This window comes from Cupressus sempervirens, chromosome 7 (genome assembly GCF_028749045.1).
Source record: "Cupressus sempervirens isolate cs-2001-9-10 chromosome 7, ASM2874904v1, whole genome shotgun sequence".
NCBI lineage: Eukaryota > Viridiplantae > Streptophyta > Pinopsida > Cupressales > Cupressaceae > Cupressus > Cupressus sempervirens.
Window position 1 is genome coordinate 100,708,439 of NC_143124.1, and position 72,089 is coordinate 100,780,527.

Below are 72,089 nucleotides of genomic sequence, written 5' to 3' on the forward strand. Positions count from 1 at the left end.
TGTGGAGAAGGTACTAGAGAATATTTTCTCTTTGTACACCAAACAGTACAATCCTGCACTCTTTAGATCCACCAAATAGTGCAATCCTACACTCTTCACACAAGAATTAAGGAATCACATCCTTAGTTTGGATACCCATATGGAGACATCTAGTGCTACTTTTCCCAGGTCTCCATCTCAAAGTGAGAAACATTTCATAGACTTGTTATAATCCTAGAGTCAATTAGCATCATTACAAGAAGATAAATCCAATATAAGGGCTAAACTGATGAGCATCTAGTTGGCATTGACTCATCACATGGATATTTTATAGAAGGAACTAGGCTATGTAGAAACACTTATGAAGAAAGATCACAATCTTTCTACATTGGATAGCTTAGTCCACTTTTTTGTTGAGTTGGCCATCCAAATCAAGTCTTTGGAGGTATCTTGTGGTAATTGGGATGTTGCTCTTAAAATTATACTTGAGGTCCATAAATCATTCTTGTACAAATACAATATTAGTGTATAAACCCATTGACATTAGTGTCAAAAGGGGGGAGTAAGAGTAATGGGGGAGCGAGCAAAGTAGATATCTATTCTGAAGGGGGAGTAAGAACAAAGATGGAGTAAGAGAACAAAAAAATGAAAACATTACTTTAGATAGGGATAGAGAAACAATATTAGTTGATATGTCATACAAAACAAGACTAAACATTCAACTCAGAGGGAGTTAAGAAATTTTGAGGTATAAGTCATGTATTGCAAACTTTTGGAATTTTGTATAGAAGCTAAATAAATATCTATGTTATGCTCATAAGTATAAGATAATTAATGCATGACCAAGTGTTTTTGACACTCATTTCAAAGGGGGAGATTTTTAATCTCAGATTTCTTCTGACAAGTGAGTGTCTATACACTTAAGTTATTTACTTACTTCATGCTAGACAAGTAATGTACGTAAAGCACAAAATGCAAGTTAGAGCATGTTGAGAAGATAGTATGTAACGAGTCATTTAGTTGCTGAGCAAGAAACACATGTCGAGTCATTGAATTACCAAGTGACAACATTGAAGTCATAGTTAGTGTTGAGCACTAGGGACTTCAAATGCTGAATAACACATTTTTGACACAGTTATTTTTATTGGTACAAACTACTATGTATACCATTTTTGAGACAACTTAAGGATTGATTTATGATATTTTGTTGATAAGGATGAATCTTAAGTGGGAATCCCCTATGTATTACATGAATCCAATCAGATAAAGGGAAGGTTTAAGTGGAAATATGGGCGAATCACAACTATTGATTCATAAGTAACTCTAAGTCACCTAAGTCTTCTTAAGGAGGACAAACCCTAAACTTTTTATGAATGATAAAAGAGAGAGAAGGAGAGTTTGTATGAAAAATAGGACATTCATAGTGACCAAGGTATTATGATTTGAAGTTACATTATACAATTAGTTAAAAGGAGAACAAAGGAAGAAAACAATGGAGAGCAAAGAGACATCTGATTAGAAAGAATTAAGTACACTTCAATATATAGGTGATATAACATAAAGCAACAAAGTGCTAATTTCTAGATCATTGCTGAGAAATTCTAATAGGTGAATTAGTTTAATCTCTTAACAGAGTAGTCCTAATAAGCTATATTGAAATCCTCTAACAAGGTGCTTACTTAATTGTGAGTTGAAGTCCTCTAATCAAGCATAGTTCTAACAAGGTGTTGAAATCCTTTAACAAGGTAAGACTTAATATTCTTTATAAGATTTTAATAGGTTAGACCATTTACAAGATAGATCATATTTCATGATCAAACATTGTAACCTTCATTGCATACACTTTATTACTATAATAGTGAAGATTTATGGGTGTCATTCCCACCCCAATTTTACCTTCTTAATGAGGGTTTCTGAGTAATCATAATTTGTGTCATACATGTGTGAATGGTTACTTGTTTACATACTTTAGATGTATATGCTTTATATGGTATTTGAGTTTACAAGTTAAATGATGAGATGGATGTATGGTGAATGTTTTTATGATAAAACTTTTAAGCATTGATTCACCCCCCTCTAATAGTTTATCTTTCCTATTGTAATTCAACTTCATGACATAAAAATGTTGCTCCGCATGAGAAGGTTTCATGTGATAGTTTGCTTGACACATAGTGGATGTTGAGCGATAGGTAGATGGTGCCTAATTACTGTTGTCACTTAGGTTTACACCCTTGTCCAGAGCCTATGCGTGAGGACAACCTAGTGAAACATGGAAACAACCTCCAAGCTGTGGGATTTGAACTATGAGGTTGAGTCTCCAGAGAAGGCCGACTTCCTCTTACTATTTGGATGCACCTAACTACTGTTGGAGAGAAAAAGGGAGAAAGAAAGCATGAAATAAAATCTACCTAATCTAGTCTAAAGAGGTGATGCACCAAAATAGAGTGTTCAGACCAATCTCTACCCATATATGCACTATTGAACCAGAATGAAACTAAGGATATTACACATTCATACTTATTTCAATCAAATAACCACATGCAGATAAGAAAAGCTAAATGAATGACACAAGGAAGAAGGATTCACTTATATATCATTCAAAGGCTGGAGAAGATACATTCATGCAAATTATAGATTTCCATAAAACATCAATGAGAGGCAAAAGTTCTGCACTTTCATATCAATGGATGAAGGAGAATACAACAGAATGTCATACAATTCAGAGGCAAGGGAGTTTTACACTAGAGTTGCAAAGCAATAGTAGAGAAAAATTAGGGAATGATCGACCTTTTCAAAATGTACAAAAATTGCCTTTATAGTGCAGGCATAACTGAGATATTTTCAACTGGAGTTACCCTTCAACCACTGCATTGAAGTCCTATAATTACGAAAACAATCTGATCACAGATATGGATCCAGGGCAATGATATCTAATATTAACAAAAATTGGGCCTTGAGAAGATAGAAACGGCACCATAACTGCACTCTAATCGAGTAGATGGATTAGTGGAGGCGGTAGACTGTTCCTTCTTACTCAACATTCATTTTTGGTGGTTAGAATCGATCATGTAGATCAGATTCACGCAGAAAAACCTAATCTTCATCACTTCTGGGGCATGAAATAGAAAAATTAGCAAGTTGAACAAATTTTGCATTTGAAATAGGCCACGTGGACCAATGAGCTCCTTTTATTTGGACACCTTGCAGAAGTCTCCCTGAGTTGACCATCTTTGTTCTTCTCCGCCCCTATGCCAAGGAAAACTTGTATGATCGAGCCTTCTCATTTTGGAGCCTCTGACCACATGGCTTAACTATTCCTTTATGCCCTTACAGCTTCCTTCACCTCGTAGGCTTGGAGAGCCTTCACATTTGTCATCCCACCCTTACGTCTTCTATGTATCCGTGAAAGCATAAAGCCTTCCTCCACCCTTCAGACCAAGCCTTTATGCCGCGATGGGTATTATGCCCCTATGGGCTCCTTTTATTTCATAAGCTTGGAGAGACCTCTTCATTGTCATCCCACTCTTACATTTGGCCTTTATCCATAAGAGCATAAGGCCCTTTAAGTACTCTTTAGGTTAGGCCTTTATGCCATGACAGGCATTACACCCTTATGACTCCTCTTTGCCTCGTATGCTCGGAGAGCCTTCACAACTGACCTCCCACTCTCTCGTTTTCCCTACCTCGTAAAGGCATAAAGCCCTACTTCTCCTCAGTCACTCCTCAGTCACCTTTTACATTCTTATGTTGAGGCTGATCCCGTAACCATAGAGAGAAAATAACATAACCTCTCACCCATATGCTTACAGTGCAAACATAAGACCATAAAACATGCCACACAGGTTGAGTCCGCCTATCCTGGGTGACGTGTCTTCATTTGATTCATTGTAACTGGGCCCATCTAACACCTTTTCTACTTTATCGAAGCTTTTACGGTTGTCCACGAACCTGAGAACGTATGCCTGTGATCATAGCTAGGCCCTACCTTCGCTCTTCCACAGACCCCTTATCCGTAAAGCTGTAAAACCCCTTAAGCACCCTTTATACTGACCTTTATGATATCATGGGAATTATGCCTCTACGGGATTTCGCTCTTACAGGTTCCTTTGAAGTGCATTGACGTAGACCACCAAGCAACACCTCTTCGCCCCTTTGCTTACAATGCAAACCGTAGCCCTGGGAAGCCTCTAAACACACCTTTCGCCATTACGACAATAAAGCGTATCCCCAGGAAACATTTGGCCAAGCCAACATATGGCTATGATCATAGTTAAACCTTCTTTTGCTCTTTCGTTGAACTTCACCATGCGACCAATAGAATAGAACCCACATTAAAATAATGTTATCTCTAAAAACTAGCCGTTAGTGGTAAGATATTTAAAATTTGAATCTTTGGCGGGGGGGGCATAAATGGATAACATTTCTGGCAACTCACAGGGGATGCAAGCCAGCTATGCATCAGACCAGTAGCCTGAAGCATCCATTGGGTTATAGAGTCAAAAAGACGGATAGATTCTGAGCCCTGTAAAAAAACCCTGACCCTCTTCTGAGAGAAAACCCTGAAACCCTGTCTTCGCAACTGGAACCAGAGACCGAAACCATCATCTACAAATTTCAAAATTTCAAAACTTGCTATCTAACAGAGAGACAACTGTGCTCATGCATTTCTTTGAAAAAAATAAATAGGAAACCAACAGGGAAACAAAACAAAACTAACTATGTACATGGACCCTCAAACCCTATCAAAAACATGGTTTGAGATAAATCCCATTGACTAGGATCGGCATAATTTCACCATAAGGCCTATTTAACTAGAAAGCATTGGTCTATTCACAACTTTCAATTAGGTAGGGGCCACTCCACAGTGTGTCAAATTTTGAGTGTCTTCCTGATTTTGCCCTATTTGCATCCCATTTTAGGACCAAATCTCCCTCCCTGAGGATTTTGACCCTAGCCTTTTTGTCAAAGCTCTTTTTCATCTGCTACTAATGTGTCTCTAAGATCTACATGGCCTAATTTCTTTTTTCTTCTAGCACCATCAGTTATGCCATTCTCATTGTCATGACATCATCTTCAATCAATTCCAACTGATGAGCTAACTCCAAGGCTGGGAACTCTAATGAAATTGGAAGCCTTGCCTCTACCATAAACCAGCACAAATGGAGAGTTCCCTACTAATCTTTCAAGTGTTATCCTGTCAGCCCATAGAGCTGTCGCTAATTTTTTGTGCCAATACCTCTGATTATCTTCTATTGTCATTTGCATGATTCTGATCAGGTTCTTGTTAGATGATTTGGCCAGGCCGTTACCTTGAGGGTAATAATTTGAGGAAGTGCTCAAATAGATATTATGATCCACTGCCCATGCACAAATATGAGCTCCAACAAAATATTTTGCATTATCTGAAATGATGGTTGAAGGGGCACCAAACCTGGTCACAATTCCATCAAGGAACTCAACAACTGAGGATTTAGTGGCATCCTTCAATGCAACTGCCTCTGTCCATATGGTGAAGTAATCTGTGGTAGTTAAAAACCATTTGTGGCTAGAACTAGAAGAGGGGTTGATAGGACCTATGAAATCCAATCCCCATTGAGAAAAAGGTTGATCCACTTGAATAGGATGAAGAGGAAGAGCTACAAGTCTTTGTTTTCTAGAGAAGAATGCACATTTTTCACACTTCCTTACATGCCTATGACAATCATGGAACAAGGATGGCTAGAAGTAACTAGCCCTCATGATTTTCAATGCAGTTTTCCTTGCTGAGAAATGACCGCCATCAGGACCATCATGAAGTTCTTTGATCATTCTTTCATCCTGGTCTTTATCAAGGCATCTTAATAGGGCTCCATTAAAATCTCTTCTGAATAGGATACCATCAACTATGACATAAGGAATTGACTGTAATCTATACTGTCTCCTTTTAGTTCTATCTAATCCCTGAGGGTATCCATTCTCCAATAAGAAACTCTTCATGTCATCCATCCAACTCCTTGGTCACTATTTCTCACTTGTTGTTGTTTTGTTAATACCATGGCAACCTCCTCATCAGGTTCTTGAGATGATAGCATCTATTTACACAACCCCCTCCCTCTTACTAGCTTGGTAATCTGAATATCAACATCATATTCCATCACCTTAGTAATCCAGCCAGCTCTTTTCTCACTAATATCTTTATTCAAAAGAAAATCCTTCACATTGGCATGAGGTACTAGCAAATGAATCTTTTTATGGGATAGGAGGTGTCTTAATTTCTTCAAAGCTTTGATGACTGCAAGGGCTTGCTTCTCAACATAATTTTACTTGTCTTCATATTCCTTAAGCCCTTCACTAAAGAAAGCTATGGGCTGCTCTACATCTTTATCATTCCTTTGAGTCAAAATAGTAGAGATACTTGACTCACCACCTAGAGTATAAAGAAAGAAATCTTTCTCAAAATTTGGATTCATGAAAGTAGGGGCTGAGGCTATGGCTGCCTTGATCTCTTCAAAGCTCTCCTTTCCTTCCTTGGTCCATGTAAAAACCATACCTTTCTTAAGCATAGTTGTAAGAGGTTTCACCATGGTAGCGAGATTAGGGATAAATCTTCTCACAAAATTTATTCTACCCAAGAAACTTTGCAGCCCTTTCTCGTGTTTAGGAAGAGGGAGGGAAAGTATTGCTTTTGTTCTTTCTAGATCAATGGTTAAGCCATCCTTAGATACAATGTGCCCTAATAATTTTCCTTGATTAGTAGCAAAGACATACTTGCTTGGGTTAAGGGAAACCCCAAACTCTCTACATCTTAATAATACCTGTCTTAGATGACCAAAATGATCTTCTACATTCTTTGAGTATACAGTGATATCATCAATGTAAACTAAGACAAACTTGTCAATCAGCCTTTTGAAAGCCATCTCCATTGCTTTCTAAAATGTACCACTTGCATTGGTTAGCCCAAATGGCATCTTACAATAAGCATAGGTACCCCATTTAGTGGTAAATGTAGTCTTGTATCTATCAAACTCTTTAACCAGCACTTGATTGTAACTAGAGAATCCATCAAGAAAGGAAAACCTCTTTGAACCACTAACCTTGGACAAAATCTACTCCATAGAAGGGCAAGGATGGTGATCTTTGAGGGAAGCTTGGTTAAGGTCCCTAAAGTCCACACACAATCTAATTTCTCTGTTCTTCTTCCTAACAGGGATAAGGTTTTCTACCCATGATGAGTGCTTAATAGGGAAAATTATATTGGCCTCAATCAATTTGGATAGCTCCTTTCTCATTAAGGGTTCAATTTTTGGATTCACTGGCCTTTGCTTTTGTCTTACTGGTTTTACATTATCAACTAGATCTATAGTATGCTGAAATAACCTTGGGTTAAAGCCCTTTAAATCATTGTATGTCCAAGCAAATACATCATTGAATTCTTGACATAGATGAACAAAATTTTCTTGTTCAATTTTAGAGCATACCTTTCCCATGTTCAAGGACTTTCCATCAACAACCATGACTGGAATATGATCATCTCCATCAGTAGCTAGGTTCATACCTCTATTTTTTGCTTGATCATCAGGATTGAAAGCACTTTCTAAGGTAATGAGACCCTTAGGAAACTTGTTAGAGTCGAGATGAATAATCTGATCACCATACTGATCCTACAACCTTGACTGATTTCTGCCTAAAAATTTTGCCTCGTTTTGCAAGAAGCTCACAATTTGCTCATCAGACTCAAACACTTGCCAATGGGTGTTATTATCAAGGATGGCAGGCCTTACTACCACTCTAATTTTTTGCTTCTTCTCCTCCTCAAGATTTCCTGGCACATCATAAGATGCACCTATTGCCGAAAGTCTATCAACATGTCTATTCTCTTTTCTAGGGATACTTTGAATATTAAATGCATTAAAACCTTCAAGAAAATCCCACACTCTATGTTTATAAGACTTGAGCAAGCCATTCTTGGTGATATTCTAGTTCCTCACTTGATTAACCACCAACTCGCTATCTCCATAAACCTTTAAGGCTTGAATTCCTCTTTTTTGAGCAAGTAGGAGACCTTGAATCAAGGATTCATACTCGGCTACATTATTGGTGCAACTAAATTGGAGCCTGAATGAGAAGTAGTATCTCACTTGTGTAGGAGAAATCAACATCACACCAGCTCCTGATCCATTCTTATTTCTTGAGCCATCAAAGTACATACTCCATATCCCACTCACATCTTCTTTAGTCTTCACAAGATTGGGAACTAGAGCATCCTTTTCCACTATACAATATGTACTAAGGCCTGTCTCAAGGGTTTCTAACATAGGGTCAAATTGATATGCATTAGCCCACTCATCCAAGAAAAAATTAGGTATCTCTGCTAGGGAAGTAGTGGGCTCATTTACTATGTCACTCTCATCCATCTCTAGAATGGGGCAATTCATGTTGATGGGGTTGGGGGTGTAAGTTTCAGTATGATGGAGGGCTTGAGGCTCTACTCTAATTGAAGCATTAGCTCCATATCTCATTTTAAAGACATATATGACCAATCAGAAGATATGAAACCACCTATTTGGGTAGTAAAGTCTCTTGATAGGCAGATGGCAAAATATGGTTTCACCTCAGCAACAGAGATATCTTTGGTTACAATACAACCAGGGCATGCATGTAAGGCTATCTCCACATTCTCAAGGATCCCTACAGTCTTGACAGTACTACCATCCAACTATAATACATCCCTAATAATAGGCTCATATTTCATTCCTAAAGCATCAGCAACACACCTAGGCATTACTGAACTGCCAGCCCCTGAATCAATCATGCAATTATGGACTAGTTTGCCTCCTATAATTAGAGAAACATAGAATGGAGAAGGTATAAAATTTTTACTTGTTTCTACCTCCCTTGATGGCTGTACTAGACTTGTGGAACCTTCCATGCTGAGTGTCTAATCCTTTAGTTCAATTCTTTCCAATTCTTACTGCAACAACCTCTTTTGCATGGGTATGGTAGCAACAACATCCCACATGGAGATATTCACATTTGTCTTCTTCATCTACTCTACCACACTGAATGGAATAGTAGGTGCTTTGGTAGGAACTTTGGGAGCTGCAATTGTATGAGGTTGAGATGAAATAACCTTAAGATCACTTGTATCTTTTCTGCCTTGATTTTTCCTTTGCTACTGAAATGTACTTGATTGGTTATTTTCTGCTTGCTCATGAGGTATTGCATTTGAAGTTGAGGCTTGATTAGGAGGAGGAAGGAAAATCTCTTCCATAGCTATTCTTTTGCTTCTAGTGTTGTGAGCAATGGAATCCTGGTTTACATTACAATGCTCCTCCATCTGATGATTCATAAAAGAACAATCACCTTGTCTTTGCATATCTGAGGAATTCTTACATTGATCCTCCTTGAATGATTGTCTTGCTACAGGTTCTTGGACTATCAAGGCCATAAAGGATTTAGCCTTCTGACACATGCAATAAGCATAGGAGTAGTTGCAAGATGGGCAAAAATCTTGATCTTGAGCCACATTCTTTTGGGGGACTATGGCCCTACTTTGATTTATATTTGAGATTGAAGCATGGCCACCTTGCCTATTCTGATCAAAAGAATTATTCCAATGATTAGGATTTGGAGGCCTACCACCACTTGGAGTCTAATACTACAATTGACGTGATTTATTACGTTGAGCTTGCTGTCTTTCTAAGGTTGCCACCGTGTTACTCACTTTCTGTATTATAGAGGAATTATCCTCTAGCCTCTTTCCATGATTCTTTAACTCCTTATTTATATTCAGCATCATAGATTGCATCATCTCTTTAATTTCATCTATCCCATTTGAGGATGTGGAAGCTTGAGGGACTGGGACAAGGGATTGAGATGCAGAAGTTGTAGGAAGGGGAGCCACTGCAGGTTGATGATTTGGGACATCAGGAAAGAAGGGCATAGGAGGCCTTGGAGCTAACTTACCTCCTTCTATTAGGATGTTCTCTAATTTTATTGTTATTTCATAAGCATTAGGTAAGGTATCTCCTCCCATAGTTTGAATTGTGGTGGCAATATCACTATTAAAAGCTCTAAGATAATGCAAGAAGGCATTACCAGGGGTAGGCTTCACTGAAGAAAGTATTCTATCCCATGTCTTTTGAAATCTATAATTAAAATCAGTCATACATTCATGGGGGGCTCTTTTTATGGTAGTCAACTACTCTAAAAGTGACAAATAGTCACTTTTATCCTCAAAATGTTTGCATAATCCTACTCCTAATCCATCCCAATCTGTTATAGAACCATGAACTAAACCTCTATACCATTGTAGTGCTTTTCCTTTCAAAGATGAGGCTAAAAGCCTAACTGCAACATCATCCTCTGTAACACCATGAATATTACAAACATTTGCAACCTCTTGAATATGTTCTAAGGGAGAAATAGAAGTCTCACCAGTAAACTCAGGTATGCTTTTGAGAGTAGCTACTGGTATATCATGTCTTTGGGCTAATAAGAGAGGGCTCCCACCATTAAAGGTGGCAAAAGTATGAGCTCTAGGCAACGCCATATAGACAAGTGATCTATTGATATGTGTTGATGGCAATCTAGGATGAGATCTAATAGTAGGAGGAGTAGAGATAGATCTTGTAGGGGTATTTGTTACTACTACACTCCTAACTGTTGATAAAGATATTCTAGCCTTCCTTCTTCTAGGACTTGAAAGTGAAAGTTCTTGATAATGAAACTTACCTCTAGAAGATGCCCTTGTTTCAGCTTTGGGCATGTATCACTACAACTTTGGTCTGGAACCAGATATGTATTGAAGCTCAGAGTCGCCAAGTACTTTGAAGAATGAGCCTCTTAAAGGCTTGAACACCAAAGCTAGTACTATCTCTTCAACATTAATCTTGAAATCTTCCCATTTGATACTAGTAGGCTTGAAGTTTTTATAAGAAGGTATGTCCCACCGGGCATGCCAAAAATTGTTGTCACTTAGGTTTGCACCCTTGTCCAGAGCCTATGCGTGAGGAAAACCTAGTGAAACATGGAAACAACCTCCAAGCTGTGGGACTTGAACTGTAAGGTTGAGTCTCCGAAGAAGGCCGGCTTCCTCTTACTATCCAAATGCACCTAACTACTCTTGGAGAGGAAAAGGGAGAAAGAAAGCATGAAAGAAAATCTACCTAATCTAGTCTAAAGAGGTGATGCACCAAAATAGAGTGTTCAAACCAATCTTTGCCCATATATGCACTATTGAACTAGAATGAAACTAAGGATATTACACATTCAAAATTATTTCAATCAAATAACCACATGCAGATTAGAAAAGCTAAATGAATGACACAAGGAAGAAGGATTCACTTATATATCATTTAAAGGCTGGAGAGGATACATTCATGCAAATTAAAGATTTCCATCAAACATCAATGAGAGGCAAAAGTTCTACACTTTCATATCAATGGCTGAAGGAGAATACAAAAAAATGTCATACAGTTCAAAGGCAAGGGATTTTTACACTAGAGTTGTATAGCAATAGCAGAGAAAGATTAGAGAATGATCAACCTTTTCAAAATGTACAAAAATTGCCTTTATAGTGCAGGCATAACTAAGATATTTTCAGCTGGAGTTACCCTTCAACCACTACATTGAAGTCCTATAATTATGGAAAAAATCTGATCACAGATATGGATCCAGGGAAATGATATCTGATCCTAACTAAAACTAAGCCTTGAGAAGACAGAAATGGCACCATTACTGCGCTTTGATTGGGTAGATGGATCAGTGGAGGTGGTAGAGTGTTCCTTCTTACTCAGCATTCATTTTTGGTGGTTAGAATCGATCATGTAGATCATATTCACACGACAAAACTTGATCTTCACCTCTTCTAGGGCATGAAACAATGAAATCAGCAAGTTGAAAACTCATATCAAGGAAAACTCATATCATCGGGCCTTCTCATTTGGGAGCCTCCGACCACATAGCTTAACTGTTCCTTTATGCCCTTACGGCTTCCTTCACATTGTATGCTTGGAGAGCCTTCACATCTATCATCTCACCCTTACGTCTGCTCTATATCTGTGAAAGCGTAAAGCCTTCCTCCACCCTTCAGACCAAGCCTTTATGCCACAATGGGTATTATGCCCCTACGGGCTCCTTTTATTTTGTAAGGTTAGAGAGACCTCTTCACTGTCATCCCACTCTTACATTTTTCCTTTATCTGGAAGAGCATAAGGCCCTTTAAGCACTCTTCAGGTTAGGCCTTTACGTCATGACGGGCATTATGCCCTTATGGCTCCTCTTTCCCTCGTATGCTCAGAGAGCCTTCACAACTGACCTCCCCCTCTCTCATTTTCCCTGCCTCGTAAAGGCATAAAGCCCTGCTTCTCCTCAGTCACCTTTTATGTTCTTATGGTGAGGCTAATCTCGTAACCATAGAGAGAAAATAACATAACCTCTCACTCATACACTTATAGTGCAAACGTAAGATCGTAAAACATGCCACACAGGCTGAGTCCAATTGTCTTGGGTGATGTGTCTTCATTTGATTCACTGTAACTGGGCCCATCTGACACCTTTGCTGCTTTATCAAAGCTTTTATGGTTGTCCACGAACTTGAGAACATATGCCTATGATCACAGCTGGGCCCTACCTTCGCTCTTTCGCAGACCCCTTATGCACCCTTCAAACCGGCCTTTATGATAGCACGTGCATTACGCCTCTACGAGCTTCCGCTCTTACAGGTTCCTTTGAAGTGCATCAACATAGACCACTAGGCAACACCTCTCTACCCCTTTTCTTACAATGCAAACCGTAGCCCCAAGAAATGTCTGGCCAAGCCATTCCACCATTACAAGCAACAAAGAATGTATGGCCATGATCATAGTTAAACCCTATTTCTCTCTTTCGCTGAACTTCACCATGTGACCAATAGAATAGACCCGACATTAAAATAATGTTATCTCTAAAAAATAGCTGTTAGCGGGCAAGATATTTAAAATTTGAATCTTTGGCGGGGGGTAAAAATGTATAATAGTTACTTGCACATGAAGAAGCTAAGTAAGCTTGGCACTAAGATAAATTTAGCACAAAAGGATGTTGAGTGAGCTCAATCACCAAAGGGAAGGTGGAGCTCAGCATAGTGGTTGCCAAGTGAACTTGATCTCCAAAAGAAGGTGGAGTTTGACAAGCTTGACACCCAACCAAAACTTAGACCAAGAGATCTTGGTCAACAAAGATACCAAGTGAAATTGGTAGGAACAATAGAAGACAGAGCTTGGTTAAAGAGTGAACTGAGTGACCTATTTAATAGACTTACAATTTGAGCATTATCGGCATTAAAATATAGAGTGGATAACTTCAAATATGAGTGTATGAATATCTCAAGTCTAAAATATGTAATATAAAATAGAAGAGAGACAACAATATGCCAAGTTGGCTTGCTTACTTCTTTGCTATCTATTCAAACTAGTTTAAGATTATTACAAAATCTAGGAGCACTGAATTAGAAAATAATAAAAATTCAAATAGATAAAACTTTAAACTTAAACTTACAACTCTAATGGCTACATACAAAGATGCTTGGAGCAATCGCGACTTCATAGGACAAAACAATATGAACTTATAGAATGAAAAGAAGATACAACACACTAAAAGTTAACCTTCTTCTTGTCCTCTAATCTTTGTTCTAAATATTCTTCCTTTACTCTGATCTATTGATCTTCTTTTTTTCTCTACACTCTTCTCTGTTGTTCTTTGATCTCTCTAACTATTTTTCCCCTCTCTTTTTTATTTCAAACTCACCTACTAAGTTAATGAGGGTCAACTAGGTAGTTGGGCATTTGGCTCAAGGGGCAACTGACCAACCACATTAAATTTTTGACACATTCCCATGCCAAATTATGAATAGGGAGTGTTCATACAAAGGAGCTTAGCCTTTACCATCACTACTATATGGTATCATGTTTTAAGACACGTGTTTGAGACAACATTTTTCTTTTATCTTTTATGTTTTATATTTTTCTAAAAAAAATAGATTTTTTATTAACATATACACTTTTTATTTCTAATACAACAAAATATAAAAAATCATGAAAATTTTAAGCACAAATGGTAAATTGTTAGATAGAGGAAAGGGTGAAAAAGGGCACCAATATTGTTATGCAAAGGGTAGGGTTTTAACTAGTGCAAGAGAAATGCATTGAATGGAAGTTAAATAGAACAAAAGGGAAAGAATTTTGAAGTAGATCCATGCTATATAAGGGATTTGACAAAGAAGCCAAGCTTTTCTAGAGTCTTATCTTGGGTAAGACCTTAGTTCTTTATATGATACAATGCTATTTAGAGTCAGATCAATATTTTTTGTCCACATATGTTTGGCAACCAAAGATCTAGGGATGTGTTTCATATATGATTGTGTAACCAAAGGCACCAACATTAAGCATGCTCCCATTTCTATGCCAAGGAGATTTTTTCTGGTAAGATTTTATGCTCCACTCCTATAGTTCAACTAACAAATAGTCAAAGACATTTTTTGCAATATTGGTTTAAAAATAAGGTCTTAAAGTTCATACATTCACACAACCCAATATGTTTTAGGTAATATAAACATTTTTTCTTTAGGCAGAAAGTTGTAGATGGGTCATAGATGTGACTGCGTAAGTATAAATCTAAGGGATTGAGTCAAATTTGATCATGTAATCCAAGGAACCAATATTGAGTGCATTTCTAGATCTATAGGCAGGGAAGGCAAGGAGAATATTTATTTTGTTAATATATTAAGATCCTTTTTTATAGTTATATAGGACATGGATGGAGTGGATAATAGACAAACACATACTCAAAGATAAACATTCAAATCAATAACTAAAACACAAAGACTTATCAATATGTGCTACAACACTTCATTTTCATTAACATAACTAAAATCTATTATAAATCTTGAAAATGCCACAAAATTATTTATCCACTCAAGATCCACAATGATTAGATAAACATCTAATGCTTAAATCCTTAATTTATGCCTTTATTTATAGAAGACTAGGAACAATCTAGATTATAAACTATTGCAGTCAAATAACATGTGAGTAATATGGAAGATGGTGCTAGAAACTTCCATATTTATTGTGGTAGTTGATCTATCTATAGTTTTTTTGGAAAACATTAGACAATGACTAAATATGGTAGTTAGTGGTTCGTAGAAATTATCACATGTCAACAAGTTCAACTAGTAAAGAATTTGAGGCATATTCTATAACAAGGGTACAACAAAAGATTTTTTGAGGTAGGGCTTTTCTTAACATAGTGTTCCTCATAAACCTATTCAATCTATTATTTATCATAAAAATGGATCATATATAGAGAAAAGACTAAAAAAGCCTCCAAAAAACCATATTGTTTCAAACCATATAGCATTTGATATTTTTTTGGAGGATCATATAGTCTAGGATTATTTACCTAACAACAAAAATGGTACAAGATCAATAAGATCTAGGCCTATTATAGAGATCAATAATGCAACTAGGAGAATGGTGTTTAATCCTAAATATGACCTGATTGATAGCAATTTGTAACATGGCATTGATTCTTTGAAATCTCTCTTCAAGACAAATTCTCATAAAAAACCTGGACTTTAGTTCTCATTAGTGTTTCATTTGGGTCCCTACAAAGAGCATCCCAAGTATGAAATCACATAATCTTATTTGTGATATTGATAATCTTATGTTTATAAAGGTCTCATCCTTTGTTCTTTTTTAGAAGGAACCTTATATCCCTAATTTCAAGACCTACATGAGCTAGGGCTTTATTTTGTAAACTATGGAATTTAAATTTGGATATTGAACATATCCATATAGTTTTTTAAATCAATGGTCTAATATCTATAAAAAAATTTATGTTGAAAAATTAAGAGGAACTTTTTTGTGTGTTATTTTGAGTCATCCCAATAGAGGGACTTGGTTCATCGCATCAAGCACTAGGTTTTTTATAGTGGTTCTATGACTATGCAAGCATTGTCTCCTAATTTCCAATCTTTGAGTTTCAATGATAGGTTTGTGTCATTCTAGATTCAACTTCCTAGTCTAGTATTTGAATATAGATAGCATGAGATGATTGAAATTGTAACTAATCAAATTGACATCTCTTTAAACTAGACTCCTTATCCTACTGTATGTGATATGTTGGATACAAGTGCCACTGTTCCAAAGAAAATTAGATTATCATATGGCGTTGGCTACTAGGATATGGCCATCTTTACTGAATCAATAATAAATTTATATTGCAATTACCATCTTTTAGGAACATACAAATAGTATATGAACTTTTGGAGTTTCTAGCTAACCATCAAATCAATAGTCTCATTTCAATGTTGTTATTCAATGGATGGAGAAAAGTTATGTTAATCTCACAATTCCTCCATCTTTAATTGTGGATCAAAATATTCCTTTGCTTGTCAAGCTATCTATAGTTTTTGTTTTTTCTTCTATGAAGATTTCTCTAAGAAACACTTGGAACTTAGTTTGGAATTCATCCATCTTCTATGAATATATCATCATAAAATGCACTCATTGCTTTCTCCAACTTATGTTTCTTCCTCATTTTCTAATCTTCATGCATATTTTCTTTTTAATCTCCTCCCACTCTTTCTTTTTTACCCTAAAGCTTATATACATCTATTATTTTTCAGCCTTCCTCCCTTTCTCTAACAAAAAGAAGGCTCTTCCAATGATACATTCTTATTTTAGTAGTATTTGGGAGAAAAAATAGACCTAGAAAAGTATTCAAGAGGAAAGTTCAGTATGCTAACCTATTCTAGAGATAGACTTGGGATGGTTAAATAATTTTGTAGAGGAGAATTTTGATATGGCTAGTGAAGAATGTTTTGAGCAATAAAATCCTCTATTGGAAAATTTTAATAATTAATCTCTTCTAGTGGAAGAGAGATTCTTGTAAGTCTCACTCTATATACTTCCCAAGTGACCTTCCTTTATTATATAATGGATCTTCAATCATTTTTGGGAATCATGGTCCCTATTTGGTTATTGAGGTCTCATAGAAAGAGTAAACTAGATTATATATAGTTTAACACCCAATATAATAAATACTTAACATTTATATATTGAATATAATGCCACAATGCTTCATATTTCCTATTTCAAATATACATTGATGGAGTGTCATTACTCTTTGATGGACCTATAATTGAAACTCTTAGAATTTTTAAAATTTTTTTTGTAAAAACCTTAGTTGTTCTAGTTTTATTTCTTGTAATGCATGGAAAGCTTTAGACCATTCACATATTACATATTATTTTTCATTACTCTAGATTCTCTTTAATAATATATACATTTTGTTGAGATAATGGGTGTTGCACACATTGCATAATATTGTTATATTTTATTAATTTATTTTATTATGTAATGTTTCATCTAGATGAATGTGCAACATGTAAAGATTCCCATGAAATATTTTTGATGAGTTGTATTGTAACATTGTGATAATATTTCATGTAATTATTTAATATTGGGGAAAATGATTAAATGCTCAATACTAAATGTGGGGTCAGTGGGTTAGGTAGCACATGATTTTAGCACATGGTTTATGTCATACCACTTAGTGGTTTTGTGGGACTTGCTACTATATAAGTAGCCACAAGGGTAGTTGTTGTAGAGTAAGAGTGTGAGAAAGGCAAGAGTCGAGTGGGACAAGGCTTGATAGGTTAACCAAGGGAGAATTTGTGAAGGTTGGAAGCATGGCACTGGATGTGTGGATTCATGCTTGTTCGCATGGATTGCTTGGTGGTGGCTATGGCTTTGAAGGCTTCTATGGTTGTATGGCAATGGTATTTTTGCTGAATAATACATGGTGATGGATGCTTTTGGAGACTGGATTTTTCCCTCAATGATGGTTTCCCAGGGTATATCTTGTGTCACAATTTAGTGGGTATGTTGTCTATTCTCTTGCAAGTGGATTTTAATTTTGTATTTATTTTATATCTATTATGGGTTATGTGGAAATGGTTATATTCTTTGTTGCCAAGTTTCCTTACAAGTGGTATCAAAGCTATGGTTTTATTATTGTAACCCTAGATTGAATCCATGGGAATGCATGAGAGGATAAAAGAAAGGGCAAGATATATGACTTTTATTGCAAATATGAGGGTTTTGGGTATGCTGTTATAATGGGATGTTAAAATATTTGGGCATGTGAAATTGTTGGACAAAAGATTTTTTTGGATGTTTCATTTAAATGAGGGTTTTGAGGGGTAGCTTGCAGAAATGACCTCTTGGGTAAAAAAAGACCTCACCATTGGATCCAGGTCAACATTTCCATAAATTTTGATATATAATATGCCCTAGTTTGGCCATGTTCAGAGGAAATGAAAGAGTTTTTTTGTTTCAACCCATGATGGTCGTCAAATTTAGTACTGTCAGAATTTTCTTCATAAAAAAAAAATGGAAAAATATCAGTGAAAATGGTAAAAATACTGTCTTAGTAAAATGGCCATAACTTTCTCTCAGAATATCGGATTTTAGAGTTCTTATAGGTGTCAGAGTCAGATTTTGGACTTTGAGTAGTCAACGGATTTCAAAGTTCTTTACAGGCATATGGAGTCAGATTTTGGACTTTGAGTAGTCAATGGAAAGCTCTTAGAGAGCTCTACACATTGGTTCAGATTTGGTGTAGGTTTGGCATGATTTATTTATTGATATATTTATCTAAACAATTTATGATATATTTTTGACTATGGTAAAATTGTGAGTTTATGGCATTGGAGATTTACGATTTGATGTCATTGTATACTTATTTCATATTTTAGATTGGTCTCATGATGATATGGTTATCAGTGTTTGGTTTGGATATGTATGATGACTTGTTGGATCTACAAGTTATGCAGTGTTGTAAGTAGTCTATACTTAAAAGTTGCATTTAGGGCTCGGTTATGGGTTGTCTTTGCCCATTGATCTTTCATTATTGATGCATATTCAGATTGGTGGCTTGGATTTGGGTTGTCTATCCCCTAAGTCACATGATTTTGTAATTTTTTCTTCATGTAGAAGGGATAAGATGTTGTTACCATGTACAATCATGGTGGAGGATTGTGGTTGACTATTTTATGCTAACAAGTTGGACACTTTAAAAGCTAGATGCTTAGTTCATGGATGTGATCATGGTGTCATGGATTTTGGCATGACATGATTGGTTATATAGGTATATCCTTTATGTTCATTAGCTTGGATTTTTTGATTTAGTTATGGTGGTATATCTTCTTGGTTGAGGATCATGGTTATTTGGTTTCTTTTAAGGAGATCATGATGTAAACATTGAGTTCTTTGATGGTTTGATGCTTTGGTTGATTCTCATGGTTAGAGGATGGGTTTTCATCATTTGTCTTGGATAGCTTGGATATATGGTTTAGTGGGAGCTTGTGACAGTGATGAGGTGACAATGCATGATTAGTTTCAGGTTTGGTTTGGATCTTCATGTATGAGATGGATTTTATGATGCCATAGGTGACTTGGTACCATAGTTGAGTGGGAGTTCTTGGCATTGATATATTTATTGAGTGTTTGTAGATGTTGGAGGTTTGTCTTAGATCCTATTGCTACAAAAGCATCTTTGACATCTGCATGGTGGACTTGTTAGCTTTATGGTGTGTGGAGATGGTTCTTCATGCTATGTGGAGATGGTTTTCTTCATGGTGTGTGCAGATGGTTACATCTTGAGGACTCACAAGGTTCTTGGTAAAGGTACGATTTATGCTTTTATTTCGCATGTTATCCTTGGTATGAGGATGGTTTCATTATTATGTCATGGTATACTCTTGATATGCATTTAGAGTTGTGACATGTTATAGTATGTTCATATGGAGCATGTTATCTCTTTTGGTTGAGATGGTTAGATCATGTTGTCATGTTTATGTTCCTAAGGCCATGGTTGGAACTTTTACATTGATCTTGGTTTAGTTTCTTTCTATTGAGTACACTAATCATAAGCTAGGTACTTAGAGACAGTGATGATGCTGAATTCTCTTGGATTAGAGAAGTATTTGTTAGGACGGTTAATGGTTTCAACAAGAAGTTCGAAGGGCAGTCACCTGATATGGACTTGAGAGGAGATTGTTCTTAGATGAGTCTTGGTTGGAGACTTGGGTATCTTGATGAGAATTCTCATTCCCCACTCTTGGTCTACTCGGTGATTTGCTACTTGAGAGGTATAGCCCATTGCTTTTCTCAATTTAATTATATTTATGCTTGTATTTCATGGATATGGATCTTGAGCTATGGTACATGAGTTAGTTTTGGAGGGTTCATTTGAAAGATGGTTTAGCATTGGTTATCTCCATGTGCATATGTTGGTATGCTGGTTGAGTTTGGGAGATGGTTTTATATTGGGCATATTCTTTGGATTAGGAGTGGTTTATTGAGTTTGATCTTCTTGTGAGAGGCTTACATCCATGATTAACTAGTTTTTGGGTGTTGTTGAGGCTTCTTGTTGGGGTCTAATGGAAGAGACCATACTTACATAGTTTACATCTAGAGGTGTGTGTAGAAGGACATGATACAGGTTATGATTTGCATGATTTCTCTGGTCTTGGTTATCTTCCTGGATGTTTAGTTTTTCTTACATTGGATTTGAGATTGGTTGGAGATTGTGATCACTAGTTTTTGTAGAGTAGGAGTGTGAGAAAGGCAAGAGTCGAGCAGGACAAGGCTTGACAGGTTAGCTAAGGGAGTATTTGTGAAAGTTGGAAGCATGGCATGGGATGTGTGGATTCATGCTTGTTCACATGGATTGCTTGGTGGTGGCTATGGCTTTGAAGGCTTCCATGGTTGTATGGAAATGGTATTTTTGCTGAATAATACATGGTGATGGATGTTTTTGGAGGCTAGGTTTTTCCCTCAATGAGGGTTTCCCAGGGAATATCTTGTGTCACTATTTAGTGGGTATGTTTTCTATTCTCTTGCATATGGATTTTAATTCTGTATTTATTTTAGATCTATTATGGGTTATGTGGAAATGGTTATATTCTTTATTGCCAAGTTTCCTTACACATTTGGCTTTAAAATGGACATCTAGCTTCCAATCAATTTAAATCTGTTTGATCAATCCCAAAATATTAGGTTCTGGTATAACCTATACAATGGAAGAAATATTTGGAGAATGCAAAAATAAATATAAAAGAGATATATTCTATTGGTAAGCCTTTTCATTCTATATTTTATCTACTTTGAGCAAGAAATTCCAAGTTTGTATTCTCTTATGTATTAGTTTGTGTTGTTAATGCAAAGAATCGTGTTTCCACATCCCAATATTAAATAAATTCAAATTTTGGAAATTGTGGAAATGTAGTTTAAAATAAAATTATTTTTCAATTTATTATCAACATTATTTTTTAAATTTATCTTTTACATTAGCTGAGCCCATTTTTCTTAGGGGTATTTTCTTTACTTTCCATTGAAAAATTAATAATAGCTTGTATAAGTGGAAACCTACAAGCCCATCTGCCTTGGCTATTTTGAGCCATTTTAAATTCATTTTTTATTATCTCTATAATAGTCTCATGGCATATATTTTTGAGTTCATTTAGTGTTGAGGGCAATAGTCTAAGAGAATGAACAATGGTAGCTAGTCAAACAATTTTGCAGATATCATTGATCACAATAATTTTAAGTGTCGAACTACATACAATAGTGTTATTTCACATTTTTGACTCATATATTTTCAAGAGCAATCATGTAAAACCTATACTTGTTACTTTCTAGGGCTATGTTTCTTTTGATGAATTGTAGATTGCAATTCTTACAACATCCCTCACAATGAATCATTTGGATAGGTACTTCCTTTGAAAATGATCTCAATGTGTCGGAAGTATTAAATAGGAAACAAGATAGTAAGAGAGGAGGTATGAATTAGAATCTATAAAACCTTTTACTCGTTAACTATATTCACACCTAATCCATTTCATTTCCCACTCTCATACCATATAAGCATAAAAATGTAACACCAAAATGAAAGCTATCTAAGAATAACATCCATGTTAAATATCAAATTTTGGTTACCCAGAAACACTTCAAGTTGAAGGTAAAACTAGGGTGGGTAGGAAACCCAAAAATTTCACAATTACAACAACAAATTTAATCTATTAGGGCTACAATTTGATCATATATGATGATCTACCATGTGAGGGATCTTCTTTGTTAAATTTGTTAAACCTATTAGGTCTTACCCTATTCAATGATTTTATACTTACAATAAAGTAAGGACTCTATTAGGAAACTTAAAATAGGTCTATTAGAACCACTTTGTTAAGAGATTTTCCCTCAATCAATCTGTTAAAATTGATTAAGTATTGTATCCTTCAATTTTCTTTAAAAGTTTATTATGGATCTCCTCTCTTCAAAATATCAGTCTAATCTCCTTATCTGATATCTTAGTTTTGTCCTTCACTATTATGGTTTCCCTGTCTAATATCCTTTTAGACTTATTTATCCTCTTGATGTAGGAGCATCCAACTTAGTTATCCTTTTGATGCAAGAGCATCTAGTGGTCTAAGGGAAATCCTGTATCACCCAAAAAATATGCTTAGAGATCATTTCTATTTAATGTGTTTTCATTTATGAATACCCATTTTCAATCAAATAAAGGTTCGAATTCTCATTGTTCCACTATTAGTTTCCTAGGTTAGAGTTTTTGAGAACCTTGGGATATGTGTCAAAGTAAAAAATGGATTATTTTGTAAATGAGACAAAATTATGATGAGTTAGAGAGTACAAGTTGGAGGGATGATTATACTTGTAATTTAAAGTGCTCCAGAAAAAGAATCAGGTCAAAAGACTTTACAGTTAGAAAGTTAATGCAATTTTAAATTTCTTGGAGACCTCATTAGAGTGCTTCAAAGTCATATTTTAGGTACCAAAAAGCCTTATACAGGCTCAAAAAATGGGTGACAAGTGTATCTGGTCCATAAGGCTATAGAGCACTTCAAGAGCTTTCCAAAAATGTAAACAATTCATCAATCAGAGTCTCGATTTGAAAGTTATGCCTCCTAGAAGTTGGGCTATTGTTTTTGGATTCTTCTAATTTTGTACTGACTTCTAACATGACTTTTGGAACCTTTTTTTTGGTGGTGGATGACGTCTGGCATATTATAGAATGTATTCCTAACCCTAAGCCCTTTGGCATCTATTTAAGAACATTTCTGGCACTATAAAGGGCAGTTATGAGTGCAGTTTTAGACAAGGCATTGTGAGAAGGATTTTTCTCCAGATTCATACTATTGTAAGCCCATCGTGCATATCTTTGAGTCTATTTTCTTTGTACTAAATGTAGTAGTAAATTTTCATTGATAATAATATTTCCCTTTTCTTGTTGTGTTCATTATGGTCTTGGGTTGTGTCCCCATCAAGTGGTATCAAACCAAGTTTTCTTGAGTGTGTAGATAGAGCACGGACTGTGAGGTAGTTTGTACTAGGACTATGTGGTTGTGGGTTTGAGTCAAGTAGATACCTCTTTGAAGAGAGCATGGTGGAAGGGTTGGATTTTTTAATCTTGAGGAGGTCACAACCCTCCAAAGACAAGTTCAAGCATTGCAAGAGGAGATTTGCAGAGGATTGAATGTTTTCACAAGTGATAAAAATGAGGAAGAAAATGAAGAAGAAGAAGATATTGGATAGGAAGGGGAAGGCGAAGGGGAAGTTCTAAATCAGGCAAAGGAGAGGACTGGATCAATGAGCTAGAGGAGTATTTTGAGTATAAGGATATCAAGGACCCATATAGAGTTAAGTTCACAAAGGCCAAAATGAAAGGCCATGCCAAAATCTAGTGGCAAGATATTTAGCTAGAAATAAATAGAAGAGGAAAGGAGAAAATCACAAGATGGGATCACATGGTGGACAAACTAAAGAATAGTTCATTCCTGTTGATTACAAGCTTGATTTGTCAAAAAAAATGTAAGGGTTGAAGCAAGCAGAAAAATCTGTCCAGAAATATACAGAGGAATTTTATCGACTTCTTATTAGGGTATGGCATGCAAAAGAAAATAAGAAGAAGGTTTCTTGTTACCTCAGTGGGTTATGACCTAGCATTCAAGAGGAGTTAAGTCTAGTTAGAGTGACCAATGTTGAAAAGGTACGTAGTAGTGCTAGGATCTGTCTTGTTGATGGAAGAAATTTTTTGGATGGCATGAAACATCGATGTATGTGTTATGCTTTGATTCCTAGAAAAGATAAGGAAGGTAGTAGTGAAATTCCACTTGAAGTTTTAGACCTATTAAGTGAGTATGGAGATGTTATCTTTGATAATGTTCCAGAAGGGTTGCCACTAGTAAGGTAGATTAGTCATCAGATAGATTTAATCCTTGAAGCTAGTTTTCCTAACAAGGCTATTCATAAGATGACTCCTACTAAAATTGAGGAGCTAAATAGACAGGTTCATAAGCTATTGAGGAAGGGCTTTATTCAATAGAGCCTAAGTCTATGTGCAGTACCTATAGTACTAGCACCAAAGAAGAATGGAGAGTGGAGAATGTGCATAGAATCTTGAGCTATAAATTGAATAGCCATCAAGTATCAGTTCCCTTTGCAAAGAATGGATGATCTTATGGACTTCTTGAGTGGAGCTCAGTACTTCACATAGATAGCTCTCAAGAACAACTATTGCTAGATATGGATACAAGAGGGAGATGAGTGGAAGATTGCATTCAAGACCAAGGAGGGTCTAAATGAGTGGTTAGTCATGCCCTTTGAGCTGACTGACATGCCAAGCACCTTCATACGGCTTATGAATGAGGTACTAAAGAAATTCTTGGGAAATTTGTTATTATCTATTTGGATGATATTTTAACTTTCAGCAAGACTTTGGATATACATTTATTGCACATTTTTAGTGTCCTTGAAAGGTTGAGGGAAGAGAAATTGTTGATTAATATGGAAAAGTGTAGCTTTGCTAAAAAAGAGTTAGTCTACCTGGTTTTTGTTGTATCATCTGAAGGTCTCAAAATGGATCCAAAGAAGGTAAAAGCCATCTTAGAATAGCCTACTCCAAGGTTTGCTACTGAGGTGAGATCATTTCATGGTCTAGTTAGTATTTATAGGAAGTTCATTAAGAATTTCAATGGGGTCTATACACCTTTGACTGACATCATAAGGGGGGATAGAAAGAGTTCAAATGGAATATAGTAGCTATAGTTTTGACTTGTTGAAGAAGAAGGTGACAGAACAACCTATGTTGGCACTTCATAATTTCAGTAAAGTATTCCAGGTGGATTGTGATGCTAGTGGCAATGATGTTGGGGCTATATTGAGTGAAGAAGGTAAGCCTATTGCATATTTTAGTGAAAAATTGAATGATGCAAAAAAGAAGTATTTTTTTTATGATTAGGAGTTCTATGCAAACGTTCAGGCCTTAAAGAAATGGAGGCATTTTTTATTAACAAAAGTATTTTTCCTATTTACTGATCACCAAGCATTGCAGTATCTAAATAGCCAAGGTAAATTGAATCGGAGACATTTGAAGTGGGTAGAGTTCATGTAGAGCTATACATTTTTGTTGAAACATAGAAGTGGAAAGTCTAATATGGTTGCAAATGCATTGAGTAGGAGATAGTTGTTGCTTATAGTAATATAGGTTGAAGTGGTTGGGTTGAATCTGTACCCTGAGGATCCTAATTTTGCTGAAGCATAGAAGGCTTGTAAAGAACTTGTTACTATGGACAAGACCAAATGGCTAGATTATTTCATTCAAGATGGTATGTTTTTTAAAGGTAGTCAATTGTGCATTCCAAGGAGTTGAGGGAAAACTTGATCAAAGAGAAACACAGTGGAGGGATGGCAGGACACTTTGGTTGAGATAAGACCATTGCCGTTCTTAGAGAACATTATTTTTGGCTTCAAATGTCATAGGATGTGAAGAAGTTTGTACATAGTTGTCAAGTATGTCAAGTAGCCAAAGGATTTAGTCACAATACTAGACTCTATCAGCCATTGCTTATTCCATCGAAGCCTTGGGAGGACATAAGTATAGATTTTGATCTTGGATTACCAAGGACACAAAGGGGTAATGACTTAGTATTTGTCATGATTGATAGGTTCTCCTAAATGGCACATTTCATTCCATGCCAAAAGACTCATGATGTTATACATATTGTAGATTTGTTTTTCAGAGAGGTGGTGAGACTACATGGTCTCCCAAGGAGTATAGTTTCCAATAGAGATGCTAAATTTATGGGGTATTTCTTGAGAACTTTGTGAAAGAATTTGAGGATGGAATTGAAGTTCAATTCTACACATCATCTGCGGACTGATGGACAGACAGAAGTGGTAAATAGAAGTCTAGGCAATTTGCTAAGGTGATTAGTGGGAGATAAGCCCAAGGGATGGGATTTGATTATATCACAAGAAGAATTTTCTTACAATAATTCTATAAATAGGAGTATCAGTAGATCACCATTCCAAATTGTGTATGTGTTAGTGAAATAGGATTTGAACTTGTACTAAGACTTATGGATTTTTTTTTATGTGTTTTCAAAGTTACTATATGAATGACTATATATGAGAAATAAAGAGGCATGTCTCTTTAACATATTAACTTAAATTATTATAGTTATAACACAAATAATATATCCTTAACATATTATAATGGTTATATAATATGATATATATATATCATTCTTAATATATGTTAAATATCCCATATATAATATTTGTCATATATTATATATCTCATATATATAATATATTATATATCTCATATATATAATATATTATATTTCTCATTCGTAAAAATGAATCATGAGCTACAAGTTCTTGTAAGGATGTCAGTTTACAACGACTTCTCCTAATACAAGTGATAATCATTTAGAAGTCGTCACTTCTTCATGATGTACACAAGGGATAGGCTCATACATGTATGAAATCAAAAGTTTCGATGAAGTTTCCATGAATACTATCATGTGGTGTTGTCACAACATTCACCATAAAACATGTCAGAGAATAAGGTTTCTCCCTCTTAGTTTGATATCACCTTTTCTGACCTCTTAGCAAAAGGTTCTTTTTGATGAAGTGTCAAACTTCCTCTGAATTTGTTATCATCCTTCTAACCTCTTGGTAGCAAGTCATGTAATTCTTTCCTAGTTCAATAGGTATCCTAATAGCATAAGGTCTTCTAGCCTACAATCATGAGACTTTATCCCACGAATCATAGTCCTATAGCTGTTATAGTTTCTGACTAGTGGAGAATCCATCAACAAGGTCTACTCCTTCTAAATCAAGATGATCAAAAGTTTGATTGAAGAATTTTTATTTTCTTCTCCCTCTCTTTCTCCAAGGTTTCCTCTAATGAACTCTCAGACTCCCTTTCATAATGTCAATCATCAAGGATATTCACTTCAAGAGACTCAAATTTTCCAACTTGATCGTTAGATGATTAATGAATCCTAAATCATAGCTTCTTTGAACCTAATATTATAAGATTGAGTCTGCACAATATTTGGTAGCATGCCTAATGTTCCAATCTTCTTTCATATCTACACATCCTTGATACATGAAGGTCCATATATGAAAATATCTTCTTAGATCCTCTTTTGAGTCAGCTCCTCACTAAGGATGGTTCAAGTGGGAATGAAACATTGTTTATTTCTCCCCACCACAATGTAAAATTCTCACTCTTTTATTGTTGAAAAATTTGCATCACATCAAATATTGCAACCTTATTTGTGCTCTTTTTCTTCTTCACAAAGAATCATTCCTAGGGCTTGTCTCAAATCAACACTTCTGATTTCCAAATTTGCCCTTGATTATCAATGCCATTTCCATCAATCTCCTCTATAAGTCTGATAGAATACATCACAAGTCTGATTGTTTATCCTTGAATTGATGTCATGTATTGCTTCCCAATTCACACATCAATTTTTCCCTTAATTTGTAGCCCATGCAATCAAAATCATAGGTTATATATATCACAGTCCTTATATATATCACAACACTTGTCTCAAGGCTCATAACCAAAATTTGCAGCCCTTGTTATGTATTATTTCTGTACAAAATCGTATGCTAGATTTGCAAACATGATCCTCATAAATTTGATCCTTAATTTGCGAATTATATTTGCACTTCAAGGGCTAAAAGAAATCTAACTTGCAATGCTAGAACATTCGCTCATTCAAAGGTCTTTCTGGAGAGAGACTACAAAGAGAATGACTTGAGCTCTTGCATAAGGATCCATCCTTATGAATACCACCTACATTGTTGCATCCCTATGCAACTTAAAGTCAAACATAGTTCTGATAAAAAACTTGCTTCATTCATTCAGTTTCAAAGACACGCCGATGATGTGTATAATATTATTATAAAAAAATGTCAGTCCCACCATCCACCTCTTTTTCAAACTCGACTTGACATCTATTTCATCATCCTTACTTGATAAGAGAGCCCCACGTTGTATTCAATTTGAGTGGCATTTGTCATGATCAAAATTCAAGGGTCTGACATATTACTAATCTGAATTCTTTGTCTGTGAAACTATATTAGCTTGCTACAGCTTTTAGACAGGTATGGCTTGCCAATCCAAGAGACATTCGTTACTACTCTGATACCATGTTAGTGAAATAGGATTTGAACTTGTAATAGCACTTATGAATTTTTTTTTTTAATGTGTTTTCCAAGTTACTATATCAATGACTATATATGAGAAATAAAGAGGCGTGTCTCTTTAACATATTAACTTACATTATTATAGTTATAACACAAATAATATATCCTTAACATATTATAATGGTTATATAATAAGATATATATATATATATATATATATATATATATATATATATATATATATATATATATATATATATATATATATATATATATATATATATATATATATATATATATATATATATATATATATATATATATATATATATATATATATCACTCTTAATATATGTTAAATATCCCATATATAATATTTGTCATTTATTATATATCTCATATATATAATATAATTTATCCAGCATAATTATAACATTAACAGTATGGAAGTAGCCCAAGGACTACACTAGAATTGAGGAAGATGGAGCAAGGGGAGAGCACAAGTGTCAAGGTAGAAGATTTTTCTAAACATATCAAGAGCCTACATGAGGAGGTCCATGCACACACTACCAAGATGAATAAACAGTATAAAGCTAGGGCTGATTAAAGGAGGAGATATAAGGAGTTCCAAGTAGAAGATTTGGTAATGGTACACTTACAAAAGGAACGGTTTCTAGTGGGCACTTACAACAAGCTGAAGATAAAGAAATTTGGCTTTTGTAAAATTTTGAAGAAACATGACTCGAGAAATGCATATGAGGTGGAGTTGCCATATGGGATTCACATTTCTCCTATCTTCAACATTACAAAATTAACAAAATATCATGATGATGGTGCAGATGAGGGGTTGAAGCTAGAGCCATGTCCAATTCCTATTTATAAAAAGGAGGACATAGAAGAGATTTTGGATAGTCGTGTGGGTAAGAGTACCAAAAATAGGTAGTATGAAGAGTACCTGGTAAAGTGAAAAGGACAACTAATAGAAGACTCAACTTGAATATCAGTAGCAAAGGTTTCCCATTTGGGCTTTCCTTTACCATCCATAAAGTGACAAGGTCACTTTTCAATCTACCTTGGGTGTCTGATGCAGGAGTATCCAGTGGTGTAAGGCATTCCTGTATCACCCAAAAAAATATGCTTAGAAATAGTTTTTGTTTAATGTGTTTTCATTTTTGGATACCCATTTGGGTCAAATAAAGGTTCCAACTCTCACAGTTCCACTATTAGTTTCTTGGGTTAGAGTTTTTGAGCACCTTGGGATATGTGTCAAAAGAGAAAATAGGTTATTTTGTAATTGAGCCAAAATTATGATGAGTTAGAGGGTGCAAGTTGGAGAAATGATTATACTTGCAATTTAAAGCACTTCATAAAAAGAATCAGGTCAAAAGGCTTCACCATTAGAAAGTTAATGTAGTTTTAAATTTCCTAGAGACCTCCTAAGAGCACTTCAAAGTTAAATTTGAGGCACTAAATGGCCTCGTACGGGCCCAAAAAATGGGCGACCAGCTAAGCTAGTCCATAAGGCTATAGAGTGCTTCGAGAACTTTTTGAAAATGTAAATAATTCGTCAATTGGAGTCCAAATTTGAAAGTTATGCCTCTCAAAAGTTGGGCTACCATTTTTGGATTCTTCTAATTTTGCATCGAGTTCTAATACGACTTCTGGAACCTTCTATTTTGGTGGTGGATGCCAACTGGCATATTCTAGAATATATTTCTAACCCTAAGCCCTTTGGGGTCTATTTAAGAACATTTATGGCACCGTAAAGGGCAGTTCTGAGTGGAGTTAAGTTCGCAAAGGCCAAAATGAAAGGCCATGCCAAAATCTAGTGGCAAGATATTTAGCTAGAAATAAATAGAAGAGGAAAGGAGAAAATCACAAGATGGGATCACATGGTGGACAAACTAAAGAATAGTTCATTCCTGTTGATTACAAGCTTGATTTGTTAAAAAAAATGTAAGGGTTGAAGCAAGCAGAAAAATCTGTCCAGAAATATACAGAGGAATTTTATCGACTTCTTATTAGGGTATGGCATGCAAAAGAAAATAAGAAGGTTTCTTGTTACCTCAGTGGGTTATGACCTAGCATTCAAGAGGAGTTAAGTCTAGTTAGAGTGACCAATGTTGAAGAGGCATACCGGTTTTTCCTATGAGTTGAAAAAAAGCTCGACAAAATGCCTAAAGGAAGGAAAATATGGTGCAATCAAGGAGGAAGGGATGGTGATAGGTCATTTGGAGGCTGAAATGAGACCCAGAAGAAAAATGAAGATGTGGGTACTAGCAAGAACTAGAGGAATGAGGGTTTTAACTGCTCTCATGATCAAAACTTTGAAGATCAAAGAGGAAGAGATATAGGATGTGGAGAAGCTTTAAGAAGAGGAGTTCTCCATGGTGCCTATTTTTATTGCAATGAAGAAGGTCATCGTTCCTTTGAATGCCCTCAATAATAAGGAAGGGTAGATAAGAGAACTGATGGTCAAGCAAGGGTTACTCATGTGGATGAGGATGCAAAACCATCATATTCAAAGGATGCAGAAAGAGGGGAGGTTCTAGTAAATGAAAGGGTCTTACTAAGTAGTGAGACTAAACTAGAACAAAGGAGGAGTTTGTTTCATACTAGATGCAAGTGCGAGGATAAATGTTGTGATGTGATTGTTGATGATGGAAACACTAATAACTTGGTGTCAGAGGAGATGGTCTATAACCTAAAGCTCAAGAGGGAGAAACACTCCCAACCCTATCAGATTGCTTGGGTGAAGGATGATCATAAGGTCCTAGTCAGTGAACAATGTTTCGTGAAGTTCAAGATTGGGAATTACCATGATGAAGTTCTCTGTGACATTATTCCAATGGATGTTTGCCATTTATTGTTGGGAAGACCATGGCAGTTTGACATGCATGTTGTACATGATGGTCATGCAAATATACACTCTCTAAAAAAGGATGGATTTCACCACAAACTGAAGCCCATAATAAGGGAAGGTGAAAAGGTACGTAGTAGTACTAGGATCTGTCTTGTTGATGGAAGAAATTTTTTGGATGGCATGAAACATCGATGTATGTGTTATGCTTTGATTCCTAGAAAAGATAAGGAAGGTAGTAGTGAAATTCCACTTGAAGTTTTAGACCTATTAAGTGAGTATGGAGATGTTATCTTTGATAATGTTCCAGAAGGGTTGCCACTAGTAAGGTAGATTCGTCATCAGATAGATTTAATCCTTGAAGCTAGTTTTCCTAACAAGGCTATTCATAGGATGACTCCTACTAAAATTGAGGAGCTAAATAGACAGGTTCATAAGCTATTGAGGAAGGGCTTTATTCAATAGAGCCTAAGTCTATGTGCAGTGCCTATAGTACTAGCACCAAAGAAGAATGGAGAGTGGAGAATGTGCATAGAATCTTGAGCTATAAATTGAATAGCCATCAAGTATCAGTTCCCTTTGCCAAGAATGGATGATCTTATGGACTTCTTGAGTGGAGCTCAGTACTTCACATAGATAGCTCTCAAGAATGACTATCGCTAGATATGGATACAAGAGGGAGATGAGTGGAAGATTGCATTCAAGACCAAGGAGGGTCTAAATGAGTGGTTAGTCATGCCCTTTGAGCTGACTAACGTGCCAAGCACCTTCATACGGCTTATGAATGAGGTACTAAAGAAATTCTTGGGAAATTTGTTATTATCTATTTGGATGATATTTTAACTTTCAGCAAGACTTTTGATATACATTTATTGCACATTCGTAGTGTCCTTGAAAGGTTGAGGGAAGAGAAATTGTTGATTAATATGGAAAAGTGTAGCTTTGCTAAAAAAGAGTTAGTCTAATTGGTTTTCGTTGTATCATCTAAAGGTCTCAAAATGGATCCAAAGAAGGTAAAAGCCATCTTAGAATAGCCTACTCCAAAGTTTGCTACTGAGGTGAGATCATTTCATGGTCTAGTTAGTTTTTATAGGAAGTTCATTAAGAATTTCAATGGGGTCTATACACCCCTGACTGACATGATAAGGGGGGATAGAAAGAGTTCAAATAGAATATAGTAGCTATAGTTTTGAATTGTTGAAGAAGAAGGTGACAGAACAACCTATGTTGGCACTTCCTAATTTTAGTAAAGTATTCTAGGTGGATTGTGATGCTAGTGGCAATGATGTTGGGGCTATATTGAGTGAAGAAGGTAAGCCTATTGCATATTTTAGTGAAAAATTGAATGATGCAAAAAAGAAGTATTTTTTTTATGATTAGGAGTTCTATGCAAACGTTCAGGCCTTAAAGAAATGGAGGCATTGTTTATTAACAAAAGTATTTGTCCTATTTACTGATCACCAAGCATTGCAGTATCTAAATAGCCAAGGTAAATTGAACCAAAGACATTTGAAGTGGGTAGAGTTCATGTAGAGCTATACATTTTTGTTGAAACATAGAAGTGGAAAGTCTAATATGGTTGCAAATGCATTGAGTAGGAGATAGTTGTTGCTTATAGTAATATAGGTTGAAGTGGTTGGGTTGAATCTGTACCCTGAGGATCCTAATTTTGCTAAAGCATAGAAGGCTTGTAAAGAACTTGTTACTGTGGACAAGACCAAATGGCTAGATTATTTCATTCAAGATGGTATGTTTTTTAAAGGTAGTCAATTGTGCATTCCAAGGAGTTGAGGGAAAACTTGATCAAAGAGAAACACAGTGGAGGGATGGCAGGACACTTTGGTTGAGATAAGACCATTGCCGTTCTTAGAGAACATTATTTTTGGCTTCAAATGTCATAGGATGTGAAGAAGTTTGTACATAGTTGTCAAGTATGTCAAGTAGCCAAAGGATTTAGTCACAATACTAGACTCTATCAGCCATTGCTTATTCCATCGAAGCCTTGGGAGGACATAAGTATAGATTTTGATCTTGGATTACCAAGGACACAAAGGGATAATGACTTAGTATTTGTCATGGTTGATAGGTTCTCCTAAATGGCACATTTCATTCCATGCCACAAGACTCATGATGTTATACATATTGTAGATTTTTTTTTCAGAGAGGTGGTGAGACTACATGGTCTCCCAAGAAGTATAGCTTCCAATAGAGATGCTAAATTTATGGGGTATTTCTTGAGAACTTTGTGAAAGAATTTGAGGATGGAATTGAAGTTCAATTCTACACATCATCTGTGAATTGATGGACAGACAGAAGTGTTAAATAGAAGTCTAGGAAATTTGCTAAGGTGATTAGTGGGAGATAAGCCCAAGGGATGGGATTTGATTCTATCACAAGAAGAATTTTCTTATAATAATTCTATAAATAGGAGTATCAATAGATCACCATTCCAAATTGTATATGTGTTAGTGAAATAGGATTTGAACTTGTAATAAGACTTATGGAATTTTTTTTTATGTGTTTTCAAAGTTACTATATGAATGACTATATATGAGAAATAAAGAGGCATGTCTCTTTAACATATTAACTTACATTATTATAGTTATAACAAAAATAATATATCCTTAACATATTATAATGGTTATATAATATGATATATATATCATTCTTAATATATGTTAAATATCCCATATATAATATTTGTCATATATTATATATCTCATATATATAATATATTATATTTCTCATTCCTAAAAATGAATCATGAGCTACAAGTTATTGTAAGGATGTCACTTTACAACGATTTCTCCTAATACAAGTGATAATCATTTAGAAGTCGTCACTTCTTCATGATGTACACAAGGGATAGGCTCATACATGTATGAAATCAAAAGTTTCGATGAAGTGTCCATGAATACTGTCATGTGGTGTTGTCACAACATTCACCATAAAACATGTCAGAGAATAAGGTTTCTCCCTCTTAGTTTGATATCACCTTTTCTAACCTCTTAGCAGAAGGTTCTTTTCGATGAAGTGTCAAACTTCCTCTGAATTTTTTATCATCCTTCTAACCTCTTGGTAGCAAGTCATGTAATTATTTCCTAGTTCAATAGGTATCCTAATAGCATAAGGTCTTCTAGCCTACAATCATGAGACTTTATCCCATGAATCATAGTCCTATAGCTGTTATAGTTTCTGACTAGTGGAGAATCCATCAACAAGGTCTACTCCTAAATCAAGATGATCAAAAGTTTGATTGAAGAATTTTTATTTTCTTCTCCCTCTCTTTCTCCAAGGTTTCCTCTAATGAACTCTCAGACTCCCTTTCATAATGTCAATCATCAAGGATATTCACTTCAAGAGACTCAAATTTTCCAACTTGATCGTTAGATGATTAATGAATCCTAAATCATAGCTTCTTTGAACCTAATATCATAAGATTGAGTCTGCACAATATTTGGTAGCATGCCTAATGTTCCAATCTTCTTTCATATCTACACATCCTTGATACATGAAGGTCCATATATGAAAATATCTTCTTAGATCCTCTTTTGAGTCAGCTCCTCACTAAGGATGGTTCAAGTGGGAATGAAACATTGTTTATTGCTCCCCACCACAATGTAAAATTCTCACTCTTTTATTGTTGAAAAATTTGCATCACATCAAATATTGCAACCTTATTTGTGCTCTTTTTCTTCTTCACAAAGAATCATTCCTAGGGCTTGTCTCAAATCAACACTTCTGATTTCCAAATTTGCCCTTGATTATCAATGCCACTTTCATCAATCTTCTCTATAAGTCCGATAGAATACATCACAAGTCTGATTTTTTATCCTTGAATTGATGTCATGTATTGCTTCCCAATTCACACATCAATTTTTCCCTTAATTCGTAGCCCATGCAATCAAAATCGCAGGTTATATATATCACAGTCCTTATATATATCACAGCACTTGTCTCAAGGCTCATAACCAAAATTTGTAGCCCTTGTTATGTATTATTTCTATACAAAATCGTATGCTAGATTTGCAAACATGATCCTCATAAATTCAATCCTTAATTTGCGAATTATATTTGCACTTCAAGGGCTAAAAGAAATCTAACTTGCAATGCTAGAACATTCGCTCATTCAAAGGTCTTTCTGGAGAGAGACTACAAAGAGAATGACTTGAGCTCTTGCATAAGGATCCATCCTTATGAATACCACCTACATTGTTGCATCCCTATGCAACTTAAAGTCAAACATAATTCTGATATAAAAACTTGCTTCATTCATTCAGTTTCAAAGACACGCCGATGATGTGTATAATATTATTATAAAAAAATGTCAGTCCCACCGTCCACCTCTTTTTCAAACTCGACTTGACATCTATTTCATCATCCTTACTTGATAAGAGAGCCCCACATTGTATTCAATTTGAGTGGCATTTGTCATGATCAAAATTCAAGGGTCTAACATATTACTAATCTGACTTCTTTGTCTGTGAAACTATATTAGCTTGCTACAACTTTTAGACAGGTATGGCTTGCCAATCCCAGAGACATTCATTACTACTCTGATACCATGTTAGTGAAATAGGATTTGAACTTGTAATAGCACTTATGATTTTTTTTTTTAATGTGTTTTCCAAGTTACTATATGAATGACTATATATGAGAAATAAAGAGGTGTGTCTCTTTAACATATTAACTTACATTATTATAGTTATAACACAAATAATATATCCTTAACATATTATAATGGTTATATAATAAGATATATATATATATATATATATATATATATATATATATATATATATATATATATATATATATATATATATATATATATATATATATATATATATATATATATATATATATATATATATATATATATATATATATATATATATATATATCACGCTTAATATATGTTAAATATCCTATATATAATATTTGTCATTTATTATATATCTCATATATATAATATAATTTATCCACAATAATTATAACATTAACAGTATGGAAGTAGCCCAAGGACTACACTAGAATTGAGGAAGATGGAGCAAGGGGAGAGCACAAGTGTCAAGGTAGAAGAATTTGCTAAACATATCAAGAGCCTACATGAGGAGGTCCATGCACACACTACCAAGATGAATTAACAGTATAAAGCTAGGGCTGATTAAAGGAGGAGATATAAGGAGTTCCAAGTAGAAGATTTGGTTATGGTACACTTACAAAAGGAACGGTTTCTAGTGGGCACTTACAACAAGCTGAAGATAAAGAAATTTGGCTCCTGTAAAATTTTGAAGAAACATGACTCGAGAAATGCATATGAGGTGGAGTTGCCATATGGGATTCACATTTCTCCTATGTTCAACATTGCAAAATTAACAAAATATCATGATGATGGTGCAGATGAGGGGTTGAAGCTAGAGCCATGTCCAATTCCTATTTATAAAAAGGAGGACATGGAAGAGATTTTGGATAGTCGTGTGGGTAGGAGTACCAAAAATAGGTAGTATGAAGAGTACCTGGTAAAGTGAAAAGGACAACTAATAGAAGACTCAACTTGAATATCAGTAGCAAAGGTTTCTCATTTGGGGTTTCCTTTACCATCCATAAAGTGACAAGGTCACTTTTCAATCTACCCTGGGTGTCTGATGCAGGAGTATCCAGTGGTGTAAGGGCATTCCTGTATCACCCAAAAAAAATGCTTAGAAATAGGTTTTGTTTAATGTGTTTTCATTTTTGGATACCCATTTGGGTCAAATAAAGGTTCCAACTCTCACAGTTCCACTATTAGTTTCTTGGGTTAGAGTTTTTGAGCAGCTTGGGATACGTGTCAAAAGAGAAAATAGGTTATTTTGTAATTGAGCAAAAATTATGACGAGTTAGAGGGTGCAAGTTGGAGAAATGATTATACTTGCAATTTAAAGCACTTCATAAAAAGAATCAGGTCAAAAGGCTTCACCATTAGAAAGTTAATGTAGTTTTAAATTTCTTAGAGACCTCCTAAGAGCACTTCAAAGTTAAATTTGAGGCACTAAATGGCCTCGTACGGGCCCAAAAAATGGGCAACCAGCTAAGCTAGTCCATAAGGCTATAGAGCGCTTCGAGAACTTTTTGAAAATGTAAATAATTCGTCAATTGGAGTCCAAATTTGAAAGTTATGCCTCTCAAAAGTTGGGCTACCATTTTTGGATTCTTCTAATTTTGCATCGATTTCTAATATGACTTCTAGAACCTTCTATTTTGGTGGTGGATGCCAACTGGCATATTCTAGAATATATTTCTAACCCTAAGCCCTTTGGAGTCTATTTAAGAACATTTATGGCACCGTAAAGGGCAGTTCTGAGTGGAGTTTTAGAGAAGGTACTATGAGAAGGAATTTCCTCTAGATTCATACTATTGTAAGCCCATAGGGCATGTCTTTGGGTCTGTTTTCTTTGTACTTAATGTATAGCAGATTTTCACTGATAATAATATTTCCCTTTTCCTATTGTGTTCATTTTGGTCTTGGGTTGTGTCCCCATTACCTTTGCTCTATTATTAGCTTGTTTGCTCCTTCACTTTGTTTCCATTCTCTCGTACACACACTAAGAAAAATGTCCCCTAAGCCAAAAAGACCTTATATTGTAAAAGGCATTAGCTACTATTTTCCTATTTGATGACTCATTCTAGTCGTAATTGTGAAGCAGTGAAAGACTTCTATAAAAAGGCTTAGGGTTAGAGATTTTATAATGTAATGGTGATATTGTAGCTTCTTACAGTGGTATTGAGCGATAAAGGATTGTGGATTGTAATCACTAGATAATAATAATATTGAACTTGTTACTGGTGGACATAGCATAGAGATTGGGTGAACCAAGTTAAATCCTAGTATCTTGTGTTCTCTTCTATGTGATCTATTATTTTTTGATATTTTCTATATTTGCATGTAACTATTATTTCTGTCTAAGGTTAATCCTAAAAGCTTGATGTGTGGAATTGACTCTAGACTTAGTTGACTGACTCCCACATCTTTTGTATACTGTTGATGTGGCATCTATTTTTAAGGCTATGGTCTTTAGATAATATCTTTAAAAGAATGAATCAAATCAAAATTTCACCCAAAATTAGATGCATTTATGAATTCATTTATGAATCTTACACATAATCTTTTAAAGAACAATCATACAATACTCTTAAGTGTCCAATTGCATACAATAGTGTTATTTCACATTTTTTACTCGTATGTTTTCAAGAACAATCATGTAGAGCATGTACTTGTCACTTTTTGGAGCTATGATTCTTTTGATGAATTGTAGATTACAATTCTTACAACATCCCTCATAATGAATCATTCGGCTAGGTACTTCCTTTGAAAATGATATCAATGTGTTAGAAGTATTAAATGGGAAACAAGATACTAAGAGGAGGGGGCATGAATCAAAATCTATTAAAATTTTTAGTCATTAACTATATTCACACTTAATCCATTCCATATTCAAGGTCTCATACCATACAAGCATAAACATGTAATGTCAAAATGAAAGCTATCTAAGAATAACATCCATGTTAAATATCAATGATTTTGGTTACCCAAAACCACTTCAAGTTGAAGGTAAAACTAGAGTGGGCAGGAAACCCACAAATCTTCACTATTACAACAACAAAGTTAACTTGTTAGGGCTACAATTTGATCATACCTGATGATCTACCATGTGAAGGGTTTTCTTTGTTAAAATTTTTAAACCTATTAGGTCTTCCCCTATTCAATGATTTTACACTTACAATAAAGTAAGGACTCTATTAGGAAACTTGAAATAGGTCTATTAGAACCACTTTATTGAGAGATTTTCCCTAACTCAAGCTATTAAAATTGATTAAGTACCTTATCCTTCAATTTTGTTTGAAAGCTTATTACAAATCTCCTCTCTTCAAAGTCTCAATCTAATCTCCTTATCTGATATCTTTGTTTTGTCCTTCACTACTATGGTTTCCCTGTCTGTTCTCCTTTTAGACTTAGTTATCTTTTGCTCTTATTAGCTTGTTCACTCCTTCACTTTGTTTCCATTCTCTTGTACACATATTGAGAACAACACTCCTGAAGCTAAAAATGACCTTATATTGTAAAAGGCATCAGCTACTATTTTCCTATTGGATGACTTATTCTAGCCCTAATTGTGAAGCGGTGAAAAGCTTGTATAAAAAGGATTACGGTTAGGGATTTCATAATGTAATGGTGATATTGTAGCTTCTTGTAGCAGTATTGAGCTATAAGGGATTGTGGATTGTAATCGCTAGATAATTTAATAATATTAGACTTGTTATTGGTGGACGTAGCACAGGGATTGAGTGAACCACATTAAATCTTGGTATCTTGTGTTCTCTTCTGTGTGATCTATTATTGTCTAATATTGGTTATATTTGCATGTAACTATTATTTCTGTTTGAGGTTAATCCTAATAGCTTGATGTGTGGAATTGACTCTAGACTTAGTTGACTAACTCCCACATCTTTTGTATACTATTGATGTGGCATCTATTTTTGAGGCTATGGTCTTTACATAATATCTCTAAAAGAATGAACCAAATCAAAATTTCACCCAAAATTATATGCATTGATGAATTCATTTCCACTATTGTCTTTAAGAAGCGCTAGTAGCATTAATTGCAACTTGAATTGGCTATCGTTCTAATGTGATGTCACTATATATGCTAGCTGGTTGGAAGACAACTCTAAACAGAGAAACAAATACCACATAACAACCTAAAATGGGTATTGTATGATTTATTTATTTTTTCAATCATATACTTTATTTATATAATAAATGACAGAATTGGAAGTTAATGTTTAACTATTCCAACTTACTAGATAATTAATAAGAGTGAAAATATAATTATTTGTAGATATTCTAGTAGTACTTGTACATAAGATAATTGAAGGGATAAGTTAATAGGAAATTAATAGATGGCTTTATCATAGAGAGATTTTCCATCCATGTGAAAATGTTTGGTAGTTTGAGAAAACTTGTTTTATGTGATAGTTTATGATATGGGATAAGTTTTCTAGCATCACATTACAAGAACGTGCCCTTAATTAAAAGTTAATTAGGTAACTAGATTAAAAATTAATTCAAATTCTTGTGTTTAAAATTAAATAAATTTAATTAATTTTTAAAATCATTATTTTCAAAATAAAACAATAATTTGTAGTTCTTTTAGTTATTTAAAGATCCTTTCCAAATGGGAATCTATTATGAATTTCCATTGTACTTTGGCAATGTACAATATCGTACAAATCACAACATACAATAGTGGAACACAAAATATGTCCTCAAATCCTTTTCAAACTTAATGCACTATTCTGAAAGATTGAAATATTTAGAGACATTTATTGACAAGATTAATATAAATATTTTTGAATATAATATCAAATGATATTTATTTAATTTAATTTCAAATAATATTTCTTTATTTACTAGTATGCCTGATAAATTTTAAGTAAATAAAGGCAATCATATTTATTTTGAAAAGAGAGATAGACCTTGTAGATAACCATAAAATTTATGCATAATGAAAAAAATATTTTAAACTTATTATATTTGTAAAAAAGTTATTCAAATCTTATACATAATCTCTTAAACCATAAACCTAATTATATTCATAGTTTATTTATCTTTAAATCACAATCTTAATCTTAATTCAAATGTAACTATAATAGTTATTTTTAGCATAATTCTAATTAAGCCATAAAGCAAAACAAATCCAAATTGAATGAACATCCAAACCTTAACTATAAAAATAATTGAAATTCAAATCTAAAGCTCTTTTGCAACCTACTATAAAATAATGACTTTTAAACAACTAAACTCTATACAAATTACCTAGTCTTCCCTTGTTTGGAGTCAACGTTCTCAAAACATGCAGCCAAAGCTCTTCCCGTTCGTTCTACCACTGATGGGTTTTGAAATTATTTCCGTTCCTCTTCATCTCCCATGCCTCACGCTCTATCACTTATGTTCTGCTCCAAAAGACTCCTCTCTTCCCCCTCACCTCCTCTCTATGCTCTTCCAAATCACTGTATTTCCTCTTCTCTTTCCCTTTGTCAAGATTCAAATGCCCCAGTTTTGTAGAAAATGAACTGTAAAACAAGTTTTCTGCTTAAAAATTAGAAAATCTGACAGTTTTTAAGGAACAGAGTTCCTCATTTGAAATCTTCTTACCCTCTTCGTGATGATCACTGTTGATAATTGTATACGTAATACAGTTATGGATCAAAGTAAAAGGCGTAGAATAATTTTCAGTTTTTGTGTGAATAAAGGAAAACTGAAAAATAGAATAACAAATGAAATAAGTTTCGATTTTGTGTATCGGTCTATTTCTCTTCCAATTCTATTGTTCATTCATCTCTCAATTCTATGCAATTGTAAACTGTTCAATATATATTTCTTTCAGTTGTTTACTACCAAGGTTGCTGTCATTGTAGAAGCTTCTGAACTTAATAAAAAGTTCAATTGTTAATTGTTAACAACTAAAATTATTGTCACTTTAAAAAGCTTCTAGATTTAATATAAAAATATATATAACTGAATCTTATTTAATAAATATTATAATAATCTTCATAACCATAAATATTTAAGGGGAAGATGCATGGGAAAAGCAAATTGAAAAAAGAAATAAAAATAAGATAATAACATGACTAACATTTTGTATTCATGTTTCAAATCGTATATATATAGCCTTAGATTGCATAGCAAATAATTGATAGTTTCTTTTCTTATATTTATATTGATCAATGACAGGAAGGTTGTATGGGTACACGTACCTAGACTCTTGATAAGTATACTACTGCCACGAGCATAATGATGTTTAAGTTTTGATTCAGCTTTTCATTTGCATATCAGTTGGTTTTTTAAAATTTCAATATATAATCAGTTTGAAACTTTGATACTAAATTGATTAACAATAAACTATAAACTTTTTCCAATTCTCACTATTCAAGTTAGAACTTGAATATTCAGTAAATGAGTCAAGACTCTTATCGATTTTTGTTTCAATTTTTCATTTGCATATCAGCTGGTTGCTTATCAGACTAATCAATTTCAAACTTTGATTCAATTTTGATTAAAAATAAAATATAAACGTTTTCTAATTTTCACTGTTCAAGTTTAACCGTTATACATATGACTTAAAGACTCATATTTTCAGATTTCTCATTTCAAAAAATTGAAGTCATACCTAACTCTTATTTTCAATTTTCGATAAAATATCAAAAAATTTATTAAAAAAAAAAAGCATACCAGCATGTCCTATCCCCTGTCTTGAATAATAGACAATACCCATAGCAGCAATCACACCCAAAGTACCCAATTATCCTGTACCCGTAAAACCTCATATGACAGTCTAATGAAAATTGTTAAAAAATGAAAAAATGCTTTGAATCAGATTGAAAAATTCCATCAGAACCAACTACTTGACTTTCCCTGTTGCAGGGGGTTGGTCACAGGTTCTAGTCTCCCTTGTCCTCGTGGTATCGGTGGGCGTGTCGCGCCAGCTCTACCGGTCACGTTAAAAAGTTTACCAGGCGCAGTGCAGTTTATAGGGGGGCCGTGTTGCACCAATCCCTGCAGTCTAAAAAAAGAACAATATACAATCCCAATTTGTTATGTTATCTATGCTACACAACAACACATATGTTGTCTCTGTCATATTTACAACAATAATATTATTCAAAATATATACCAAGCAAAGTGACAGCAACCAAAATCAAACTTACATAACCAAATGTTAAATAAACAAAAATATATATAATAACATGAAATTATATTCTATGAATAATTTTTTTCAATTTTACTGAACTACATAATAATAATTATCAATAATTATCAAGATAAACATCAATTCTCTACATAAAATTAGTTCATAGAGAATGTAGATGGACAGTTGCACACAGAAAATTTCTCGGTTTTCATGACTCTTCACCCCTACCCAAAATCCTCAGAAAGAATGTAGATGGTCAACAACTATACACAAAACTTTTCTCATGTCGTCATTGTTCTTCACGTCTATCCAAAACCCCTTTTTCATTATTCCAAACCTTCTGAATACATTCTCAATGTCGGTGTAACTGCATGAATCACACCCTACCATTGTAATTATCCATTCTCCTTGACGAATGTCAATGCTATGGCCATTGCCAATGTCAGGATCATAGTAGTAGGCATTCTGTGGAAGTGATTTATTTATTTCTTCTGCCAAAATAGAGCCATCAATCACAACCAAATAGTATCTAATACTTGCACTCGATTTTGACCACTTGAGATAATTTTTGTGAGTACCAATTTCGGTGACTTCATGAACGCCAATATTCTCATCACAAAACAGTTTTTCATTTAAACATGGAACCACTCCATCCGCTGCTCTTCCAATCATATCCAGTTCACTTGGCACACTCTAAAAAACAGAAAATAATGGTCTCGGTTAATACACATTAATAAGAATTCATTTACAGATCATCGAAGCGCTTCGCAGCAATACACACTATCTCAAAACAACACAACAAATAAATGACAAAGGAAAGCTGAAAGTCAATTATGGGCATCTTTCTTGCAGGTGTAAATGTTCACAAGAAGAATAAAGATTATTTATGAAAGATTAGATCCACAGCTTAGCGATTCTTTATCTAGAAATTACACGTAGATTAGACTTAATTGACGAAAAATATGATACTTATGATTGTCTATATAAAATAGTATTGAAATCACATGCTAAAGGAAAAATTAAGCCTAAAAATGTATGAAAAATGTGTGAAATGTTTAAATCATCCTGAATTATTACCTTTAACTTATAAATGCAACTTCGTATAATTGCATTGCTGCCATAACCAAGTTTCAATAACCAAGTTTCAAGTACTCTGATGCATGCAACTCTTCAATCCCTGACAGACTTTGCAGCTTCTCACACGACTCAATGGCAATTTTCTCTAAGCAGCTAACTCTGCCAGAGCTCAGGGCAATTTTCAATGCTCAGCAATTTAAGCTTTGTAAGATCACCATTCACTGCTACACTCTGCAAATTTCTGCACCACTTTACAGACAGACTCTGAAGTGTTGCAGGCAATGTAATGTTTTCTAGCTTTTCACAAGAGTCGATATTAATTTCCTCCAAGCAGCTCACTCTGGCAAGAAATGGCAACTCCTCGAGCTCAGGACATTCTTTTATGAACAACCGTCTCAGCTTTCTAAGATCACCAACTACTCCTACTCGTTGCAAATTTCTGCAACTTCGTGCATTCAGGCTGATGAGCGTTGTTGGCAGCGTCATACTCTGTAGCTTTTCACAGGATTCAATATTAATTTCCTCCAAGGAGCTCACTATGCAAAGAAATGGCAACTCCTCAAGCTCGGGGCACTTTTCAATAATCAGCCTCTCAAGCTTTGAAATATCACCAGTTCCTACTACTCTTTGCAAATATCTGCAATTTCTTACGCACAACCTGGTCAGTGTCATTGGCAGCATAATATTCTGAAGCTTCTCACAATTGTCAATCTCGATTTCCTCCAAGCAGGTCAGTCTGGCCAGACCTGACAACTCCTTAAATTCAGGACAATCTTTAATGTACAAATATGATAGTCTTATGAGATCTGGTGCCAGTGATAATCTTTTAACTTTTGTACAGCTGGTAATGTCGAGAAAATTCAACGTCTGTATCCTTGCTAAATCCACTTCAACAAGTTTTTCCATATAACAAATTTTTAGAGATTGTAGACGTTGATAGCAAATGCCAGTAATTAAAATCTTTGTTACAAGATTACACCATTTAATCTTTAGATTTTTCACTTCCTTCATTATTGTTCTGGACTACTTCATGTGTATATTTTCATCGCCGCTAGTTGTTGTTCTAGACCACCGCTCATTATTGAAAGCCACTTCCCCCTCCAGAATGGGTTTGAAATCATTGATATACGAAGACTCAAAACAGGCACCCTCTGCAGTATCCCCTGTAAATCCCCAGCCCGTCATAGATAAACTACGGAAATTCAATCCTAGAGATCCTAATAAAAACCATACATCCATTTCAAATTCCTGAAAACTTAATACTACATCTTCAATATCGTCTGACTTTCCTAACAAATCTGGAAACTCTTTCAGATAGGATCTATGAATGCGCAGCTCTTTTAAGTGGGAGGGTGCCTGATAATCAAAATAAAATTATTTTTAACATTGGCAGTACCCAATAGTCAAGACATGTCATCACATAATACAGATCTAAGTATATCATTATTGAAGGCTTAATTTTCGATGGAGAAGGACAAAATACCTGCACATCGCTCTGCCATAGTCGTTGGAAACATCCATTTTTTATACCAATGCACTGCAAGTTTTGAAGAGGAATCCATGAAGGAATGCAGCTTGCGTTTATATTGCCTCCTGGTCTAGGCCCTCTGGGGTACTCAAGCTGAAGCCAGAGCGGGGAAATATCGGAACCATATTCCGACTCCCCTAAAAAGTATGTAATTTTACAACCCATGGATTCATCCCAAAATGACTGGAAACATCTGCCTTTGATTTGTGCAAGGATGTTTTGGAATCCCTCTAATTCCTGCATTTACCAGAATGCGGCTTACATTTGTGCAGTGGTAGTAATTTTGAAATTTAAATATAGATAAAAAACTGGTATTTGGAGTGGCATGCTTACCAAAGATTGCAGGTGTTGGGGTTGCCACACACGACTAGGATGGCTCAGTTGATTTGCCATTTCTCTTCCCAAGTCTCGCAGGTGGTCATGCATCGTCAAATAAGACCTGTCCTGCCTAGTCTTCAGTCTGACTTTCATGACAGGCACTCTAGCGCTTTTACATTGACATTTAAATGTTTCTCTTTCCTCCAGCAGACATTTATCTTTTAAATTTTCCAAAGCATGGTGAGAACTCCATCCAGACGCTTCCCATATCCTCATGGACATAGTCGCTGACTTTCCAATGAAAAAGCATGCCACATCCATGAAAACCTGTTTCTCTTCATTATCTAATGAATCAATGCTTATCTTCAGTCTCCTCTTCACATCTCCCGGCAGCGTCTTACTCACTTTTCTCAATTCATCCCCCCAATATTGCAAATCTCTGCCAAAAACATGCCGGCCCAGAACTTGTAGTGACAGAGGCAAGCCTCCACACACCTTTACAAAGGCCTTTACAAGATCTTCATATCCGCTACATGGATGGGATTGGCGGAACGCATGCCAACACAACAATTCTTTCCCATCTTTTTTATTTAAACCTTTCAAATGGTAAGCAGTTTCAATACCGGCCATTATGAGAACCCCTACATCACGGGTTGTAATAACAGCCAGATAATTATCAAACTTATTTAATAAATCCAGGGGTATTAGAGCTTCTAACTGGTCCACGTGATCGATATCATCCAAAACAACCACGAAGCTCAGAGAGGGCAGGCTCCTTTGGAAACAATCCCTCAGACGGCTTTTCCCTTCCTCGATACTTACAAAATTGTGATCTTCACAGAAGATATGTCTGAGGAGATCACTTTGGAATGCAGGTAATTTACCACTGGCAGAGGCTTCCCGAACATCAAACAGAAAACTTTCTGTTGAGTATTTTAATATATTTTGGTTATACAACTCTTTGGAGAGAGTTGTCTTCCCAACTCCGCCCATACCAAAAATGCCAACAACATTGGGTTTTTTATCTCCTGATTTGTTCATTCGACACTGGCTTTCAAAATCTTGAACAAGATCTCGAAGGCACCTTCTTTCAAAATCATTTACAATCTTATCCAGTCCTACTGGATTTTTGGCGACATGCAAATGTTTGGTCCTCTGTACTTCTTTTTCCACAGCGGACACTATTTCTCTGCAGTCACTAGAACTGCGACAGAGAGGAGAATTCTATCACTATGAGGAAGAAAATTCTAATTAATCTGATCGAAAAATGAAAAAATATAAAAATGGATATGCCAAGTACATCGGAAATAGGCATAAAACTTACTCGGAATCCTTGACCTCATAGCCTGTGGTAAATGAAGCTTGTTGCAGGGCTTCCTTCCACCCTTTCAGCTTGTCGAGATATCTGCCCTTCTCTTCATATTTACTGAATGCCTCAGCATATACTCCTTTTTCGACATGGCGGAGCTCCCATGGTTCCACTTGATAAAACACGGGAATAATCCTACCTGTACTCTGTAACATGAGAACCAGTTCAGCCAGACACCAAGGGGATTGTGCGTATCCTTTGGAAAAGATGGCAATGTGTGCTGAAGCGGACAGAATGGCAGTCTCAATAGTGGAAGGAAAGGAAGCTCCAAGTTCTTTCTCTTCTGACTCAAGAAATGCTCTGATATTCACCTTCTCAGGAGCTCTATAAAGTTGTGTAGCCAATGTCTGTTTGACATCGGGGCCTTGGTGGTTGATGAACACATCAAATAGTCTGGAAGATTGTTCTACTTTTCTTCTATTTCCTGGAGGTTCAATTCCAGAGAAAGCAGTTTGCTGGTGAGATGACGAAGTTGAAGCCATAAATGGAAGGATGGGTATTAAAAAAGAATTGCTCTGTGAAACTCGGAAGCGATGGAGATGTTTGGAGGAAGAATGGAGTGAGTTGGAGTAGGTCAAGACCTGTGTGCCACTGCAGCCTCCTTCCAGTTATGGAAAGTGAAGGATGCAATTACTGCTTCTTTCTTAGTGCAAATAGAAGGATAATATCGCGAGAGACGAAACCACTCTCTGAAAGGCAGAGAGAGGATTGATCCGTCTTTCTTCTTCTAATGAGAAAAGTTTATGTTAAAAGAAGTATACAAAGATAAAAATACTACTGTATTTTTTTTAATTTTTAATAATTGCGAATAAACTTAGTCACATCCATTAAAAAATAGGCAAATTTTCAGCGCCTTTCTGAATTATATAAATAAATAAATAGATAAATGAAATTAAAAACAAATAGAAAATATGAAATTTAATTTTTAAAAATATTTTTGAATCAACACATCCTTAAATAATATACTCTATGCACACATTCAATTATTTTATTTTTCTAATACATACTATGTTCAAAAATAAAAAAATTATATTTATGCTTATCTTTTATTTTTATCAAAAGAACAAATATATATATATAATTTATTTATTTATTTTCTCTATTTTATGATTAATTATAAGGAATGGTGGGAACATAGTACTTCTATAATTTGACAATAGAAATTTATTTATAAAAAATTATTATTAATTGATATGATATTTTAACTATTTTAATCTAAATTAGAATACAATATATTGTGAATCTTAAATAATCATTTTTTTAAAATATTAAATTAAAAATTAGATAAAATTATTTTAACAAAATATATCAAATCAAATAGATTTAGATTATTTTTATCTTCTCTACCTACACCCCCACAATGTTTAAAGAGTTCTTTTCTCCTCATGTCCTTTTTGTCTCCCTCTCTCTTCTTCTCTTCTTTATAAATGCAAATGTAACACAAACACAAATATCATATTTTCCTAAACAACTTTACACACAACTCTATCTCCTTGTAAAGTCTCTCTTCCCTTGTCCCTCTCCTCCATGTTTTTCCTAATAGCACATCACTAAAGGAATCTCACATTAAAATATAATAATACACATATCACTAAATTACTGTCACATTAAAATATAATAATACACAAATTTAATTTGGAAACTATTACACCTTGAGCTTTTTCCAACTATCTTTTACTTTTCATGCTTTAACATTGATATCTGTCTAATTTCTATCGTGCAGCTTTGATGCATTTCTAATCAATTTCCACGCAATTTTTAATTTTTCGGTTCACTTACGCTTGACTTTATTTGTTTGATGCATTTCTAATCAATTTCCACGCAATTTCTAATTTTCTGTTTCACTTGCACGTGACTAACTTTGATTGATGCATTTCTAATCAATTTCCATGCAGTTTCCAATTTTGCGGTTCACTTGCCTGTGACTTTGTTTGCATCTTCTTTTTTGTACAAAGATTGAATAATCACGGCTTGACTATGTTTTCTTAATGATCTCGAGGAGTCACATGCATCTTGCCCTAAAAGTAAGCTACAAAACAGTGATGAGTGTGTTGACTATAATAAAGGTCGCATACTTGATTAAGGCGTAATCTTTGGGTACACGTTACAAGAGAAACTCGTTACGCTATCTAATTTCCTTATGCGGGGACTCATCGCACTACTTAATAATTGAGTGTGTTTTCTCTGAAAGAGTGTGGAAGGAACGACAGAAGGAAGGACCGGGGAAATGATGTTATGGTCTTACAGCTGTGGTGCATTTCACTTTTCGTACGTTTTGGCCTCTTTTGCACCAAAGGAGACAACCTGCATTTTCTTCCTTTTGTAGTCCCATTCCCACTAAGTTGTGACTTTGGGTAACGGCTTAGTTTGGGGATAGGAGTCCTACAATTGTTATAGTTTTTGTCATAGATATTTTAAAATTATTATTATTTAAAAAAATTAGAAAATGAAAATACATGTATTAATAATTAATCATACATGTATTAATAGTGACTCATTTTTTTCTATCTTTTTTGTTGATGATTATTCTATTTCTGCACTATTATTGCGACATTTCATAAAGATTGGCGAGACATTTAGCTACAAATACTGACATATTTTAATGAGTGACTAGATTGATGAATGTACATAGCAAGTATTGGATGAGCATTTTAAAATGACACTTTTGGACCACTTTGTGCTCAAGAATTCCTATAGAGAGATTTGTGAATACCCAAAAGCGAAAACCTTAGCTTTAAACCCTTCACTCACCTATAGAGGTACATAAAAAAAAAATGGCAAAATTTGACTTACAATTTAAGAGTTCTAGGTGCGCAAAGTTAGCCCAACTAGGGTATTTTATCATATTGAGAAAATTAAAACATAAATTATACAAAGTTTGGAAAAAATATTAAGTAGGGGAAGATATTCAATATTGGATCGGATATAGGTTTACTCACTTTTAAATATTGAATTTTCTAATGGTAAATCATGTATATGCCAATAGTTGGTAACTTTTTGGCTTTTGTCTTTTTTGAAACATGGTCAACTCATTTGTACACTACTACTGGTGATTTATGAAACACTATTAGAGATTTGTGAAGTACTATTGGATATTTTGTGAACCACTATTGATGATTGAATGAATAATTATTGGTGCAATGGGGGTCAAATATTGGTGGACACTTTTTAGGACCACTCTTTCACTTTTCTGTGCATAATTTATCTCTTGTAGAGTGCATTTTTATTGGTGGGAAGTTAAAACATTATCTTTAAGCAATTAAGTCGCATACAAGAATAATAACAACCAAAATTGGGATATTTAGACATCGTCCGGTACCTCAATTGGGCATGCAAAGTTTTCTATAGCCACTACTAGGTATTTGTTACAAATAAGCAATACAAAGAGGGGGGGTTGAATCAATATTGTAGCACTTTTACACCTATTAATCATCTCAAAAATTAACCATATGAATCCACAAAGAACAATACAAAAAGAAAAACAAATTATAATAATGAACTCATAACACCATGATTTATTTTCTAGGAAGCTCTAGCCAAGGGAAAACCTCGATGGGATGGTACCCATAACTATATACTAATCTAAAAATACTTTTTTAGGAGTTTTGAACCTATTATGAATAATCACATATATTTAGTACATTATTCCTTGTAGAGGACTTGACCCTATTAGAGCTTTCAACCTTGTTAGGAGTTGTTTTACAAAGAGAGCTCACTGCTCAATAAGGACTCACTGTCCAATATGCAAAAAGTAACAGATGCAATACCAAAATTATTGTTTTGACATCACAATGCTTGATTAGTCCTTAGATTATCTTGCATATTATTTGACCAAACATCAAATCTCACATCTGATCATCAATATATCATACAAAAAATCCACATTTAATTATCCATGCTCAGTTACAAAAACTAGTATTGCTTACACCCTTCCAAAATAATTCTTCAGTTGGTTGTGTTCACTTAACATGTAACACATTAACCAAATCTTGATATTATAATCTTTTATCCATGGGTTAACATCTAGGATGTCATCCCTTCAATGCCAAATAGTTGAACTGACAAGGAAACTCAATTCCTTAAGCCAATTTTCCTAATAGCTAATACTTAACCTAAATTTTGCAATATCGACTAGTTAACATATTTTCCATCCAAAATAGGTATCAACCACTATTTTAACATGAGTGAACATACTTATACCATATATACCTTATAATACCAATATCAAAGATTATTGCCATAACTGACTATCCTTCTAAGTTCGCCAATAGAAACAATCCAATTGTTCACTATTTCTTGCATTATACTTAGACAATTTTCATATACAAAACTTGACCATAGTTGAATCTAATGTTATAAGATCATTCTTATTATCTTAGTTGCCATCAAAAAAGATAGCTAACTCATTATATTTGATCACTTGCTAACAATCGCCTCCTTTGGAATTGATGGAAACACTTACTGAAAAATGACTATGTTAATGTCCAAATAAAACCTTATCATAAAAAAAATTATTAGTACATACTATAATAAAGGTCACATACTTGATTAATGCGTAATCTTTGGGTACACATTACAAGAGAAACTCGTTACGCTATCTAATTTCCTTTGCGGGGACTCATCGCACTACTTAATAATTGAGTGTGTTTTCTTTGAAAGAGCGTGGAAGGAACGGTAGAAGGAAGGACTAGGGCAATGATGTTATGGTCTTACAGCTGTGGTGCATTTCACTTTTCATACGTTTTGGCCTCTTTTGCGTCGAAGGAGACAACTTGCATTTTCTTCCTTTTGAAGCCCCATTCCCACTAAGTTGTGACTTTGGGTAATGGCTTAGTTTGGGGATAGGAGTTCTATAATTGTTATAGTTTTTGTCATAGATATTTTCAAATTATTATTATTTAAAAAAATAGAAAATAAAAATACATGTATTAATAGTGACTCATTTTTTTCTATCTTTTTTGTTGATGATTATTCTATTTCTGCACTATTATTGCGACATTTCATAAAGATTGGTGAGACATGTAGCTACAAATACTGACATATTTTAATGAGTGACTAAATTGATGAATGTACATAGCAAGTATTGGATGAGCATTTTAAAATGACACTTTTGGACCACTTTGTGCTCAAGAATTCCTATAGAGAGATTTGTGAATACCCAAAAGCGAAAACCTTAGCTTTAAACCCTTCACTCACCTATAGAGGTACATAAAAAAAAATGGCAAAATTTGACTTACAATTAAAGAGTTCTAGGTGCGCAAAGTTAGCCCAACCAGGGTATTTTATCATATTGAGAAAATTAAAACATAAATTATACAAAGTTTGGAAAAAATATTAAGTAGGGGAAGATATTCAATATTGAATTGGATATAGGTTTACTCACTTTTAAATATTGAATTGTCTAATGGTAAATCATGTATATGCCAATAGTTGGTAACTTTTTGGCTTTTGTCTTTTTTGAAACATGGTCAACTCATTTGTACACTACTACTGGTCATTTATGAACCACTATTAGAGATTTGTGAAGTACTATTGGATATTTTGTGAACCACTATGGATGATTGAATGAATAATTATTGGTGCAATGGGGGTCAAATATTGGTGGACACTTTTTAGGACCACTTTTTCACTTTTCTATGCATAATTTATCTCTTGTAGAGTGCATTTTTATTGGTGGGAAGTTAAAACATTATCTTTAAGCAATTAAGTCGCATACAAGAATAATAACAACCAAAATTGGGATATTTAGACATCGTATGGTACCTCAATTGGGCATGCAAAGTTTTCTATAGCCGCTACTACGTATTTGTTACAAATAAGCAATACAGAGAGGGGGGGTTGAATCAATATTGTAACACTTTTACACCTATTAGTCATCTCAAAAATTAACCATAGGAATCCACAAAGAACAATACAAAAAGAAAAACATATTACAATAATGAACTCATAACACCATGATTTATTTTCTAGGAAGCTCTAGCCAAGGGAAAACCTCGATGGGATGGTACCCATAACTATATACTAATCTAAAAATAATTTTTTAGGAGTTTTGAACCTATTATGAATCATCACATATATTTAGTACATTATTCCTTGTAGAGGACTTGACCCTATTAGAGCTTTCAACCTTGTTAGGAGTTGTTTTACAAAGAGAGCTCACTGCTCAATAAGGACTCACTGTCCAATATGCAAAAAGTAATGGATGCAATACAAAAATTATTGTTTTGACATCACAATGCTTGATTAGTCTTTAGAGTATCTTGCATATTATTTGACCAAACATCAAATCTCACATCTGATCATCAATATATCATAAAAAAATCCACATTTAATTATCCATGCTCACTTACAAAAACTATTATTGCTTACACCCTTCCAAAATAATTCTTCAGTTTGTTGTGTTCACTTAACATGTAACACATTAACCAAATCTTGATATTATAATCTTTTATCCATGGGTTAACATCTAGGATTTCATCCCTTCAATGCCAAATAGTTGAACTGACAAGGAGACTCAATTCCTTAAGCTAATTTTCCTAATAGCTAACACTTAACCTAAATTTTGCAATATTGACTAGTTAACATATTTTCCATCCAAAATAGGTATCAACCACTATTTTAACATGAGTGAACATACTTATACCATATATACCTTATAATACCAATATCAAAGATTATGGCCATAACTGACTATCCTTCTAAGTTCGCCAATAGGAACAATCTAATTGTTCACTATTTCTTGCATTATACTTAGACAATTTTCATATACAAAACTTGATCATAGTTGAATCTAATGTTATACGATCATTCTTATTATCTTAGTTGTCATCAACAAAGATAGCTAACTCATTATATTTGATCACTTGCTAACAATCACCTCCTTTGGAATTGATGGAAACACTTATTGAAAAATGACTATGTTAATGTCAAAATAAAACCTTATCATAAAAAAAATTATTAGTACATACTACTCCCCCTTTATACATATTGTATGACTTTACATTCATCACTTATTTTTCACTGCCTATTCTATACTCCCCCTTTGACATCAATTACAAAGGAAATAATCCTAATGGGTACTATATATATCTAGTAAAAAATTGTTTAACCAAAAACAAACACAAATCTTAGCACATATGCAAAATTATACTTGAGGGCTACAAAATCAATATCACATACCTTCTTCAAGTTTTCTACAACTTGAATTTCACCATAAATTGCATATGCCTCTATTTATGTTTCTTGTAGATCTATTGACCTAAAAACTTCATAAGAATTCTTGGATGTCTTCAACAACTCCAATTCCTTTTGGATAATCTCTAACTTTGGTTAAAGAAGACTTTGCAGTAGTGAAAATATTTGTATCACCCTATCTCACTCCCTTTGTAATACACTAGTTGTATCAAATGTTTATTCAAATTGTCAATCTCTATAACACGTTGGTTTGATTTCCCTAAAATTTATGCACTTTTCTATAAATTATAAGTCTTTCTCCCTGATTCCCTTATCTACCTCTTTCACATGCTTAACTGAATTAATATAAGTAATATATATATATATATATATATATATATATATATATATATATATATATATATATATATGTTTCCTTCCTATATACATCCCTTAATATTTTTATATTAACTTCATGTTGTTTTCTATAGAAGCACATACCTTGAGGAATTTTTCTGTAATGTAGTTTTGTTATGCTTTTTCTTAAGCAGATCTATCTAGTGAAGTGTAGTGAACAACAAAATCACTAAGAACTATGTCTAAATTTTCCACAATATAATTTCCTTCAAAGGTTATGTGCATGGGAAATGCCTTATGCAATCTATCCAAAGCTCTTCTTATAATATTTGTATTCTTTTATGATTTATTTTGTTATTTCTCTTTGACCTTAGCAAATTTAATTAATGATATCTTCATAAGAGATTCTTCATCAAAAGATTATAGATCATCATCCTTATGTACACTAGAAATGATTTTTCTTAAGCCATTTACCAACAATGTCACCATGATAGATGAAGTAGCTGTAACTATCATAATATCCATTACTTTTCCTTCAACCCCTGTACTAGTTGTGATACTGTCATGTGTTATTGCATCCTGATTTGATAGTGTGACTCATGGAATGTCACCTTGTTCAACTGCGTCAATTGTGATTAATGAATATTTGTCTTCATTGATAACATTCCTTATTTCTTCATTAGTCATAACATCTTTTCTCTCTTTTTCTTTTTCCTTTTCCTACTCTTCATCATTACTCATTCCATCTACCTCATTTATTGCTTCAAATATGATGTCTTGGATTTCATCATTCGAGATAAAGTTATCCATAAAACCTTATTTTTCTTGTTCTTATTCTTCCTACGTATCGTCAACTGTTATAGGTACACTAGAGAAAAATATGTTTGGTTTCTTAATTATATTGAAGAAATGATTTGCATCCTTTGTTTCATTAGAAAGATTCATTGTTTTTTCTCTAATTGTTACTCTAACACGTTTTGGTGTAGGTACATGTTCAGCGATCATTTTGCATGATGTCAATGAAAGAAACTCTTATCAATTTTTCTCTTGAAAATTTTATCTAATTGGCCAAATCCAAGATACCAGATGGTTATTTTTAAACCTACTAGGTAACCCAATTGAAGATAAATGTGAATGTTCACAAGGAGGTCTTTGTTGATACTTTAATCTACAAGACTTCTAAAGGAATGTAATCCATAGAAAAATGAAAAAAATAAAAATGGATATGCCAAGTACATCAGAAATAGGAATAAAACTTGCTCAAAATTCTTGACCTCATAGCTTATGGTAAATGAAACTCGTTGTATAGCTTCCTTCCACCCTTTTAGCTTGTCAAGATATCTGACCTTCTCTTCATATTTAGTAAATGCCTTAGCATATACTCCTTTTTCAACATGGTAGAGCTCCCATGGTTCCACTTGATAAAACAAAGGAATAATCTTACCGGTACTTTGTAACATTAGAACCAGCTCAACGAGACACTAGGGGGAGTGTGCATATCCTTTGGAGAAGATGACAATGTGTGCTGAAGTAGACAGAATGGCAACCTCAATAGTAGAAGCAAAGGAAGCTCCAAGTTCTTTCTCTTCTAAGTCAAGAAATGCCCTTATGCCCAAATTTTCAAGAGCTTTGTGAAGCTATGTAGCCAATGTCTATTTGACATCAGGGCCTGGGTGGTTGACAAACACATCAAATATTCTGGAAGATTTTTGTACTTTTCTTATTTTGCCAAGAGGTTCAATTCTAAAGAAAGCATTTTTCTAGTGAGATCCCATAGTTGAAGCCATAAATTAAAGGATTGGTATTGAACAAAAAATCTATGTGAAACTTTGAAGCAATGGAGATGTTTTAAGGAAGAATAGAGTGAATGGGAGTAGGTCAAGTCTTGTATGCAACTACAGCCTCCTTTCAGAATGATGAAAGTGAAGGATGTTATTTTTGTTTCTTTCTTTGTGCAGATAAAATGGATGATATCGCAAGAGATGAAATGACTCTCTAAAAAGAAGAGAGATGATTGATCTTTCTTTCTTCTTCGAATGAGAAAAAAAAGTTCGAGCTAAGTTTTTGGCTCCTTTCTGAATTAAAAATAAATAAATAGATAAATGAAAATAAAAACAAATAGAAAAATAAATTTAAATTAAAAAAATGTTTTTGATTCAAAACATGTTTAAACAATATACTTTATGCACACATTTTACTATTTTGTTTTTCTAACACATACTAAGTCCAATAAAAAAAAAAAGAATTCAAAAGTTAATATATTTTAAAATGGAATGTTGCGAGATAAGTGCTAGTCTTAAATGATAGAGAGAGTGTTTAAAAAGAACTTACTTATTAGTTTAAATTATTTATCTTGGGAAGAAGTATTAGAAGAGGTCAAAAGAGACCTATGGGAAGAGAGTTTACATTTTTTTAAATTTAAGATATGAAAATCAAACAATACTTTATTTGAGAACGTTATGTCTTTAAGGATTTTAGAATGTTGTGCATTCAAGGATAGTACAAATAAATTTGTACACATTATATCTAATAGCTCTTGACATGACATATTCAACAAAGAGTACTTTGAGAAGTAGGGTCTTAAAAAAAATTATTTAGTTGTTTGAATCTTGTAACACCCTGCCAAGGGATCCAAAAGAATTAACCTAAAGTTTTACTAAGTTTGCCAAAATTTTTTTTTTTGAAACAAGAAAGATAAATCATTCACATCAAACACATAGAAGCATAAGCAATAACATACAATAAACTAAAAGCACACATAACAGGTTATATTCCTTAAGGATCCCATTACGTTGAATTACTTTTAAATTTTAATTCATACTAAGTCTAAAAATTACTACATCGACATGAAAGAATGATTAAAAGTCCAAAGTCCATTTAAACAATAAACATTTGTTCTGAATGCCTCTTGGCAAATGAAATTTGACATGCTCAATCATCCACTGTACATGTCATAGAGTATGAAAGGCTATATACATATATAGAAATAGAAATACATCATCCTCCTCGGATCCATGATACAAAGAACAATACAAAAAATGAAATCATCCACCACACATGATATATCCATCCATCATAAAAGATATAAACATCCATCATAAGATATAATCATCCATCATAATGATACATAGATAGAATGAAAGAAAATACAGACAAGGAGGCTCCAATCATAGTAGAACAGATAGATCTCAATGGTAAGAGTGAAAAAGCACTACCACCAGATTGCGTGGAATCTAAATGGCTCACTCCCACCACACTGAGGAGATAGTCTTAGGTCCCAAACAAGATATCAAACCAAATATCAAAAGTAATCTCTAAGTCTCGAAAATCCTAAAAGCAATCTAACTCAAAGGTTCTAAGATAAATCGAGATCTATAACCAAAGGCACACAAAGACATGTAGGAAACCTACTATGTAAGTGGGTAAGTGTCATTGCATGAATCATGCTAGAGTTATCCTAGTAGTCTCTCAGGACCCAGGCCCCCTAGTGATCGTATCCTCTCATACTGACAAGGCATACTATGAATGCAAGGTCCCAACCAAGCATTCTCTCAACTCCCATCCTACTTTGTACTAGCATGCGAGGCATGGACTAGAACATACAAAGACTCTTATTAGGTTCATTTTATTCTCATTTAGTGTAATATTTTCACTTATTAAACAACTTACAATGGGTTACTCTGGGAACCACTTAGGGCCCCAACCCTCATTGCAAGTCACTTCCTGACATTAGAAGTAGATAAACTACCCTAGGCTCATAAAAGTATAAATCAAAGAATAATATAAAATCACCTTAGTCCTATACAAGAGAATAGAGAGCATCAAAAGATAAATCACAATAATCACATCAGTTCTCTACAAGCAACTAGAAAGCATCCCAAAAATAATATTGATTGCAGACTCAAAATGGTTAAGTCAAAGATGTCATAGCATGACATCACCAAGAGCAAATTACACAAACACCTCAGTCCTATAAAAGTGACTGGAAAGCAATCCAAATACAACTAATTGAGGACTTAAAAATGGTAAAGTCAAGTAGGTCATACATTCACCTCAGTGCAACACAAGAACACTGGAAAGCAATAACAATCAACAGATCAATACACATCAAAGAGCATACCAGAGACATTACCATGGTTGGGTTTTAAAAGATCAAAATCAAACAATATAACATCACAATCACATAACCCTCAAGCCTCTATTAACATCCTAAGATTGGTCAAAGCTAGGTCAAACCCTGAAAACCCAAACATATAGACAACACACATGGAACAGAGTAGTCATATAAATTGGTTTTCTTTTGAAAATATGTTGAAGGGTTTCAAGTTCTCGTTCAATGTAAGAATTTGAACACCTAAGTTTTTTATTTTAAGCCTTACAAATTAATCCATTTCTTATGTTTGAATATAATACAAAATTACCCCCATTATATTTTAAGTCAGTTACTCCTAATGAAATCATATTTAATTAAATTAGTATATAATTCACAAATTTACAATTCCAAAAAAATTTCAAAATAACTTAATTAAGACTTAATTAAATACTATTGAAATTTAAGTCAATTAAATTATTAATAATAATTGTTTATTTAAATATAATTTAAATTATTACTAAACAACTATTAGTTTAGATAATAATATAGTAACTAATAATTATTTATTAACATTTCATAAATTACAAACTTATTAATATTTAATATATATTAAATAATATTTTAATAAAATTAATTAATTAATATACTAATAAAAAAATTAATAACATATGATAAAAACTATGATAAAATTTTAAAAAAACAAACACCATACATTTTTAAAGGCCTATCGACTTGCACAACAACTTTGTTGTTGCCATAGTAGAGGACATTACATCAGTAGTCCTACCTACTGTGTCAGCAGCAGGGTCCACTACGAATGCATGTGGACAAAGGAAATAGAGTGGAGGGGGTGCGGTGTGGGGTCTCCCCCCTACCCTTTCCAAAATTATTATTTTGTTTTTATATAATTTATATTTTTTAAATTTTTTTTCTTTTATATATAAATTTATTTTATAAAATTTAATTATAAAAATTTCCTTTTTCATAATAATTTTGTTTATTTGAAACAAAACCCCGCTTTATATAATTTTAATAAAATTTTAATTAATTAATTAATTTTTTAAGAATCTCTTATCACAATTATGATAGGAAAACTTGGGCAACCATTTGAATTTTCCAACTAAAATTCTGTTAATTTCAAACCCATATAAATTAAATACAATTTCCTTTTACCTATGGACGAGGTTTTCAAATTGATTTTTTTAATTTCAATCTTATCATACAAGTGAGATATAATAAAAATAAAGATTTTAAACAAAATTGCGATAGATTCATGCAATGAAATCGAGAGAATCGATTTCAACAATCATGAAGAAGATAGGATTACCTAAATAACATAATTCTAACTAGGTGTTAAAAAATCAAGAACCTACCTAGTTCTGATGCTAAAATTGTAAACACCTAAGAAGAAGGTAGAGAAATCCCTTCTCTCAAAATTTTCTCCCTTCCAAAATTCTTTCCTCCTCCAAAATGAACCCTCAAGTGGTGATAGGGAGTTCTCTCCCAAAATTGGGGCACTAATTGTGCATACACCCGAGAGAACTCTTCACTCACCAGACTTCAACTCTTATTAATGTTTCATAATATTTAGAATTATAAAATAACTTTATTTAAATTTTACTTGACTTCTCTTTTAATTAATTTATTAAATTTCAATCTCATGCAACCATGAAACTTTTAATAAATTAATTTCCTTTTTCATTTTTTGATTAATACGTTATATTTTAATCTCATGCATACTTTATAAAAATTTTAAATTAACATATTTTCATGCTTCAATTAATTTTTGAAACATTAATTGATAAAATATGTATTATGCAAAGATGGGAGATGACATGTGATTCTCAGCCTTCTTCTAGGGCCTGCATGCCCTAGCCTGTCCTGTGACAAGTCTCTGCTCCCTACAGCACATTTTTTGCTAATTTTGAAGGCTTCTACTTTCTTTGGCTTGGTTGGTCATTGTAGGAGTTGATGAAATCCAACTCCACAATGTGCCAAGATCACCTGCATGCAAATACCTTGCTGAAGAGAAACTAAAGGAGCAAGAGCTTGAAGCAAACAACGTAAGAGAAAATATTTCACAATAGGAAAATGAAATTGCTATGTGAATGAATGAATTTACATTGAGAGAGAGATTGAATATAAAGGCCTCAAGGAAGCTTGTAGAACTAGCTGGAAAGTGCTAGAGGATAAGGTTGACAACTAAGCATATGTCCACAAAAAGGTGGAATACACTAGAAGGGAACAAACTCCCATGTTGTCAACAACTCATCAACTACAACTATTAACTAAATACATTAACCTAAGTAAACTTAAGTAATAGAATAAATAATTATTTACTATAACACTCCCCCTTAAGTGCAACTTAGGGGAATGCCTTAAGCTTACAAAAACTAAGATGTAATGCAAAATGGGTTCTAGCAACAAGGCCATGTTAGGTACCCATAAACAATGCAAAGAAATGCAACCTCTCAAAATGGGGAAACAGGGAAAACCTCATGAGAAAAACCTTCCCCCAAAAATAGATAAAAAAACATGTTGAAAAGAAACATGAAGTGAAGGAAGGAAGGCCTCAACAAGTCCCCGCAAGGACAACTTTTGTAACCCCAAGCATAGACCGCAACTAAAGATATCATGGCAATGCAAAAGGTTTAGTGAAGATGTTAGCAACCTATGCATTTGTGGGAATGTACTCCAAGGTGATAACACCATACTAGATTAGCTAATGGATGAAGTGCATATGCAACTCAATGTGCTTGGTATGCTGATGCTCCACCAAGTTGCGAGAAATGTTGATGGCACTTTGATTATTGCACCATAAAATAGTGGGATGATTAGGAGGAAAACCAAACTCAGTCATCAACTTTCGAAGCCATAAAGCCTCTTGACTAGCAAGTACTATGGCCTAGTACTTAGCCTCTATAGATGAAAGTGCTCAAGTATATTGCTTCTTACACAACCATGTGATAGGACCAGAGCCAAGAGAAAACACAAAGCCAGAAGTAGACTTCTAATCATCGACATCACCGGCCAAATTTTAGTTAGTGTAGCCAACAATGTGTGGAGTCCCCATGGAGTAATGAATGCCATACATGAGTGTGCCATAAATGTATCTCAAAATATGCATGGCAACTTGCTAGTTACTCTCATGAGGGTCCTGAGAAAATTGAGAGACAAGGCCAACTGCAAAGGAGAGATTAGAATGTGTGTGTGTCAGTTACAACAAGCTACCAACCAACTACCAATACAAAGTAGCATCCATGGAAGGTGAAGAGCAGGAGGTAAACAAAGTGACACCAAACTAAAAGGGTGTGGGAGTAGGCTTGCAATCAAGTATGTCAAAGTGGCAAAGCATGTCAAGAGCATACTTTTGCTGATACACAAAATCCCAGTAGAGGATTGAACAATCTGGAGACCAAGAAAATAGTGTAGAAAACCAAGATCAATCATCTCAAATTGGTCCATCAATGCATGCTTAACATCCTGAAGCATAGATGATGAGCTACCTATGAGGATAAGATCATCAACATATAGGATAAGAATCAAGATCTCATATGCAAAATGTTGAATGTAACTGTGGGATCTAAATGGAAGTGAGTGAAGCCTGTAGAAAGTAGAAAAGAGTCCATCTTCTCATACCAAGACCTAGGGACTTGCTTGAGACCATACAATAAGCATCAAAGTCTGCACACCAAGGAGGAATCCTGCACAAATCCTGAAGTCTGCTCCATATAAATCTCCTTAGTGATATTACCATGTAGGAAGGCACTCTTCACTTCCATCTGATAAATAGGCCATCCCTATGAAGTTGTGATGGATAAGTCAAGGAAATAAAATTCATCTTGGTGATAGGAGAAAATGTCTCGATTTAGTCAATACCCTCAACTTGTGAAAAACCCTTCACAACATGATGAGCCTTATGCTTATCAATCGAACCATTAGTAGCACACTTAGTATGATAGATCCATTTGCATTGCACTAGCTTTCTCCCCTTAGGAAGAGGAAAAAGATCCCATGTGTGATTCTTCATCAAAGAAGAATATTCTTCCTCCATTACATTATCCCATTCAAAATTTCCTATCACTTTTGCAAATGTCTGAGGATCATCAGTGATAGCATGACTAGTAAGACTGGAACCCACAGTATGAGAACAAGTACGATAGGAAGTGGAAGGGTCACCGACTAGAGATCCTATAGCCTCAACTGTAGCTCAAGCCCATTTAGGCATCTGGGGAGGATCCTGTAGTGAAGGTAAATGGGAATCACCATGATCATCATCCTCATCATCGATGGAATAAACTAGAAAAGAGAAGAGAGTAGTGGGAGATGAAGTATGCACTGGAGGTGAGGTATGAACTGTAGGAGGGCTCTCATCAAATTGAACATCCCGTTGAAATAGGATCTCTCTAGAATCAAGATCAAACAACCTATAAGCCTTAACATCCTCATAGGAGCCAACAAAAAAGAATAGTTAACTCTTCCATTCCATTGTTTTCCTCTAAGCAGATGCCCATGCTACACTCCCAAAAACTCAAAATGATGATACATCAGGCTTGACATGAGACCAAGCCCCCTCAAGAGTCATATGTCGAACTGCCTTGTGAGGCATCTGATTATAAATATAGTTGGCACAATTGACTACCTTTACCCAGAAACATGAATCCATGGACCTAGATTAAATCATACAATTAGCCATCTCTCGAAGTGTTCTATTCTTTTGCTCAGCCACACCATTCTGCTAAGGAGTGTAAGGCACTAAAAACTAATGCTAAAGACAATGTTTAGAACATAAATCTCTAAAATCTTGGTTTATGTACTCCCCCCCCCTTGTCTGTCTGTATCTGTCAAATAGAAAGACTAGAATGCTTCTCTACAAATGTCTTAAAGACTCAAAATGAATCAAACATCAGACATGTACTTGAGAAAGTACCCCCATGTGCATTTGGAAAAGTCATCAATGAATGTAAGCACATATGAAGTGGCATGAGGTCAATTTGAATCAACTCCAAAGGTGCCAAAGCATGAGTGGCTCGTCCATGTGGAAAATAATCCCTTTGTTGCTTGCCAATTTCACAACCTTAAAAGACACCATTTGGACAGGAAATCTAGGGAAGCCCAAGAGCAAGTGCCTATGTCCTCATGTGCTAAAGATATCTATAATTGACATGCCCAAAATGTTCATGCCAAAGTCTACTTACTAAATTTGCATGTGCAACTAAAAATGAACTTGTTTCATCAGAAGATTCAAATCCATCAAATCTATAGAGGCAAGATGTAGAATCAACACTTCTAGTAGCCACAATCATCTCAGAATCAAGTAAGTCCTAGATAACCACATCATGTGGTGAGAACTCAACTATCTTACTAGGGCCATAGTGGAAAATCTAATAGATAGACAATAGGTTCATCAAAATGTGAAGGAAACAAAGAACATCTTGAAGAGAGCCCTCAGCTAGTTCAATAGAACCAGAACCTGGAATTGAAAGTTGCAATGAGTTCCCAATAAAAATCTATGTGGTAGCACAAGGAGACAGTGAAGTAAGTAACTTAGGAATGTTTGTCATATGGTGAGAAGCACCAGAATCAAGAATCCATGTAGGCCCTAAAGTCGTATCTCAAGTAGAAAGAGCATGACCTTTCTCTATAGGGGGGATGAAGACTGAGGGGTTGAAATATGATTCTCCTTCATGGCTTCCTCTAAAGCCTATCAATGCTTCCAACACCTAGAAATGAGATGTCCATCCTTACCACAAAAACTCTAGGTTTCACTAGATTTCTTCTTGGTCTTGGAGGTAGACTCAACAGACTTCAAAGAATCTTTACCCTTTGGAGGGTTAGCTGGAGGATTAAGTGGAGGCTTAAGATTATATTTTGATGTATCTTTCTTCAATTTTCATTTCTTTTTGGATTTGCCCTTAGAATTTTGAGCAACCAATGCTTGGTTGGAAGAGCCAGAGGAATCCACCTATTGGATATTTGCTTGTTCTTGTGTCAATCGATCATAAAATATCTTAAATTAGGCATCCTATGTCTATCACCAAGGGCATCCATAGTGGAGTAGAAAGTAGAAGAAAAAATCTGGTATTGTCCTCATAACTTTGAGAGTATCAAAAAAATGCACTCATCATCTGTTTTGGTTTTCCCACATCCCTATAAAATGGCACACAGGGATTTGAACTTCATCAAGAAAACTTCAACAGTGGGAAAATTGGCTGCTGACAAAGAAATCAACTCTACATCAAGCTGAATTGTCTGGAACTCATTCACTGTGCCGAAAAAAGTCTAAAATTTGAGCCAATAAGCCCATGGAGTGGTCAAACCATCCAAGTGAAATAGAAGATTATCTAAAATATTCAGTGCAATCAATCCCATGGCCTCATCCATTTTATTCCTATGTTGAAGAACCTCAAAAGGGCACATAGGAATAGGTTGATTCTCATCTAGATATGACCATAAGCCCCTTGACATAAGAAGCCTAGTCATTTTTGCCTTTGAGGTGTGATAGTTGTTTGGTGTGAGACAGGTCACAGATGGATCCTCCATTGAGAGAGAGGAAGACAGAAGTAGAAGGGTCTTATTCTAAACTAAATTACAAAAAAGATAATGTCCCTTCCCCACAACAGATAATGATATCCCTCAAATACCATAAAAAACAACTATGGAAAGCAAGAAAAATTTAAAAAGAACTTGGATTCTAGATGTAGAGAAGGAGGAAACAAAAGCCTCTACTTTGATGCCAAAAATGGAAGCTCAAATGAACTTAGAATGTGATGAAACCAACATCATTGTCTCCATCTCTGAATCATCTTTTAGGTGCTTCTTTCAAATTAGAAAAATACCTATGTATGCTCAAGTTATGGCCAAAAAACTAACTATTTCTCTAAAAAACAACCTTGCCAGAAAAATATAGTCATTGGAAAAAATTTAACAGTTGTACGGTCATTAGCTAGATGTCACTAGCAAAAAATTTTGGTTGCCAATTTGCTGATGTCAACAACTAACAAGATGATATCAGCACACCAAAAAATGATGTTAGTTGACTAGGTAGGGTTGCTGACATTAGCATGATGTCACACAGGTATTTGTTGACATCACAAGCCAAAAAATGATGACATGGCTACTGTTGATGATGTAGGGCTAGAAAATGGTGAAGTCACTCACTAGAGTGGTGATAGGTAGTGGTTTGCTAGTGGCAGTGGCACCTAGGAGGAGAACCTAGCAGTGCAACAGTTGCGCCACTGGTAGAGGTAGAGAGAAAGTTGCACATTGGCAGTAGCTAGGGCTGGGCATCACATGGACAATGTGGCTAGCTTTTGCTAGAGTGCGGGTGGCCCTGCAGTGGCACATGTCATTTTAAATTTTTTAATTGCTAAGTCTATACAGTTTGTACGATCGCTTGTAGGGGAGCTAAATTTTTTTTCCCAAATTCTTGGAAGCCAAAACTTATTTTTTTAATATAAATCTTGACTATAACTAGCCTTCTAGATCTAATGGTAGCGTCCATTTGGGCTCAAAGTGCTCCAAAGAATTGCTCTAACCCTAGATTGAAGAAAAATACACAAATAAACTAGGGTTTGTGTCTCTGAATCGCGGCTTCAAAAATCCTTCAACCAAGAAGCTATAGGGAGGCTCTAATACCATATAGGAGTTGATGAAATCCAACTCCATAGTGTGCTAAGATCACCTACATGCAAATATCCTCCTGAAGAGAAATCGAAGGAGCAAGAGCTTGAAGCAAACAATGCAAGAGAAAATATTTCACAATAGGAAAATAAAATTGTATTGTGAATGATTGAATTTACAATGAGAGATAGACTAAATATAAATCCCTCAAGGAAGCTTGTAGAATAAGTTGGAAAGTGCTAGAGGATAAGGTTGGCAAATGAGAATATGTCCACAAAAAGTTGGAATACACTAGAAGGGAATAAAATCCCATGTTGTCAACAACTCATCAACTAGAACTATTAACTAAATGCATTAACCTAAGTAAACTTATGTAATAGAATAAATAATTAATAAATAATTATTAACTCTAATAGGCAATGTTGGTTTAGTTGGCTTGGTCCTTCTTTGGCTATGGGTGGTCGTTTGCAACCCAAACTTCACCATTACTGCATCCTTGGTGGGGGTCTATGGTGGTGTGTGGTTGTGGAGCTTCTGCCTCATCTTTCCCTCTTTTGTTTGCTAAGTCTGGATTTGGGGTGAATGGGGGATCGTGGTATCACCTCCTCCTTGCCTTTTAGTGGAAATTTGGAGATGGGTGAGCCAACTTTGGTGTTGCATGCCAGTAGTACTGACCTAAATGGTAAACCCCAATCTGGGGAAGGAGAATCCTCTCCAAACGGGAAGCTTCGATTACAAAAACTTAATTGATGTTTGCAGAAAGCCAAGGCCCAGCCAATTTTGATTATTCAACTTGAAAAAGTTTTGGAGGATGTCAAGTACTAGAGTAATCATGCTCTTATTTGAAAATTTTTGGGCCTTCACCTATCATTTCCTATATTGGATTCTTGGGCTCATCGGGTGTGGAACCTAAAAGGAGATATGGATATTCTGCTAGCAGCTAATAGTTATTTTATGGCTATCTTTTCAAGCATGTTGAATAGGAATAAGGCTTTTGAAGGTGGCCCTTATTTCTTTAATTAGGTGGGGCTCTTCATCAAGTCTTGGCACATGGGCTTTAACTCTACTGAGGAAATCCCCTCTCAAGTTCTAGTGTGGGTTCACTTGCTGAGAATTCCTTTGGAATTCTAGAGGGAAGATATTCTTCACTCAATCTTGATGCTTCTTGGAAAACCTATGGGATCGGCTACATAGACTCAAGATCATAAGGTAATCTCTTCTAATTTTATTTGTCTAGAAGTTGATTTAAATAATCCATTGCCTGATTCTATGGAGATTTGTATGGGCTTAGTTTCTTGGATCCAGTAGCTAGATTACAAGACCCTACCATTTAGATGTAGAATCTCCCATGAATATGGGCATTTTCATTGTAGATGTCCCAAGAATAAGACCCCCACCTTGGATGCTCCCAGACCCCCTAGGGAGGATAAGGAGAAGGCTACTTTATCTAATGGACCTATTGATAGCAAGGGTTTTACTTAGGTTAAGTCTCGTAACAAAGGCAAAGGTAAGAAGAGAACCTAGATGGACAGGCAGACTGATGGCATCTTTAATAGGTTTGATGCTCTTGGAGACATGGTCCAAGAGGAAGGTATCCAAGTTGAGCTCTCTTTTGGGGCCAAAGGTCAATAGGAGATTCAGGTTGGGGATATGTAGAGGGAGGATCAAATTCTATTTATAGGGAACCAATAGGCCAAACAACTAGATATTGATTTGCCTCCTCTTGTTCAAGATATTGGAGATCTTTGTGGGCCACAGTGTTTGAAGGGCCTAGTCTTGGTGGCTCCTAACCCCCCTATGCCCAAGGGGACCTCTGATTCAACAAAGAGTAATAAGGCTCCTCTTATCTTAGAAATACAACATAAATCTTTCAATAAGGGGCCTTTAGATAAACCTTCAAAGAGTGGTAGGAAGATGGATTAGGAGAAGGTGAAGATAATGGGTAAAAATTTGGTTGAGTCTAGGTCTATAAAACCCATTGATTCTCATTTGTCCCAACCCTACAAATGATTGTGCTATCATGGAATGTAAGGGGGTTAAATAGCATCCCTAGACAAAAGGTTGTTCATAGATTAATTGAGTCTTAGTCTCCTGGTATGGTCTTTAGTTAGGAAACTAAGCTTTCATTGGATGGATTGGCTAATTATGTTGTATGTATCTAGCCCTAGGGCTCTTGGCTAGGGGTGGGTGCCTTGAATAGTTCAAGGAGGATGGCTTGCTTCTAGGGCCCAAGGAAAGTTTCCCCCTTATGGTGGATCTCCAATTGGTCCTCCATTTCTTTGGTTGCCACTAGCTTTGAGGCTAGAGAAAGGTGCCTTTTATCTAATATTTATGCTCCTACTGATTTTTCAAGTAAATCCTAGTTATGGGATCATATTAAATTCATCCGGTCCTTGAACCCTTTTCTTCCATGGATTATGGTTGGAGATTTTCATGCAGTTAATAGTCTAGAGGAAAAATGAGGTTGGCTAGCTAAGCTGGACCCATCTTTAAATTTGCTCAAAGATATGATTGGCTCATTAATTCTCATTGATGTGAAGCCAACCAATGGTTTCTTTACATGTAATAATTAGAGATGCGGTGGTGATGCTATCACAGAAAGGCTTGATAGATTTTTGGTTTCTTGCTATTGGATGGACAACAGGTGGATCATCAATTCTAAAATTCTTGACTAGAGTGGCTTGGATCACTAGCCCATTAAGCTTTCAATCACTTCATACAAAGTCACCAAGAACCCCTCTTTCAAATTTTAGTTGATGTGGCTCAGAGACTTGTCTTTACCTGATCTTATGGTAGATTGGTGGTATGAGGGGATGCTTGCCCATGGTATGACCATGTATACTTTCTATAATAGGCTTTAACATGTGAAGTACAAACTTATGGGATGGAATAAATAGTGTTTTAGGAATCTACATGTTTAGAAGACTACTACTCAAACCAAGCTAGATAATATTACCCTCCAAATTGGTGACCATGGGTTGAACTTTGAGCTAAGTAAAGATGAGTCCCCAACTCTTAAGGATCTAGAAGAATGGGAGTTTCAGGAGGAAATTTTCTGGAACCAGAAATATCATGTTGATTGGCTTCAAGAGGGGGATAGGAACATTGCTTTCTTTTACAACTCTATCAAGGCATGAAGGCATGAGATCTCTCTCTCCTCTCTTGTCTTAATTAATGGAGCTCAAATATTTTCTTGTGAAGATATTTCTAGGGAAGCAATCAATTACTTCTCTGATCTCTTTACTCAAGAGGATCTATCTATTGGGCCTAAGGAATAGGACATGTTAGATTGTATCTCTCACCTTGTCTCTATAGAAATGATTGGTGCCTTCTTAAGCCCTATCTTGCTTCCTAAATTGGAGAAAGTTGTGTTTAATATGAAGAAAGGTAAGGCCCCTGGCCTAGATGGCTTTTTGATTGAGTTTTTCCATGAATTCTAGGAGCTAATAAATTATGATCTCCTAGATGTGGTCGAGGAATCACATAGGAATAAACAGATGCTGAAGTCTTTTTATTCTACATTCTTGGCTCTCATACCTAAGAAGGAAGGGGCTAATCAGTTGGACCAATTTAGACCTATAGCATTATCTAATGTTTTCTACAAGATCATCACCAAAATAATAGCTAAGAGAGTCAAGCCACTCCTTGGTTCTTTGATCTCTACTAAATAGGGTGGCTTTGTTGATGGAAGACAAATTATGGATGGGGTTGTGATAGGAATGGAGGAAGTACACTCTATGGCTACTTCTAAAGAGAAAGCTATGTTTATTAAACTGAACATGGCCAAAGCTTATGATCAAGTGAGTTAGGAGTTCTTATAGAAAATTCTTTTGACTTTTTGGGTTTGCTGAGGAGTGGGTGGTGCGGGTTCTTAGCTATGTGACCTCGTCCTCCTTCTTAGTTCTTATTAATGGAGAACCTTCAAATTTGTTTGGTGCCTCTTGAGGACTTCGGTAAGGGGACCCTCTATCTCCCTACTTGTTCATTATCATGGTAGAGGGTCTTGGCAGATTTCTAAAAACTTAGTTGCGGTAGGGTCTTATCCAAGGTTGGAGCTAGAAAAATGACCATCCTTCTTACTTTCATGTTTAGTTTGTGGATGATACTAGATTGATGGGCATGGCTAGAATTCGTGAGGTAGTGAATATCAGGAGAGCTTTAGATACCTATTTGAAAGCTTTAGGTTAGAGAATTAATGATGATAAGTCTTCTATTTATTTTTTTAATACTCCTAAACTTATTTAGAGTAGGATTGCTAGAAGTCTTAGATTTCAAATTGGTTACCTTCCTTTGATGTACCTTGGGGTTCCTATGTCCTTGGGTGCTTAGTGAAGGGACTACTAGTTGGGGATTTTGGATAAATTTAGGAGTAAGGTTAGTCGCTGGACTTATAGATGGTTATCTTTTACTAGGAGAGTGGTTTTTCTAAAGACGGTGGTGCAGTCTCTCCCCATTTATAGGTGTTGTGTTTAGGTCCCCCCTTCTAATTTTTTGAGGGACTTTTATGCTTTATCTTATAAATTCCTTTGGTCGGGTAGCCTTCTATCCTCAAAGTGGAGCCTAGTCAAGTGGGAGTTTGTGTGTAGGTTGAAACATATCAAGGGCCTTGGGCTTAGATCAATGGCTCTTGTTGTCACAGCCTTGGCTGCCAAGTTGTACTAGCGATGGTGTAACAATCAAGATCAAGATTGGGCCAAGATTCTTACCCATAAGTACTTTCCTAGTGCAAATTTCTCTAAGGTTTCATGACTACATTTGGTGGGTAAAGGCTCATGTATTTGGGATACTCTTGAGAAAGGAGCCCAACTTGTTAATGAGGCTCTTTTCTAGATTTGTAACAGAGACTCAGATGCTCTATTTTGGCAGGACTCTTGGGATGGTCACCCTCCCATTCTCTCTAGATTTCTCCAGCTTATACCCCTTTCCCATACTCTTACTAATGATGTATGGCATAAGGTGGAGCATTTTAAGACCTTCAAATGCCTGGGTCAGGTTGAGGTGACTTGCTGGAAGGATTCTCAAGAGTGGTTGGTTGGGGATTTGATGAGGATTGTGCCCTTCTTTCTAAAGTTTTGGAGAATAGGTTTTGCAGCTCCCTTAATGGGAGGGGATAGCTTGGCTTGGAGTCTTAGTCCAAAAGGTAAATTTACTATGGCTCAAGGCTATGCTATACTTGATAGGAACTTACACGGTTTGGTTGAAGTGCATTGGTGGAAGAAGGCTTGAGGCAACTTTTCTTGGCCCAAATGTAACATTTTATTATGGCTATTGCCTTAGAAGAAATGCCTTACTTGGGAGAATCTTCGCAAACAAAGTTTTCAAGGGCCTTCGGTTTGCTTTCTTTGTTTGCACAATGAGGAGTGTGTTTCCCACTTACTTTTTCTTTTCCCATTTTGAGAGAGATATGGCATAGATGGTGGGAGGCTTGGT

At 34.9% G+C, this 72,089-nt stretch overlaps 1 pseudogene across 1 annotated transcript; it reads right to left on the reverse strand.

Moving 5' to 3' along the window:
* Positions 1–4,032: 4,032 nt before the first annotated feature.
* LOC149545690 (uncharacterized) lies at positions 4,033–48,009 on the reverse strand (annotated as a pseudogene). Its single transcript, XR_016354242.1, has 8 exons — positions 47,369–48,009; positions 46,060–47,248; positions 45,682–45,963; positions 44,130–45,554; positions 43,459–43,814; positions 41,415–41,502; positions 4,415–4,558; positions 4,033–4,176 (listed from the first exon to the last, which is right to left on the reverse strand). The product of XR_016354242.1 is annotated as an uncharacterized LOC149545690 (transcript).
* Between the last annotated feature and the right edge of the window lie 24,080 nt (positions 48,010–72,089).